This window comes from Mobula hypostoma, chromosome 24, assembly GCF_963921235.1.
Source record: "Mobula hypostoma chromosome 24, sMobHyp1.1, whole genome shotgun sequence".
Lineage (NCBI taxonomy): Eukaryota > Metazoa > Chordata > Chondrichthyes > Myliobatiformes > Myliobatidae > Mobula > Mobula hypostoma.
The window spans coordinates 40,468,463-40,540,551 of NC_086120.1; the positions used below are offsets into that span (position 1 = coordinate 40,468,463).

Below are 72,089 nucleotides of genomic sequence, written 5' to 3' on the forward strand. Positions count from 1 at the left end.
CAATAGACACCATGGAAGCCCAGCAAATGGCACGGCGTTTTGAGAGTTCAGTGTTCCATCCAGACCTCATCCATAAGGAGTCTGTACATCCACCCTGTGGAATGCATGGGTTTTCTCTGGGTTCTCCGGTCTCCTCCCACTCCAAACACATGCCAGTTAGTTAGTTAATGGGTCATTGAACATTGTCCCATGATTAGGTTTGGGTTAAATCCGGCGATTGCTGGGTGTCGTGGCCTGAAGGGCCAGAAGGGTTGATTCCATGATACACATCTCTAACTAAAAAATAATACGCCTTTGGCCCAAAGGAAATCAAGAGTTAAAGGAAATGGATTAGAAAGTACAAAAGATGGGGATCAGTCATCATCTTATTGAATGGCAGAGCAGGTGCAAGGTGTGTTTGACCTATTCTGCTCCCAATGTTTTCTTATAATTCCATATTCTGTACATATTAAGACAGTGTCACAAATTCTGAACATAATAAGACTCTGTTCCATATTCTGGACATCATAAGTCGGTATTCTATATTCCAAACATAATAAGACAGTATTCTATATTTGGACCATAATAAGACTCTAATCCATATTCTGAACATAATAAGACTCGGTTCCATATTCTGAACATAATAAGACTGTATTCCATATTCTGAAAATAATAAGACAGTATTCCATATTCTGACCATATTGAAATTTGATTCCATGTTCTGATGACAATAAGACAGTACAGTATTCCGTATTCTGAGCATAATAAGACTGTATTCCAATGTGGCTGCAAACATGCTGCTTTTCTGTACCTTATATCAAACCAACAGAGTCATTGAAGTGCTGGGATTGTATTTGCCCCTTTTGCGTCAGAAATAGAAATGTTTCAGGTTTTCCAAATGAGTTATTTAGATACATAGCATGGAACTGGTCATGCTGACCAAAGCTGCACCATCCAGCAACCAACCTATTATCCTAATCGCAGTTTATACAATGACTAATTATCCTACCAACTCTTACGTCTTTGGACGATGGGAGGAAACCAGAGCACCTGGAGAAAACCCATGCGGTTATGGGGAGAATGTATAAGCTCCTCACAGACAGCGGTGGATTTGAACTCCAAACTCCAGAAAGCCCAAGCTGTAATAGCATCGCACTAACCATTACGCTACCACGGCAATCCAATGGATCTACTTGTATGGGGCTTACAATGTTCGAAATAAGGATTGTAGCTTTACATCTTTTTATTTGGTGAGACAAAGAAACAAAAGCAAGGGTTAGTGATGTGCGGTTGCTTGACCATATAGATTCTCACAAGTACATTTTGTTCAGATGAATGATTTTCTACCTGGAGCATATCTCTATCTCTTTTTTTCCCACAGATGTTGTCTAATCTGGCGAGTGTTTTCAACATTTCCCGTTTAGATTTCCGGCATCCTTAGGCTTTTGATTTTCATAAAGTAACCTTTGTTTCAAACTGTTTTATCCCTCTCAGCATTATGATGAAGTGTGAAGAGACTGGCAAATGAAAAACTGCATTCCTGGTGGCATGGACTGGATGCGATTGTAGTCTCAACTTTTAATGAGACTATCATTCCTAGGTACATATTGCAGAAGAATTCATCTCCTTACCATCTGTTGACTTTAATCAGAACATGGAGAATGATGCTTAAGTATTTGAAAATCTACTTACGTTGTTACACTTAATTTTTTGTTGTTTTGTCTTTTTCACACTTTTTTTCAAGTTCCAGTCTTCACTTTGATGGTTCATCTTGTACGCATAAACCTCCAATTCGATTGGCCAATAGTACTTACAGTGCTTTCCCTCAGTATCATATTGGAATTGTCACTACGTTTGGATATGGCCCAAGTGCGGAGCGAGAGACACTGAAGCAGGTCGATAGATCACAGACTTTAATGCGAACAGAGTTAGAGGGAAAAGAAAACAATAAATGCTCGGCCAAACAGGATCATTAACTAAATCTCTCAAATGGAAAACGAAGCCAACACCGTGGCTGAAAGGAATAACTAAATATAAAATGAATACCGCTAGTCTTCAGAGTCAGTTGACTCAACAGTCCAATTTCTCAGGCAAGGAGACAGTGAAACGTTGCTGTGCTTTGCTCAAGTCTCTACAAGCACTATGATGAAAAAAATGGTGTTAAATACCATCACAATGAAATAATAATTAACTGATACTTACATATTCATGAGCGCAGTTGTTGTATCTGCTGTGCTGCCGAATCCGTGACAGAAATGGATTATTGCACTATCAGGAAAGATAGAGTGAGTCGCCCTGTCTATGGTTTGGAAAGTTAAGTGAAACAAACTCAGTTCTTCAAGAACTTGAGTGGTCAGATGCAAGGGGTAATGTTCACCATCCTCACGGTATCAAGAACCACTTGTCACAATCTCCTAATCAAGGGTTAGGGGACTCAGAACTGAATGGAGAAGAATCAGGTTTATTACAACTGACATATGTTGTTTTGTGGCAGCACTTCAGTGCAAGACATAAAATAACTATAAATTACAATAAGGGGATATAATAAATAAACAAGGAGTGCAAAAGAGAACAAAATTGTGAAGTTGTGTTCATGGGTACGAACAATTAGAAATTTGATGGCAGAGGGGTGGAAATCGTTCCTAATACGTTGAATATGCATCATCATGCTCCTGTGCCTCCTTCTTGATAGTAGTAATGAGAAGACAACATGTCCTGGGTCATAAGGGTCCTTCTTGATGGGTGCCACCTTTTTGAAGCATCATCTTTGGAAGATGTCTTCGATGATGATGGAGATGAAGAAATATCTTCACTTCAAGGTAAAGAATCTTTGGGAATCTCCATCTAAAATGGATATTTTAAAGACATAAGTCCATAGAATTTTAATAAGAGAATAAAGAGATGAGGGCCATAATGAAGGAAAGTGCCAGTGAGGTTAAAGATGCCCCACTTTCTTATTGAATGATGGGTCAGACAGGAGGGGCTGAATGGCCTTTACTTGCCTCTGCTTTTTACCTTTTAATGTTCTCCTGATTGAACTGAGTGCCACAAACACACCGGCTCTAAACAATAGTTGTGGCCTTGCACCTTATTTGTTGACCCTCACTGCACTTACTCTGAAATACTATATTCTCCATTTTGTGTTCTTTTTGCTACATCAGTGTAATTATGTGAGGCATTATTTGTCTGGACGGCCTGCAGAAGTTTCAAAGCATCAATGTTTCAAAGTATATTTATTATCAAAGAATGTATAAATTATACAACCTTGAGATTTGCTTGGTTATGGGCAGCCACAAACCAAGAAACCTGAAAGAACCTAATTAGAAAAAAAAGACCAATTCCTGATGCGCAGAGAAAGGGCGAAAAAAACACAAATCATGCAAACAATAGAAGCCAGCAACAACATCCTGAACCAGAAAGGAGTCCTTAGATCCGAAACCCAGAACAGTCCAGGGTAGGCCAAAACCTCGGTATCAGTTCATCATATTAGGGGGTACAGAGCACAGCAGCTGGGGCAGTCTTCATAGCCTCAGGGCCATGGAGAGAGGAGTGAAAATCTCAGCAGAGCAAGCAAAATTGACTCTTGCCTCCAATCCCAACACCTTGTCTTTCCAGTCTATCACGGCCGTGACTTAAATTGTTCAGCGGCATATCATACCTCACAGTGGTACCCAGGTACTGCTGCAGCAAAAGACTCTGGGCTTTGAGCATGCCACCCAGCAACTCGCTGCAGGCACAAATTTCGCCGCCCAGCCTGAAGCCACTCTTGATTTCTCCTAACCGGCTCGGCACTCAAAGCAATCCAACCTCGCTTCCGGGCCAATTGTATTAGATTAGATTAGATTAGTTTAAATTATGAGGACACGCAGTCCTTTTTTATTGTCATTTAGTAATGCATGCATTAAGAAATGATACAATGTTCCTCCAGTGTGATATCACAGAAACACAAGACAGACCAAGACTGAAAAACTGACAAAAACCACATAATTATAACATATAGTTACAACAGTGCAAGCAATACTGTAATTTGATAGAAGAACAGACCATGGGCACGGTAAAAAAAGTCTCAAAGTCTCTCGAAAGTCCCAACATCTCACGCAGACGGTGGAAGGAAGAAAATTCTCCCTGCCATGAGCTTCCAGCGTCGCAAACTTGGCGATGCAGCACCCTGGAAGCACCCGACCACAGCCGACTCCTAGTCTGTCTGAAAACTTCGAACCTCCAATCAGCTCTCCGACACCGAGCACCATCTCTGCCGAGCGCTTTGCCCCCAGCCCCGGCCGCCAGCAACAGGCAAAGCCGAGGATTTGGGGCCTTCCCCTCCGGAGATTCTCGATCGCACTGTAGCAGCGGCAGCGAACCGGGCATTTCAGAAGTTTCTCCAGATGATCCTCTGTGCTTCTCACGCCCATCTCCATCAAATCAGGATTGTGCACGGCCCCTATGAGGAACAAGACTCCCCTCTCTCGACTTCTCCTCTCCAAATGGCTCACTCCATCTGCGTCGGTTCTGCAACGTACCAACATGGTTCATCCCTTAAATTTATTTCAGAAATTAGTTATTAGCAAATTATTAGTAAAAGCAAAATTTTTTGCCATCTCATCTACTAGTGAGCTGTCACACTCTTTTGGTAGTGCCATCTTAAAAAACAACAGCCTTTCATTGTATCTCGGTACATGTGATAATTAATCGCTTACAACCAATGCCAATTCCATCCAATTCCAAAGTGCGAAGATTTGTGCCAAAACACAAGTTTACATGTAAGGTACAAAGTGAGTTTAAGGTAGTAATAGATTAGTAAATTATCATCTTCATCATTTTGTGTCATGTCATATGACATGGGCGATCATGTCATATAACCATGAATGTAATTGACAAATTTTTCTACAGAGGTGGTTTGCCATTGCCTTCTTCTGGGCAGTGTCTTTGCAAGATGGGTGATCCCAGCCATTATCAACACTCTTCAGGGATTGTCTGCCTGGCGTCAGTGGTCGCATACGACCATCCACCACCTGCTCCCATGGCTTCCCGGGACCCTGATCGGGAGGCTAAGCAGGTGCTACATCTTGCCCAAAGGTGACCTGCAGGCCAGCGGAGGGAAGGAGCACCATACACCTCCTTTGGTAGAGACATATCTCCACCTATTTATTTTACTTCAAATAGATTAAAATAAATAGATGAAAAGATGCATCTTTGTCATTATTGGAAGGATGAGAGGATGCAGAGAAGATTAACGGGATGCTGCTTGAACTACAGGGCATGTTTTATGAAGAAAAGTACTGTGAGATAGGGCCTTTTCCTTTGGAGCAAAGGAGGATGAGTGGTGACTTGATAAGAAGTGTACAAGATGATGAGAGGCATAGAGTAGACAGCCAGAGACTTTTCTCCCCAGGGCGGAAATGGCTACAACAAAGGGGAATAATTGTCAGGTGAATGGAGGAGATTATAAGAGGGCTGTCAGAGGTAGTTATTTTTCACAGAGAGCAGTGAGTCTGTGACATGCCCCGTCAGAGGTCGTGGTGGAGGCAGGTACATTAGGGGCACTTGAGAAACTCTTAGATAGGCTCATGGATGATAAATAATGAAGGGTTATGCAGGGGAGAAGGGTTAGATTGATAGAAAAATGGAGGGTTGCATAAGAGGGAAGGGTTAGATTGATCTTAGAGTAGGTTAAAAGGTTGGCACAATACCATGGGCTGAAGGCATTGAATACCTCTGGATAAACATTGGCTTCATTACATATCTTTGCCCTGTACTGCTGCTCCAAAACCCATAAGTTTCACGTCACAAAAATCAATGATAATATACGTGATTCTCATTCTGACTCCACATCTTTAATTCCTCTTGTTTTACCTCAATATACTTTGTAATGATTTCATCTGTATAAACAGTATGCAAGACAGGCTCTTCACTCTATCTTGGTACATGTGACAAGAATAACCCAATTCCAATACTGATATCTCCCCTTTCCTTATTCCTCCAGTCTCCCTGTCATGGTGAGTGCTGGCAATGACTCAACCCAGGTGCAGAGGAATGGCAGACTCCCATGTAGAGACCGAAACAAGAGGTTATACATGGGTATTCCAACAGAGCATCGGATGCATAATTGAGTGACACCACGAGACAAAGCATTCTCCATAAGAGGACCCCACCAACGGTGCTAAATGAGCATCCGCTTTAACTAATCATAGAACGCGGAAAACCCATGCCAGTCGCAATTAACTGGACAAGATTAAACAGAAAGCACAAGGGTTTAATGACTCTAGTTAAGACAGCAATTAGTAAATACAGTTGCTCGATAAACCTAGAAGCTCTATATGCTACAGCAAGACACAAAGGCCTGCAAGGCTTATGGCACTCCCTTTTCTCATCCTACCTATGTTTTCTCTACCTGCCTCCCCCATCACTATTACTTAATTAGAAAGTAGTTTTATATTTGCTTTCTAACTTTCGAAAGACAGGAGTGCATGAGTTCAAAATGGGGAATTAATTTGCTCTCTGCATCCTCCTCTACAAAACTCGCCTGTCCTCTTATCCTCCTTCATCTGAAAACTTTATCATCCAGTCTCCCCTTGAGCAGTGTAATTAGAATTTGGCCTGCAGTCTTTTAAAATTTATTCATGAACATGCTAATCTCCCTTTCCCATTGTAAACTCATAATCCCACATTAATAATGTAAATTCCCAATGTAAACGTCCGTGATGTAATTACATCTTCCCTCCAGTGGAGATGCTGCGTTCAAGGTTCAAAGTTCAAAGTAAATTTACTATTGAAGTGTTTATACTGTATGTCACCATATATTACTCTGAGATTCATTTTCTTGTGGTCATCTTCAATAAATCTATAGAATAATAACCATAAGATGAAGCAGATGTGTTCCACAAACTGCCAAAGCAAGAAGTCAAAGGTCTCCACCAGTTGGTCTTTAGTACTTGACCAGGTAACTCATCTGGGCTGAATGCTTTTCGTGAGCTCACCCTCCTGAAGAGAGTGAAATCACAGGATCTTTGCGGAATGTGTGAGTTTGTGATGGCTCCTCCATGTTTTGACAGTCAAAGCGAGCATTCACAGTAGAGATGCGATAGAATCAATGAAACACGCACGCGCACGCGCGCGCACACACACACACACACACACACACACACACACACACACACACACACACAAAGACTGACAAACAAAGGAACATTTCTACTCCATTGGGAGAAAGCTGTGCCAGGATACGTACCAATTTCCTTTAATAATGGCATAATAATCATGGAAAAACAATAATGACAGAAATATGATTTTGAAACAAAAGCTGATGTGCATCTTTTAGTTGCTTAAATGAAAAGTACTGGTAGAAATGAAGCAGCCTCTTTATTCGACAAAACAAGATACAGCTGGCATCATATGGAGATGCTTTTGGTAGAAAAGTTCTGCTGGGCCCAGCCTGACACAACATTTTATTTGCTAAAGATCAAAGTCAAATTCAAACAAATCCATATTTACAATGCTTCCTTTGAACTACACTCCCCTTTCACACCCATACTACAGGCACCCAAATGCACACAAATAACAAATTTAAATCAGCATTGTCTACCCACTGTTCAGAGTTGCATTTTAGATTTAATCTCCAATGCATATGCAGATCTGAAAGTAGCTTGCTGAAGTCAATAATCACTTTATGTCCTAACTCCAAAAATCCCCTAATACATCTGCATATCTGTCTCCAATTATTCCTCACTACCAACACCTCACTAGTGAATTACAATAGGATTTGGCCCCTGCCACACCCAGTACTGCAACTGTATTACCATATGAAGCATAGGTCTTGAATCTGGTACCAGTTGTTTCCTTTACAGGATCTATTGACTTGATGCTGGAAGCTTACAGTCATCTGCCAATCTATATTTATTTCCACCAAATGCAATTAACTTCAGCTTTATTTCAATAGCATAATAAACAACACATTCTTCATTCCATTGAAGACTACTACTGTCATAATAAGACAACGTGTAATAGAGTTTCCATGAGTTTGCACTCTGCACCTGGATCTTTTTGCTTATTCCCAAAGGGAAAATCCTGCATCTTCGTCATCAGAGTGACCCTGGGCCATGCGACAGGAGATCTGCAAGGACTGACAACAAGAAGAATAAAGTATTGGTATTGGTTATGTTCTGGTAAAATCCGATTTTCAGCCATAAGTAACGAATGGCTTAACCATAACATATTTGGTATGCAAATCATGTCCTTAATTAGTTTCCAGTTTTCTGACATCAAACAAATTAACTTTGTCAGATGTATTTTGAAACATGCTGTGTCAATGACCAACACAGTCCAAGATGTGCTGGGCATTCCCGCAAGTGTTGCCATGCTTCCAGCACCAACATAGCAAGCCCACAATTTACAAATCCTAACACGCATGTCTTTGCAATGTGGGAGGAAAATGGAGCACATGGAGGAATTTCACACGTCAAGGGGAGAACGTGCAAACTCCTTACAGGCAGTGGCAGGAATTGAACACCAATCTTACAGCAGACACTATAAAACGATACGCTAATCGTGCCTTTCTCCCCCACCCCTCCTTATTCAATATCATTCCTTTTAGGGGAACAGCAAGCCGAGTTCATGTAGTTTGTAAAATCCACACTGAGATAAACAGTCTCCAATATTGCAAGGGAATCCCATTCCATTAGATACTGATGTGTAGTTCCATGCCTTGCATTATTCTCATGTGTCTAAATAATTTATTAACCATCTATATTCTTCGTTTAATTTAATTAATTCTCCCAAGGTGCTTCCCAAACAATAATGGTCATAAAATAAAGTCAAATTCTTTGCTCTTTTTTCAGGGACAGGATAAGTTGTCTTCAAACTTCAGAACAGCAGATATCTTCTGAATGTTTTTTTTGGGGGGGGGAAGAGGTGTCTGAAAAAGTTACAAAGGAAAAAATGATTCCTGATGAAAGGTTTTGGCCTGAAACATTATTCCCCTTTGTAGATACCACCTGACTTATTGAGTCCCTCCAGTATTTTGTGTGTGTTGAAGAACATTGAAGGACCAGAAGACTTGGGGACAGGTTCAAGCCATTCGGCCCATCGAGTCTGCTCCACCATTCAATCATGGCTGATTTATTATCCCTCTCAACCCCATTCTCCTGATTCCTCTCTGTGACCTTTGACACTGTTATAATCAAGAACCTATTAACCTCTACCTTAAATATACCCAATGACTTGACTTCCACAGCCGTCTGTGGCAGTGAATTCCACAGATTCACCACCCTCTGGCTAAAACCATTCCTCCTCCCACTTCTTTTTTTATTTTTCCCTTCAGAGTTTTGCAAATACCATACAGTGGCTTAAAAATTCTCCTGTGAAGTACAACATTTTTTTCTTTTGCTCTACAGGTGGATTTTATCTAAAATCTGATTACAATATTCAATGTCATCTTTCTGATGTCTCTTACTCAAGCATAAAAGTTGGTCACACTTGGTAAGGATGGCAGATTACTTTCTCTGAAGGTCAGAAGTAAACTAGATGGGTTTTTTTTATAACAGTGCAGCAGTTTTACAAATCAGCATCACTGATGGTAGCTTTTAAATTCCAGATTTGTTTAATTACACCCATTTAAATTCCCCAGCTGCTTCAAACAAACCAGAAACAGACAGTTTAGCCTCCCAGGTCCACACTGCACACCAAGCCACCATTTAGAATGATCCTACAAGAATCCCATTTTATTTTCCTACATTTCCATAACAGCCCCCAGACTCGAGCACTCTCCTACACAGCAGCGGCAATTTACAGTGGCCTATTAACTTCGCAGCCCACACACCTTTGGGATGTAGGAGGAAGCCGCAGTAACTGCGGAGGAATTCACATGATCACACGGAGAATATACAAGTGCTACACAGACAGGACCTGGGACACTGGGACACTGGAGCTGTGAGGCAGCCACACTACTGGCTGCACCACAAAGCCGGGATTCACACTCCCGTCCAGACCAACGGATTCAGTTACTGTGCAAGGTATTCACTCCGTAACTGAATCACAGCACGATTTACCGCTGTAATATTTCTTGCTTGTTATTTTTGGTCATGTCCAATCAGATTAAAACAAAATCATCATTATCTTATCAGTGGTGTGTATTTACATAATATGTCAAACATTTTCTACTATTATACAGTACGGTGCAAGAGTCCTCAGCACATATACAGCTAGGGTGCCTAAGACTTTTGCACAGTACTGTATTCATCAGTATAGAGTGAAGAGCAAGTTTATTAACCTGGCAGGAGCAGAGGACGTTGGCAATGGTGAGGCTGGACCGCCGATAAATGGGAGTGGTACAGGTGGCAGAGAAGGAGTGCCAGGGGCGGTGATGGCGTGGGTGCAGATGCACCCAGTCCTGAGACGCCAGGCAAGGTAATTTATTTCAAACAGTTAGTTTATTGATCATTACGGAATGTTTCTCTGGTACTTTTTTTCTCCCTCCCCTCTCCCTTTCCTTTTCCCAACTTTGATTCCCCTCTCCCTGTCCCCTTCCTACTCCCAGTCCACAATAGAGACCCATATCAGAATCAGGTTTATCATCACTCACATATGTCAGGAAATGTGTTTTTTGTTGCTCCAGCAGTAGAGTGCAATACGTAAGATTACGACGGAATTGTGCAAAAGTCTTGGGCGTCCTAGCTATATATATATATATATATATATGTGTGTGTGTGTATGTGTCTAAGACTTTTGCACTGTACTGTATTTTACTGACGGCATTGTAAACAAAAGGTCCAAAACATCGTTGAGGATCCCTACCACCCATTCCACAATCTCTTTGACCCACTACCCTCAGGAAGGAGGTTCAGAAGCATCAGGACTGCCAGATCAGGTAATAGCTTCTTCTCTCGGGCTCTGTGACTAATGAATACCCTGCCACCACTGAGGTGATGTCACTAGGACAGCGAGTTGGTTACTGGCCACCACCGAGGTCACGTCACTAGGACAGCGAGCTGGTTACTGTTTATCTGTATTGTTTAATGTTTACTGCTTTCCCGTGCGCTGCACACTACATGCACTTTATAATTACATCTTGTTAACTATTTGTGGTAATATTTTATTTTATGTACTGTGTGTGTTATGTTTTGTGGGTGTACCATGTTCCAGAGAATGTTGTTGTGTTTGGAATATATATATATGTATGTTAAAATGAAAATAAATTTGTAACTTTAACTTATTATACTGAACATATAGATTAAAAGTATGTATACTTCACTTGTCCTCATGAAGAGTCTTGGCCCAAAACATTGACTCTTTATTCCTTTCCATAGATACTGCCTGGCACGTTGAGTTTCTCCAACATTTTGCATCAGTCACTCTATAAACTATGTATACAGTATACATATATACAGTACTATGTAAAATTCTCAGGTACATATACCTAGGGTGCCTAAGACTTTTGCACTGTTCTATACCAATTTTATGTATTGCACTGTGTTGCTACTACAAAAAAAACATTTCATGATATATATGAGTGATGGCAAACCTGATTCTGATGTGAGTCTCTATTGTGGACTGAGAGTGGGAAGGGGGCAGGGAGAGGGGGATCATGGTGGGGGAAAGCGAAAGGAAGAGGGGAGGGAGCAGGAAGCACCAGAGAGACATTCTGTAATGAACAATAAACCAATTGTTTGGAATCAAATGACCTTCCCTGGTGTCTCAGGGCTGGGTGTGTCTGCACCTGTGCCTCCCCCCTCCCCTGGCACTCCTTCTCTGCCACCTCTCCCACATCCCTCCCACGGCGCTCCACCCTCACCATCCCCAACATCCTTTGCTCCCACCAGATTAAAAAGTGGCTGTCTGCTCCACATTGGCAAATACAGAACTAAAACTTTTGCACAGTATTGTACAATACTGAACATAAAGTGTCAAAGGTTATGAAGAGAAGGCAGGAGAATGGGGTTGAGTGGGATTACTACCTCAGCCATGATTGAATGACAGAGGAATCTCAAATGGCCTAATTCTGCCCCCATGACTTTTGAAGTTATCGGGTAGTTTTTTATCAGTGGCGAATCACTTTCAGCTACTCATTTGGGTGCCACGGTGGCATAGTGGTTAGCAGGACACTATGACAGCTCAGGGCGTCGGAGCTCGGTTCTGATGCTGTCAATAAAGAGTTTGTATGTCCTTCCTGTGAGTGTGTGGTTCTCCTCTGGGTGCTCCTTCCACATTTCAAAGACTTACAGTACCAGTTAGTAGTCACTGTAACTTGTCCTGTGATTAGGCTAATGTTAAGTAGGTTGGTCACTAGGTGATACAGCTCGTTGGCCCAGAAGGGCCTGTTTCATGCTGTATCTCTTAATAAGTAAATAAATTCTATCAAACTGTATCCATGAAAAATTTGAACCTTGGTCGTAATCAGATAAACAATCAGACTCTTCCTATTCCTGTTTATTCACGTTGCTTACATTTCAATTAGAAACACAGGAGACTTTGCAGATGCTTGAAATTCAGGGCACAGACACAAAAAGATGGGGGAACTCAGCAGGTCAGGGAGCAGCTATGAACAGTCGATGTTTCAGGCCTAGACTCTTCACCAGGACTGGAAATGAAGGGGGAAGAAGCCAGAATGAGACGGTGAGGGGACAGGAAGGAGCTCAAGCGAGAAGGTGATAGGTAAAGCCAGGTGGTGGGGGGGGGGGTGGGTTGTTGAGTTGAGAAACTGGGAGGCGATCGGTGGAAGTTTAACAAGATGGCTGCAGAGAAAAGTTCTTCGAAAATACATGCGGCTGTGGTAGTGAGTCTGGGTGAGCACAGAGAAGAGTCAGAGAGCGACAGAGTTACATTTTAATAAAAGTTTTGAACCTTATCTTCAGTTTTGCACCCTGCTCCCTCACCTCGCAAGTAGTTTGACAGCACTGGAGGACTTCTGCAGACAACTCAACTCTCTATTTAAAACAAATACAGCATTTGCAATAGTAACTGACATCCGAATCAGAATCAGGTTTGTTATTACCGTCTTACTCGATGTGAAATTTCTTGTTTTGTGCCAGCAGTACATTCCAAAGGTATAAAAATTATTATAAATTACAAAGGAAATAAATAATGAAAAGACGGGTAAAAAAAACATAATTTTATTCTGTAAGGTACTACAGAATATCAGCAATTACATGATGTTTCAGACTCATTTTTACGAGTTACTATAAAATCCGTTATAAAAGTTCACCTTCAGAAGGGAGTGCAACTTATGTTAGAATTTCTAAGCCTTAACTCAAAACGTTGATTCTCCATGTCTGGAGTGGCTGGTGTCTTTGGTTATGTTGGCTGCTTTACCAAGGCAGTGAGAAGTGTAGGCAGAGACCATGGAGGGGAGGCTGGTTTCTCGTGATGTGTCAACAACACTTTTATAATTGATAATATCTGTCTACTTGGAAGTCAAGAAACAGAAGTTCTCTTCACTTGATTTGGGGTAGAAGTGCCTCAGGTCCCACACCACACTCAACCATCAACCACACTTAACCTTCACTCACCTCAATACTGAACTGATTCCACAACCTATGTACTCACTTTTAAGGACTTTACAACTCATGTTCTCAATATATATTATTTATTTATGTGTTTTCATATTTGTTGTCTTTTGCACATTGGTTGTCCATTTTTGTATGCAGTTTTTCATTCATTCTATTCTGTTTCTTCGTTTTTACTGCAAATGCCTGTAAGAAAATGAATCTCTAGGTAATATATTACTTACGCTGCTGGCATTTGGGGCAGCAATGCCCCAATGAACATTCTGAATGTTCATACCATGGCACACAGAGGTAGAAGGATTCTTCCTTGTCTCTGTAACATTTTGTTTCGACCAGTCTGGGTTGTTAGCCCTGAGCTGAACCTCCAAACCTTGTGGACCGATGGACCACTTTTTGACTGACCTCTACCCTTTGGCCGGTTTGGCATGGGGGGTTACCCAGCACAAGGTCCTGACTTGCAGCCAACATACAGTAGCTCTCCAGGTCTTTGAGGCACGCAGGCCTCCAAACCCTACAACAAAGTTGTGATCCTCTTGGAGCGACATTTATGCCCTTCGGAAATAAATTTACTTTGAACCTTGAACTTTGATATGTTTTATGAAAGTTCAACTTTGGTAATTTTTCTTTTCCTGCTTGTAGTTGTCTCAAATGCTGCCTGCCTCATTGTGTTCTTCCAGCACTTTATTTCTCACTGTTATAAAAGGGCTTTAAAAAATTAGGCATGGTATATGATAACTGTATTTCCATTAAAGCTAAAAAAGTAACTACAGATGCTAGAAATAGGATATAGAAACAGGTAATACTGGAAGCACTCAACTGATCAGACAACATCTGTGGAAAATGTTTCAGCATTAATGTCTCAGGTCAGGAATCCTCTGTAATATGACCCTATGACTTTCACACATGTTGCCTGTACTGCTGAGTGCTTCCAAACTGGTCTGTTTTTATTTCTGCATTTTAATGTTTAGTTATATTTTACTAAGCTTTACTGGAAAATGTGAAGTCCTAAACTTATTAATGGATGAAAAATAAGTTTCAAAGGTTCATTTGCTTTTCTTTTGCATTATTGACTTAAAGCCCACATGTAAAGAACTGAATTATTTCAAATGCAGAAAATAGTTCCCTAAAATTCTATTTTCCCAAATCAACAGCCATTTATAAATCCAATCTCACATATGATGATCAGCAGTTTTGTTTCATTTTAGTTAGTAGCTGGTTTATTATCACATGTGTCAAAGTACAGTGAAATACTCTGTTGTACATGACATCCATACAGACCATTTCACTTCATTCGTACATTGAGATAGCACAAGGGAAGAGCGATAATAGAATGCAGAAAAAGTTACAGTGGAAGACAGTGCTAATGTTGCAGATGCAGCTACAAAAAAAAGGCACGACAGAGGCTATTTGGAGTTTGAGGAGATGTGATATGATATGATATGAGATGAGATGGCAACAGAGACACTCGCAAATTTCTACAGATGCATTCTAACTGATTGCATCACCTTCTGGTATGGAGGCTACTGCACAGGATCAAATTAAGCTGCAGAGATCCGTAAGCTTAGTCAGTTCCATCATGGGCACTAGCCACCGTAGCATCCAAGACACCTTCAAGGATCGATGCCTTAAAAAGGCGGCATCCACAGTTCTTGTCCCCACCACCTAGGGCATGCCCCCTTCTCTTTGCTACCATCAGGAAGGAGGTACCAGAGCATAAAAGCACACACTCAGTGTTTCAGGAACAGCTTCTTCCCCTCTGCTATTGGATTTCTGAATGGACATTGAACCCATGCACACTACCTCACTACTTTGTTATTTTTATTTTTGCACTAATTTAACTAAATATATATACTTACTGTAAATCGTGTTTTTCCTATTATTACGTATTACATTCTACTGCTGCCGCAAAGACAACAAATTTTACAATATATGCCAGTGATATTAAACCTGATTCTGATTCTGAACCGCAGTGCAGGCAGACAATAAGTTGTTAGACCACAATGAGATAGAAAGTGAGATCAAGAGTCCGTTTCATTATACAAGAGCTACATCGTGACACATGCATTTGAGCTTCCTGACCCTGACTGCCTCATATTCACCAAGGATGTGTCTCTATACACCTCCATCCTCATCAAGAAGGCCTTAAAGCTCTCTGCTGCTTTCTCAACAGACGACCTAACCAGTTCCCCTCCATTACCACCCTCCTCTGTCTGGCAGAACTGTCTTCACCCTCAATAATTTCTCCTTCATCTCCTCCCACTTACTTGAGAGAGTATAGAGAAGATTTACTAGAATGTTACCTGGGTTTCATCTCCTAAGTTATAGAGAAAGGTTGAACAAGTTGGGTCTTTATTCTTTGGAGCGTAGGAGGTTGAGGGAGGACTTGATAGAGGTATTGAAAATTATGAGGGGATAGATAGAGTTGACGTGGATAGGCTTTTTCTATTGAGAGTGGGGGAGATTCAAACAAGAGGACATGAGTTGAGAGTTAAAGGGCTAAAGTTTAGGGGTAACATGAGGGGGGACTTCTTTACTCAGAGAGTGGTAGCTGTGTGGAACGAGCTTCCAGCAGAAGTGGTTGAGGCAGGTTCGATGTTGTCATTTAAAGTTAAATTGGACAGCTATATGGACAGGAAAGGAATGGAGAGTTGTGGGCTGAGTGCAAGTTGGTGGGACTAGGTGAGAGTAAGAGTTCGGCACGGACTAGAAGGGCCGAGATGGCCTGTTGCCGTGCTGTAATTGTTATATGGTTTTATGGTTAAGAGGACCATGCAAGAGTTTTATAACAGGAGAACAAAAGCTGAACCTGAGCCTGGTGCTATGTGCATTTAAGTTTCTGTATCTTCTGCCTGATGGCAGGGGACAGAACAGAGAATGTCAGGGGTGAGAGGGTTTTTTGGTTATGTTGGCTGCCTTTCAGAAGAAATGAGTAGTGTGTTACATCAACAACTCTTTTATATCTGGTCATTTCTGTCTGTTCGGAATATGAATGTCAAGAAACAAAAGTTCTCTTCTTCTGATTTGGGCTACTAGTGTTGTTCAGCAGAATTGAAATGTTTTATGAAAATTCAACTTTAGTGATTTTTTTCTTTCACTGGTTTTATTTGTCTCATTGGCCAGAACTCTCATCTTCTGGACGGAAAATTTCAAGTTTACACCCATTGCCAGAACTCTGACCGCAGGAGATTGTTTTTTTTTAAACTCGGAGTTTAAGAAATCATCTGTGAAGCATATGCGCGGGACTCCCGCAAGTGGAAGGCTTGAAGGATAAATATGGGGCAATACGGTAGCGTAGTAGTTAGCACAACACTTTATAGTACCAGCAACCCAGGTTCATTTCCTGCTGCTGTCAGTAAGGAGTCTGTACATTCTCCCCGTGACTGCTTTGGTTTCCTCCGGGTGCTCTGGTTTCCTCCAACAGTCCAAAGGCGTACTGGTTGGTAGATTAATTGGTCATTATAAACTGTCCCATGGTTAGGCTCGGGTTAAATCAGGTATTGCTGGGCAGTGTGGCTTGAAGTGCCAGAAGGGTCTATTCTGCGCTGCGACTCAACAAACAAATAAACAGCTAGATAGATAGATAGATAGAAAGATAGGTAGATGGATAGACAGATAGATAGATAGATGGCTAGTTAGATAAACAGATAAATAAATAAATCACTCATCATCTCAATATCAACAGGTTACTGGTGTCAGCAATCTGCCTCTACTCAGTTTAAAGCCTGTGGTCTGACCAGTTTTTTGACTGTCTGTTCAAGCCCATTTTTATTGGTCTGGATGGTAGACTCTGGGTGGTGGTGAGCATGTGTCAATGCGAGACAGTTCTGCTCCTCCTGGCTCCATGAGGAAGTCTCTTTAAATATCACTGTATGTTCTGCTGGAAAAAAAGTCATGGGTTGGGTGGATGCATGGCTAGAGTTTCCGTATTACTTTCAACTGTGGGAATAGGTCAACAAATGGAATTTTTGAAATTCATTTCAATGGTAAAGTTAGCTACCACATCCTAGGAAAAGATCTGCTAAATGCCAAGGTTCTAAGAATATATCAGGGACAGAACTTCTTGCTGCTGAACTGTCACCACTGTACATCAAATGTTAGATATATTCCACTGTTCAAGTACCCAACCACCTCCTGAAATGTTTTGATGTAAAAGACTTCCGTGGCAATGTCCAATGAATTTGGTTTTCTACACATCCAGGAAAACGTCCCCTCACAACATAAACAATTCCGAAAGACAAAAATGTCTTGTTGTCATGTGCTTTCTGGGATCTTGCTGTGTTTGTTTCAAGTGTTGCTAGGTATTAAAAACTTTTCAGGACATCCTGAGGGCATAATAAAAAGTTAGCCTTACCTTAAACTCCTGGCAAACTCCCCATTTGTTATCCTTAATGGACTAGAAAATCAACTGCATCTGAAGATCTGCTGCACAGATTCTCTCCTGTATCACTTCCCAATCACCTTAAATCCCTTTCTGATCTCCAGTGACCCTCGTTCCTCAATGCAACCTTTTCTGAAGCATTTTATTGAATTTTATCCTTAAAGTCGATTTGTGGGGCTCAGCTGTTTGTCATGAACATGTCACCAAACAGCTGCGGATACAATATACTGATGAAAAGTGACAGGGCAGACTCTGGGAGATTCTTTCATCTCCCCAGAAAATCTACAGTTGGACGTATAGTTTTAGGCATGATATGGTAGCATAGTAGTTACTGTAACACTATTTCAGCGCCAGCGAAGCAGCTTCAATCCCTCCGCTGTCTATAAGGTGTTTCTACGTTCTCTCCGTGACCGTGTAGGTTTCCACCGGCTGTTCCGATTTCCTCCCACATTTCAAAGGCATATAGATTAGCTGGTTAATTGGTCACATGGGTATAATTGGGCAGCACAGGTTCGTTGGGCTTGTTGTATTTCTGAATAAAAAATTATATGCAGTCGGTCATTTAGAAGTGAGATGAAAAAGCACTTTGGTGGAAGGTTAAACAACAGGAAATCTGCAGATGCTGGAAATTCAAGCAACACACATCAAAGTTGCTGGTGAACGCAGCAGGCCAGGCAGCATCTCTAGGAAGAGGTACAGTCGATGTTTCAGGCCGAGACCTGAAACGTCGACTGTACCTCTTCCTAGAGATGCTGCCTGGCCTGCTGCATTCACCAGCAACTTTGATGTGTGTTGCCTGGTGGAAGGTTGCAGATTTTTCACCTCAGAAGGCTCCAAACGCTGAAACTAATAAACTTTTGGAACCTATGATTGGGAGAAAAGGCAGGTTATAGAAGGTAGAGCAAACTAAGAGGCTGTGGAGATCCAACCCGCTTAACCACTCATTTTATGACAACTGTTTCATCCCAGGAAGCTCCTATTGAACCTTGTCTTCACTCTCTCCTATGTAAGCGTATCCTTCCTTCAAAATTCTCCACAGTTCTCCAGATACGGTCTCATAACTGTTCTTTAAAGGTGCATCAAGCCTCTACTTTCAGCCTCAATGCCCCATTAATTTTTCTTGCTACGTGTCGTAACTGCACACCATTTTTTTGTGTGTGTTACATGCACTAAACTCATAGATCCCTTTGTACCAAGAGACACAGTGGCGTCAGATTCACTATTGATGAAACACTTGCTGTAAAGCTGTCAAGAAAGAAAGACAGGTTTTCATTCACAGCGCACGTTGCTCCAAAAGCCTCTGAATGCACTTTGTGTGCAGCAAATAACCCCGATATACAATGACTGCTGTCATACAGGCAGACAAGACATTTGGATAGAAATGACTAACTTGTACTATGTACATTCATAGTGTTGCTTGCCCACATTTTCTCAATTGTTGGGTGGACTGAATATGCATGTGGTAATACTTAACCTGTTGCAAATATTATTTTAACCAACAGATGACCAAAGACTCCGGTCCTGTGCAAAACTCCATAATGTTTACCTTTGTAACCCAAGGCCATTGGTGAAGCTTAAGCAACATTGCTTTAAGCATACCCTGTTTTGAAATTTGACCTCCATGTGTCTCAGATTGCATAATATTTTCCCCCTGAGTGATTTTTATTTTACTAGCATTGTAAAGAACTTCAGAGTTTCTTTTTTACATTTTGCAAGTGGGTGATGCAAAAAAAAGAAATTTCCATTTATATAGTGTTTTTATGACCTCAATGTCCTTTACACTCATCAAAGTAACTTTTACAGAGAGGTTGTGGTCATAAACAATGAAATGCAGTATAATAGAACAACAAAGGAAACATTAACTCTGTACAGATTCTTTCATAGGGCAATCCAGGAGGACGCAGCTAATCAGTGCACACAAACAGCAAGGTGATGATAATAAATCGATTTGGGTATTTTTTCATTGTGGTTCATTGACTAAAGGGAAGGACACCTTGCTCCTCAATGGAAAAGCACCAGGAGATCCTTCACAAACACCAGGAGGGCACACACACATCAAAAAGATGAAATTCTCTAACGAAGTGCCAGTCTAGACTCAGTGTTACTATCTCAGAATCACGATCAGAATCAGGTTTACTAACACTTTCATGTCATGAAATTTACCCTTTTGCAATACATAAAAAAATTCTGTAAGTTACAATGAGGAATAGTTAAAATTAGATCAATAAATAATGCACAAAGATGGGTAGACAGTAGCTTTTGATGGTCTATAGATTATGGTCTCGGGGGGCTTGCTATTGCTTGGTGGATGTTGGGGGATGATGCTTTTTACTGGTGCAACTGAGGGGAAGGGGAGGGGGTGAAGGTTGATGCTTTGCAGTTGCCTGTGCATGGGAGGGTGGAGGGGAATCTGGGGTTCTGATGTTTTTCTGTCATTCATTCTTTGTGCTTTTTTTTCCTCTCTGTTTCGTGGATGTCTGCAAAGAGTAAGAATTTCAGGTTGTATACTGTATGCATTCTTTGACATTAAATTGAACCACTGGACCATTGGAACAGTGAGGTAGTGTTTGTGGGATCATGGACCTTTCAGAAACCTGATGGTGGGAGAGAGTGAAAACACAAGGTGCTGGAGGATCTCAGCAGGTCAGGTAACATCTATGGAGAGCAACAAACAGTAGATCCTTCATCAAGACTGGAAAGGAAGGGGGAAGAAGTAAGAATAAGAAGGTGGAGGGGAAGGAAGGAGTACAAGCTGGCAGGTGATAGGAGAAGCCAGGTGAGGGGGAAGGTACGTGGGTGTGGGAAGGGAATGAAGTGAGAAGCTGGACGGCTCCACCCCATGAAGAGCTGAGTGTGTGCCTTCAGGCTCTGCATATTCTCCCTAATGGTGGTAATGAGAAGATGGTGAGGACCCTTCATGATGGATGCCACCTTCTTGAGGTATTGCCTTTTGAAGATGTCCCAGATGATGGGGGGCGGGGGCTTGTGCTTTAGTGGAGCGGGCTGAACCTGGAACTCTCTGGAGCTTTCTTCGATCTGGTCCATTGGATTCTCCATAGCCGGCTGTGGAGCAACCAGTAAGTTGCGACAATGACCTGTCTCAACAGCAAACCATGCAATAGCTGTTACAGAATTTGCATCATTGCAGCACTTCCCATGATCTTGCAATGTCCTAACATGCTTCTCATCCAGTAATGTATCATTTCAACTGTAGTCGCGGAGTACGTCAGCACTGGGAGAGATCGAGTTTCTTATACATTACACTGACAAATAAGGCTGGACCATCAGTAACATGTGCAAATAATTCCTCCTCTTGTAGCAGATAGCTGGTTAGTTTATTTTTTTATATAGAGATGGAGAATGGTAGCAGGACATCCCGCTCAACGAACCTGTGCCCCCCCTATTACACTCATGTGACCAATGAACCTACTAACCCATACGTCTTCAGAATGGGGAAGGAAACCAATGCAATAGTAATAGTTCTCTGTCTGCTCAAGTAAACCTTATCTGACCAATTCATTAACACACAAAAATGTTCGAGCTGCTCCACAGGAGAATTATCAGACAGTTTTAGATGTCTGTTTCTGTGCTGTAGTGCTCCATGGCACTATTCCAGGTGGAAGCCAATGGCATTAAGCAGAATTATAATTCGGTATGGACTAGATGGGCCAAAGAGCATGTTACTGTGCTGTGGTGCTCTGTGGTGCTAATGAGCCACAAAAAGGGAAAACAAGGCAGATGATCAAAGGACATCAAAGTTGCTGGTGAATGCAGCAGGCCAGGCCACATCTCTAGGAAGAGGTACAGTTGACATTTCAGGCCGAGACCGGGAACGTCGACTGTACCTCTTCCTAGAGATGCTGCCTGGCCTGCTGCGTTCACCAGCAACTTTGATGTGTGTTGCTTGAATTTCCAGCATCTGCAGAATTCCTTGCGTTTGAGATGATCAAAGGAGATGGCTTAAAGAAGGAAAGAGGGGTGATTACATAGAAACATAGAAATCCACAGCACATTACAGGCCCTACAGCCCACAATGTTGTGTCAGCCATGTAACCTACTCTAGAAACTGCCTAGAATTTCCCTACCACATAGCCCTCTATTTTTCTAAGCTCCATGTACCTATCTAAATGTCTTTTAAAAGACCCTATTGTATCCATTTCTACCACCTTCGCTAGCAGTGCATTCCACACACCCACCACTCTCTGTGTGAAAAACCCACCCCTGACATCCCCCCTTGTACCTACTTCCAAGCACCTTAAAACAATCCCCCCTTGTGTTAACCACTTCAGCCCTGGGAAAAAGCCTCTTATTATCCACATGATCAATGACTCTCATCATCTTATACAGTACTATCAGGTCACTTGCATCCCCCATCGCTCCAAGGAGAAAAGGCCAAGTTCACTCAACTTATTCTCATAAGTCATGCTCTCCAATCCAGGCAACATCCTTGTAAATCTCCTCTGCACTCTGTCTATAGGTTAGAGAGAAAAGAATTCTAGGAGTAAGGACCTGGCTGCTGAAGGAATGGTCAACGATGCTGAATTTTTGCAACAGGACAAGAGGTCGGATTGAGGGAAGTGCACATATCTTGGAGGATGATGGAGATGTGGACTGGGAGTGTTACCAAAGTGGGAGGATTTGAAAACAAGGATAATAATTTAAAAATCAAAGCATTTCTCAACATGGAATCAATGCAAACCAGCAAGCTCTATCTCCCTAAAATTTAGACCATCATAAAACCATAGAACTAGGTCATTTGGTGCATTAAGTTCTCACACATGTTCCTCTTAAATATTTCATCTTTCACCCTTAATCATGACCTCTAGTTCCAGTCTCACCCAGGCTCAGTGAAAGAAGCCTACTTACATTTATCCTATTCCTACTCCTCCTCGTTTTTATTTTATTTATTGAGATGCAGTGCAGTATATTCCTTTCCAGCCCTTCAAGCCATGTCATCCAGCAAACCCCAGTTTAACCCTAGCCTAATCAGAGTACGATTTAGAATCACCAATTAACTTATTAGTCCGCCTCTGGACTGTGGGAGGAGACCAGAGCACCCAGAAAAGACTCTCACATTCCATGAGGAGGACGTACAGACTCCTTACAGGTGATGTTGTAATTGAACTCCAAATTCTGATGCCCCAAGTTGTAACAGTGTTGCACTAACCGCTACGCTACCGTGGCACAACTTTGTATACTCTGTTAAATCTCCCCTCACTTTCCTACGCTGAAGGGAGTAAACTCCTAACCTTTTCAACCTTGCCACTTAACTCAGGTCCTCTAGTTCTGGCAACATCCTTTTAAATTTTCCCTGCACTCTTTCAATCTTATTGATATACAAATACAGAGGCCCACAGAGGAGGAGGAGGAGAAGATGGCAGCGCGATGCAGCGCGCGCAGCCTCTCCGGCTATTGATATCGTATTTGTAAGTAGGATGCCGTGCACAATCCTGATTTGATGGAGACAGACGTGAGAAACAGGGAGGAACATCAGGAGAAACTTCTGAAATGCCCGCTTCGCTGCCACTGCTACTGTGCGATTGAGAATCTCCGGAGGGGAAGGCCCCAAATCCTCGGCTTTGCCTGTTGCTTGGCGGCCAGGGATGGGGTCAAAGCGCTTGGCAGAGATGGTGCTCGGTGCTCGGTGCTCGGTGTCAGAGGGCTGGTTAGAGGCTCGAAGTTTTCGGACGGACTGAGAGTCGGACTGTGGTCGGATGCTTCCAGAATGCTGCATCGGCAAGTTTGCGGCGCTGGAAGCTCATGGCAGGGAGAGTTTTCTTCCTTCTACCATCTGCGTGAGATGTTGGGACTTTCGAGAGACTTTGAGACTTTTTTTTTACCGTGCCCATGGTCTGTTCTTCATCAAATTACGATATTGTTTGCACCGTTGTAACTATGAGTTATAATTATGTGGTTTTTGTCAGTTTTTCAGTCTTGGTCTGTCTTGTGTTTCTGTGATATCACACTGGAGGAACATTGTATCATTTCCTAATGCATGCATTACTAAATGACAATAAAAGAGGACTGTGTGTCCTCATAATCTAATAATCTAATAATAATACTTGTAAATTATTGATAAGTACTTGAAGCTTCTTTTTATTTCATCAAATTTAAACTATTTCATCCAACAATCAAAGTTCAAAATGTAAAAGTTCAAAGTAAACTTTATTATCAGAGTGCATATATGTCACTACATACAATTCTGAGATTCATTTTCCTTCAGGTGTAATCAGCAAATCTATAGAATAGCAGCTAGAACAGGATCAATGAAAGATCAACCAGAGTGCAGAAGACAACAAACTGTGCAAATGCAAAAATAAATAATAGCAATAAATAATGAGAACATGAAATAAAAAGATAAGAAGTCCTTAAAGTGAGATCATTGGTTGTGGGAATATCTCAATGGATGGGCAAGTGAGTTTCGTTATCCCCTTTTGTCCAGGGGCCTGATGCTTGAGGGGTAGTAACTGTTCTTGAACCTGGTGGTGTGAGTCCTGAGGCTCCTAGACCTTCTACTGGATGGCAGCAGTGAGAAAAGAGCATGACCTGGGTGGTGGGATCTCTGAAGATGGATACTGTTTTCCTATGGCAGCACTTCATGTAGATACGCTCAATGGTAGGGAGGGCCTTACCCATGATGCACTCGGCCAATCCACTACCTTTTGCAGGATTTTCTGTTCAAAGGCATTGATGTTTCCCAACCAGGCCATGATACAGCCAGTCAGTTCACTCTCCACAACGCAACTATAGAAGTTTTCACTGAGTTGCTTGATCTTCAAGACAGAGCAGGAAATAATCAGTGTGGAGTGTAGATTTATCATAAGTCAGTACTATAGAATTTGCTACAGCTGTATCTCGCACTGAAACAACTTAATGGCGTGAATTTCAATGGAACCAAATGTCTGAGGTGAAGTAGAAAGTGGAGCCACTGTGATACTGCAGATTCATCAGAACCAGCCGAACATCACTCTCTCTTCAAGTGCTACACTCTTGTGTGGGTGTTATGCGAAATATTCAAAGATCTAGAAGGTTGGCAAGATGAACAGTAAAAGATTTAAAAGTTTTGAAGAAACACTTTCTGACTTTCATCTAGAACTCTACTACCAGAAAAACTAAAAGTTAATGTTAACACAAGAGAGTCTGCAGAGGAACCCACACAGTTAACGGTACAATGTCATTGATCTCCAAGGTTGCCGTATATATCGACAGATTGTGCAAGTTTCCAGTTCACGGTGGAACTGCTAGATTATGAATGACTGGACAGGAGAGAAGCAGGAAGCTCAGGGAAGGAAGGTCATGGGCTTCGGGTCACCATGATTCCCACCATCCTTCCCAAAGTCGTCACACCTGGCGTCAGACTTGCAGAAGGAAAGCTAAAATAAAACTGTCTCTGGAGAGGACAGAAAGAATAGAACAAAGAAAAATAATGTGCATAATAAGTAGCAAGCCTTTTAATCTTCTGAATTTACTTCATATAGAACTTCAATGTACAGGCCATCCCTCGGGAATAAACAGGTTCCATTTTCATAGATGTCCCCATTGATTTATAGATTTTGTTCATGAACTGGAGAATACACAAAAAAATCAATGAATATGGGAATCACACCTCCACAGAAATGTAAGGAATGACATTGAAACACATAAGACTGATAAGAAAGAATAATTACTAAAAGTAGAGAGTGAAGGAGAGCAAATTAGTTCTGTTGGCTGTAGGAACAAACATATGACTTTTGAACAGGATAAAGTTAAGAGAGCTTATTCATGTGGACAGGTTCCTGTAGTTGGGCATTCAATAAACACAAGAAATCCTGCAGATGCGCTGGAAATCCAGAGCAACACACAGAAAATGCCAGAGGACCTCAGCAGGTCAGGCTGCATCTACAGAAGTTAATAAACAGTCAATGTTTCAAGCTGAGACCCTTCTTCAGGACGAGAAAGAAGGGGGAAGAAGCCAGAATAAGAAGATGGGGGGAGGGGAAGGAGTACAAACTAGAAGGTGATAGGTGACGTTGGTGGGTGGGGGACAGAGGATGAAGTAAGAAGCTGGGAGGTAATGGGTGGAAAAGAAAGGGGTGGGGAAGAAGGATTCTGATAGGAGGGGAGAGTGAACCATGAGAGAAAGGGAAGGAGGGTGTGGCACCAGGGAGAGTGACGGTAGGTGAGGAGAGGAGGAAGAGGTAAGAGGGAGGTAGAGTAGGAAATTGAAGAGGGCGAATTGAAGAGGAAATTGGAGGATTTCTCTAACATTACCAGAGGTTAGAGAAATCAATGTTCGTGTCATCAGGTTGGAGGCTGCCCAGATGGAATATGAGGCGTTGCTCCTCCAAACTGAGAGAGGCCTTGTTGCAACATTAGAGGAGGCCATGCACCAATATTTCAGAATGGAAATGGGGATTGGAATTTAAACAATTAGCCACAGGGAAATCCTGTTTTTTGCAGTCCCCCAATCTACGTCGGGTCTCACCAATGTAGAGGAGGTTGCATTGGGAGCACCGGAGAGAGCTGACAACCCCGAAAGATTCACAGGTGAGGTGTAGCCTCAGCTATAGTGACTGCTTAGGGCCCGGAATGGAGGTGAGGCATGAGGTGGATGGGCAGGTGTACCACTTTGGCCACTTGCAGGGATAAGTGCCAGGAGGGAGATTTGTGGGGAGGGACAAATGGATAAGGGAATCCACGGAGCGAGCAGTCTCCGCGGAAAAGCAGAGATTTGGGGATAGGCAAGGACATGTTTAGTGGTGGGCTACCATTGAAGATGTAGGAAATTGTGGAGAATGACATGTTGAACGCGGAATCTGATGGGTGGTAGGAGAGGACAAAAGGAACTTTATCACTGTTAAGGTGGCGGGTAGATTGAGTGAGCACAGATGTCCAGGAAATAGAGGGGATGTGGTCAACGGCAGCATCAGTGTGAAGGAATGGAAACCCTGTTCTTTGAAGAAGTGAGGACAGACTGATGTTCTGGAAAGGAAAGTCTCCTCCTTGGAATGGGTGCAGCGGAGCTGAAGAAACTGAGAAAAGGGAGCAGGATTTTTACAGGAGGCAGCATGGGAAGAGGTATAGTCAACATAGCAGTGAGAATCGATAGGTTTATAAAAGATATCGGTAGACAGCTTGTCTCCAGAGATGTCAAGAAGGGGGAGAAGGGGTCAGAAATGGACCAAGTGAATTTAAGGGCAGGAAATTGTAGAGAAAGTTAACAAGCTCAGCATGGGTACATGTAGCAGAACCAATACAGTTGTCAATGTAGAGCAGAAAGAGTTGGGGAACAATACCAGGGAAGGCCTGGAATGTAGCTAAAGAAAAGGCAGGCATATTTGGCGCCCCTGTGGGTGCTCATGACTACCCCTTGGGCATGAATACCCTGAGACAGCCCGAAAATGAAGTACCTCTGAACTTAGCCATGGTTTTATATATCCACAGCAATTTAATTTCCATACAGAAATCTCACATGGTAAAGCATTGTTGAACATGTTGGCCCGAGATACTGGGAGAGAATTTTTGGTCTTCTTTATACCACAGAATTTTTTTTACATTTTTCTGAAAGGAAAGTGACATCTCTGTTTAAACTTCCTTCAGAAAGAGATCATTCCATTCTAACACATTCCCGCAGTACTGGACTGAAGAGCCAGACAGAACTGTATGTTCAACACCGTTCTGTCCTGACCTGAATAGATACTCTTCCGAGAAAGTGTCTGTTGAAGCTGATGCCTCATTTGATGAGGTTGACTCATTGAGCTGACAAGCTGAAGGGAGCATTGTATTTCAATGCCGAATGAAGAAAATAGCCCAATTATTGGTCACTAGGCCGGGATACTGGCGCCAAATTGGCTGTACAGCTGTTAAAACTGTTAACTTGGCAAGCAAGTTAGAAACCAAGTGAAGGCTTTTAGTACTTATTTTTAAGGTAGAAGAACAACTAGAAGAAACATAACAGCAGACAAAATAAATGGTCAACAAAAGAATATCTTTTTATAGATTAACACTTCCTAAGACTCCTCACATCTGAGAACATAAGAAAGAGGGGCAGGAGTAGACCACACGTTCCCTCTATCATTGAACATGATCCTGGCTGATCCGATGTTGGCCTCAGCTCCCTGCTGAGTTCCTGCTCTCTGCCTCTCCCCCCCACCCCATCCACCCCCACCAATAAGCTAAAAATCTGTTGAGCTCAGCCTTGAACATAGTCAGAGCAGTTTTCTTGCCAAATTGTTCATGGGTGCCCCCTAAAGGATTGGCAGGCAAGTGCACTGTATTTGAGGTACCAGCTTTGGAGACTAGGAAGGTGGTTGGTTAGACTGGCCTTGTGAGACCAGCAATTCAAACATCAGCATGATTTTTGTTCATTGTACAGGAAAACCAAATCCATCACTGTAGAAATAAAAGAGACTGCAGATGCTGGAAATCTAGAGCAACACACAAAAAGTTGAAGGAATTTAACAGGTCAGGCAACGCCTATGGAGGGAAATGAACTATTGATGTTTCAGGCTGAGATCTTTAATCAAGATTGGAAAGGAAGTGAATAGGTGAGGGTGAATACTGGCTATCTCCACTCTTTCATTCTGGTCTTCATGAAGTTCTCAACCCAAAACATGGACTCTCCATTTCCCTCCACAGATGCTAACTGACTTGTTGTGCAAATCCTGCCTTTTATGCAGGTGTTTATATTGATTCACTGCTAAAAGTGCCCATGGTGCCTGTTTCTGATTATCATCTGATAAACTCTTTGGTCAGTATGCCCTCTTGCTGTGATATATTGCTCAAATAGTTGAATCTGGACAACTCCTTAGCAAAGGGGGATTTAGGAGAGAACTGCATGGAAAGAACAGCTATTGATTGCAATTTGATTGCTCCCATATGGACATGTGGCATGGCCATTGCAACAGCATAATGATATTTTGGCAATAATGAACTTTATGAACATTGGGTGTACCCAAGAACTTTCATTGACAGAACATGTCATTAGAGACTGAGGGGACTTAAGGTGTGGGTGCAGGGTAATGGTAGAGTATTAACTTGGATGTTGGGTTGACCAAAATTTATAATCAGATCTGGACTTGTGGACAGATAGTTGATCAGAGTATATGCAATTAGAGATCAGAAGTGGTGGAGATTGTATTCTTAGCATTGGCCAGAAAGAACTAGAGTCAACAAATCAGAGAATTAAAATATATCAAGGACAGTGGAAGTAGACAGACCAATTGTCCTTGCTTTGCCATGAGATCGCAGGAATGGAGGCTGCCATTTTGTGAAGCTGCTCTGTATTCTTGATTTTGTGAACTGGTTTTGCTCAGCTGAAATAGTATTTTAAAGTCAATGATGCTCCAGGTAATATACAGGATGAGAGCTCATTTCCAAATAAGAAGTATTTGTGAAGTGTTATTTAGTATGATACGGCATGCAGTTTTGTGAAAGGTGGGGTCTGTGTCTGCCCTGAGTGATTCGAGCTGGTCACTGGTTTGGTCACTGATTTAGAACAAAGAGCCATAAATTACCAGTTGTCACTTGGAAGAGGACAATAAGTGGATGCTGGCTTGGACCAGAGCCAATAAGAAGCTGACATTGGTCAGTCAGGTGACATCGAGTCAATGAGATTGAAATTGTAAGAACTGGTAAGAAATGTTTTTAAAAAGGTGCTTCAAAGGCAAAGCACCAACAACTCTCTGGAGACCAACCATCGTGATGTGGAGGACCTCCACGTCGGACACATGGAGATTAGATGAAGACCACAAAGAACACCTCTCCAGTGTAGAATCCTTTCCCAGTTATTACCTTTTCTACTCTTTGACTGTACAGGGAGGGTCAGGGACACTTAGTAGGTGTGCGGACAGGTATCATGTTGTATAAATTCATGTGCCTTTCAGTTGAGACTATAAAGGTATTTGTCAGTAAATACAGATTCTCTCTGTGCCTAACTGATCATTATTACTAAGGAGTAATCCTTATAACACTAGCAAAGCCCTTGGAGATTCGTTGAACTGTTGCTCTTAGTGGATTATTGACATTTGGGATAACAGGGTAAGGAACACTGAGGAATCATGAAGGGTTGAGGGAGACAATGGAATCAAGTGACTTGAAAAATAAATGCTAAATTACTTATCTTTGTGGTATCTAAATCTGGTCCTACTAATGTGGCAGTTAGTGCAATGTCATCACAGTGCGAGCCACCCAGGTTCAATTCCTGCCACTGACTGTAAAAAATTTGAATGTTCTCCTCACAACTGCATACGTCTCCTCTGGGTCCTCCAGCTTCCCCCCACATTCCAAAGACATAATTGTCAGTAGTTTCATTGGTCACATAGGTGTAACTGGGAGGGATAGGCTCGCTAGGCCTGTTACTATGCTGTATCTCTACAGTAAATAAATAAATATAATGGTCCCAGCACTAATCAATGGTCCTGGTCTAATATCTAGTTTTTCCTGCATGCGAGTTACATGGAGATCAATATAACTTGATGCACATCTAGCATAGAACCATAGAACCATAGAAATTACAGCACAGAAACAGGCCTTTTGGGCCTTCTTGGCTGTGCCGAACCATTTTCTGCCTAGTCCCACTGACCTGCACACGGACCATATCCCTCCATACACCTCCCATCCATGTATCTGTCCAATTTATTCTTAAATGTTAAAAAAGAACCCGCATTTACCACCTCGTCTGGCAGCTCATTCCATACTCCCACCACTCTCCGTGTGAAGAAGCCCCCCCTAATGTTCCCTTTAAACTTTTCCCCCCTCACCCTTAACCCATGTCCTCTGGTTTTTTTCTCCCCTTGCCTCAGTGGAAAAAGCCTGCTTGCATTCACTCTATCTGTACCCATCATAATTTTATATACCTCTATCAAATCTCCCCTCATTCTTCTATGCTCCAGGGAATAAAGTCCTAACCTATTCAATAAAACCATGCCTCATGTCAGAATGTCGTGGCTTAAATTCCAGAGCATACAAAGTGTGTGAAAAAGATCATCAAATTTCACCTCACATTAGACGCATACAATATGCAATTACACAGCACTGTAATAAACAATGACTCATGTTCTGATTTCCTAGATTTTCTTGCTCTCTTATGCATCTTCTCCTGTACTGATATTATAGCTGTGAGATTTCAGTATGGTGTTCAAAATTAAGGATGTGCCCTAATCACAGTATCAATAGATCTGAATGGGATTCAGAACACTGATACAAAACAGATTTGCTTTTGAAGCCTCATGTAATGAATTCACAGCAGCCTTTCAATGTAGTTTTTGGCAGCGATATATGGGGTTAAATTTAAGAGCTGAGAACAAACATTGTGCAGTAGTTAATGGCTGATGGATCTCGCCGTGCTTGTTGTCTGTCTGGAACTGTCGATATCTGCTGGAAGTTACAGAATTGCAAGAAGTTACTGAGGCTCTTGAGATTTGAAAATGATCTGCATATCAATAAGGAAATAAAGCTCAAGAAAGATGAGGTATGCAGGCAGTAACCAAATGGCTGGGTGCAAGTGACTTGTCCAGAAGCTGTGCTTCCACTTTCAACCGGGGACATACAAGGAATTCACCCGCAGACTTGAGGAGGATGGAAACACGTGCGTGGTTGAAACAGAAACCAGCCTCTCCTCCTTGCGCTCTGTCTATATGTTCCTCTGCCTCAGGAAAGCAGCTAATGGGAAAGATTTCTTCCACCCCAATCATTCTCTCTTCTACCCACTTCCACTGGGCAGAAGACACAAAAGCTTAAGGCCATGTACTTCAGTGCTCAAAGACAGCTTCCATCCCGCTTTTATAAGACTCTTGATTGGAATTTGTTTACAGTGAAGATAAACATTTGATCTCCCTGTTTACCTTCCAATGGCCTTTGCACCTTATTTGTCTACCTACACTGCACTCTTTCTGCAGCTATAACATTACATTCTATGTCCTGCGACTTTTTCCATTTGTACAATGGGTGGCGCGATACCATAGCAGCACCAATCACCGATCTGGGTTCAATTTCTGCCGTGGTTTGTAAGGAGCTTGTACATTCTCTCTGTAACCTCACAGGTACTCATGTTTCTTACCAAAGTACAAAGCTCAAAGTTCAAAGTAAATCATTATCAAGGTACATATACGTTAGGATATGCAACCCTGAGATTCAATTTTCTGTGGGCATACTCAGCAACCTTGGTCCCTAAGGTTGTCATAGCCAGGGGAGAGGTAGTGGGGATAAACTCCCACTACCTATAACGTGCTCCAAATGGCATGTAACTCTAACAGCCTCTGACAACCAAGTCCGACTCTTGGCCTTTACATGTGGCTTAGCTACTAGGCCCAGCGGAAGTGTTTTTACTGACAAGAGAAATCTCAAAAGCAGTTGCTTTGGGTAGGTGAGGCTCATCAGCCTTGGACGGCAGCTCAACCAGGAGAAGGAGAACTCTGATCTTAAACCTCCGCTGCCTTGTGGCCATACCCACCCATGGAAAAGGCTTCAGGAGTAAACCCCAAGGAAGAAATCCGGAGCCGGGGACCCTAAGGCAGTTTGATGTTGTTTACAACTTCACTCTGGCAGCCTCTGCGACGACACTGGTGCCAAGCTGTGTCGGCGCTTGCCCTTCCCTTGGACCACATCAGTGACGTGGAGAGGGGGAGCCCACTGCATGGGCAACAGCCGGTTCTTCACCAGAGGCACAGTCCACCAAAGGCGCAAACCCATGATCCCCTGGGATCGATGGCTGTCTCCTACTATTGCCTACCACTCAGCAAAACTATAGAATAGTAATTAAAATAGCAAAGGTAGTCGCAAAAGGCAGGTGAGTGGCTATGGGATTGTTTTGACTCAGTGGACTGGGCCGTGTTCAAGAACTCATCTGGGTATCTGAATGAACCCCCAGTGGGCGGTTGTCAAACACTTTATAAAACAGTGACAAAGAAGTGTGTGCCACCAAAATCATTCAGAATCTTCCCCAAACCGAAGCTCTGGATGAACCATGAGATCAGCAATCTGCTGAGCAGCAGATCAGAATAAGTAAAATTGAGTGACCAAGAAAGTTACAAGAAGTCCATGTACGATCTCCAGAAAGCCATCTCACAGATGATGTGTCAGTTCCGGATTAAACTTGAATTAATGAAGTAGGTGGCTCCATGGCTGTAGCAGGGCTTGATTGCTATCAGCTTTTACCAAGTGAAATCAAGTGACGTAGGTGACAACAGGATTTCCCTTCCAGATGAGATCAATTCCTTCTATACTCACTTTAACCATCAAAACACAGAGGAACCATCACAAACTCCCACAACCTCTAATGACTTTGAGATTTCAGCCTCTGAGGCCAACATGACAGCAGCATCCTTCAGGAGGGTGAACCCACCAAAAGTTCCCAGCTCAGATGGGGTACCTGACCGAATACTAAAGATCTCTGCTGATCAACTGACTGAAGTGTTCACTGAGATGTTTAACCTCTTGCGTCAGCAGTATGAGGTATCCACCTACTTCAAGCAGGCTTCAATTCCACCAGTGCCCAAGAAGAATGTGGTAACCTGCCTCAAAGATCATCATCCAGTAGCACTTACACCCACAGTGATGAAGTGTTTAAGAGGTTGATGATGAAACATATCAACTCCTGCCTGATACGCAAATTGGATCTGCTCTAGTTTGCCTACCAGCCCAACAGGTCCACAGCAGATGCCATTTCGTCTGCTCTTCATTCAACCCTGGAATATCTGGACAGCAAAGATGTATATGTCAGGATATTCTTTATCGATTTCAGCTCAGCATTCAATACAACTCTCCCCTCAGAATTAATCAATAGGCCCGAAGACCTGGGCCTAAGTAGCTCCTTGAGCAATTGAATCCTCAATTTCCACATTTGCAGACATCAGTCAGTTCATATTGGCACCAACATCTCCTCCACAATCTCTATCAGCACAGGTGCACCACAAGGCTGTGTGCTCGGCCCACTGCTCTACTTGCTTTGCACTTATGACTGTGTGGCTAAGCACAGCTCCAATGCCATATTCAAGTTTGCTGATGATACCACTTGAGGGCATCCTCAATAAATCCAACAACCATAATAGAATCGATGAAAGATTTCATGCAAAGCCCATTACCTTCTGCCACTGAAGGCTTAGAACTCCATTGTGTGAAGTGAGTATCAGCCAAGGTGTCACTACTTGGCCATGAATGCATTCAGCATTATTACCATAACACAGGCGTAAAACAAGCACGCAGCTTCTCTTAACTCACTCAAAGTCGGTCAATTCAAAACCAAAACAAGATGCTGTTGAAAGGAGGCGTACCCTGGCTGAGGAATTTTTCAGGTAGGTTCATTTCTGGGAACTGCAACCTCTGAAAACTCTGTTCAATAACTGCCATTGTAGACTGCTGGGTGGAAATTCTTGATGTCACACGTGACCTGCCTACTGCCTTGTGAACTTTGGCATTGTGGTTTTAGACTATGCGTGCTTTGACTTACACTTTACATGTACTAGACTAGAAAGGAACATCTGTTACATTCATTAAAAAGTCCTTTTCATTGCCCATATAATTGTTGGGTGTAAATTTTGACAATAAATACAAAAGGCATCAGAATATGTTACACGGACCAAAACATCAACTGATTATTCCCATCCATGGATGCTGCCAGACCTGCTGAGCTCCTCCAGCATACTAAGTGTATTGCTCTAGATTTCCTGCATCTGCAGTACCTCTTGTGACTAGGAATGAATTAACTAATTAAGATCTTTAAGATAAATTAATACTTTTTGGCCACATGCAGGTTGGAGGAGCAACACCTAATATTCCATCTGGGTAGCCTCCAGTCTGATGGCACAAACATCAATTTCTCGAACTTCTGGTAACTGCCCCCTCCCCTTCTCAATTCCCCATTCCCTCTCTCACCTTATCTCCTCACCTGCCCATCACCTTCCCTTCTCTTTTTTCCATTGCGTTCCGTCCTTTCCTATCAGTTTCCCCCTTCTCCAGCCCTTTATCTCTTCCACCAATCGACTACCCAGCTCTTTACTTCACCCCTCCCCCTGTCCCGGTTTCACCAATCACCTACTATCTTGTACTTCTAGCTCTCCCTCCTCCACCTTCTTACTTTGACCTCATCTCTCTTTCCAGTCCTGATGAAGGGTCTTGGCCTGACACGCCAACTGTTTACTCTTTTCCATTGATGCTGCCTGACCTGCTGAGTTCCTCCAGCATTTTGTGTGCATTGCTAAGATCTTTCCTATTCCCTGGACTTCACAGTCAGTGTCTCTAATAACCTTGAGGCCCTGTACTCACCCATTGTAACACTTTGCCACATACCTCTCTAGATTGGTGAATTTGGTTTTCACCATGAATTGCACTTTCCTGGTCTGTGTAATTCAGGGGCACATGAATCTTACCTCTCCCTCTTCTGAAAGTGCTTCTCATACTGAACTATGTATTGCCCAGTGGTGTTCAAAATGACTCATAGAACATTTATGATCAAAGTATGTATACAGAATACAACTCTGAAATTTGTTGTCAGCAGTCAACCATTTCCCACGTTGAGCCAAGACAGTGAAGCTTGGCAGGGAACTCTGTTGGGAGGATGGTGCAGTGCCAGCCTGCACAGTTTTCTATCACATCTCCCTTCACTCAACACTCCCCCATGAAGGAAAAAAGAGGAAATCATTAGGCTTATAAATCCTAATGATTGCCTCTCATAGTAGGTCCCTCTAATAGTAGGGATACATTTGTACATCCCTTCCACAAATCCCAGAGTGTACTTGATGGCTTGATCTTTGACGTAGCTCTTCCATCAGGAAGATAATCAGCCAATACATGGTGACCACACCTGTCGTAGTTTTGGACCTGCCCCTTTTTTCATTTTCTGGGATGCATGTTTACTTCAGTTGGGAACACACACTAGACCACTGTTGCATAAGATGAATGACTATCGTTCCATGCCCAGACTGCAATTCGGGATATCTCATCACTTGACTGTTCCTCTCCTACCAGGCTAAAAAGCCAGGCTCCTGACCTAAGGACAACAAAGAGATGTTTGTGGGAAGCAGAAGAGGGGCTACGGGATTGCTTTGACTTGGTGGACTGGATCGTGTTCAAGGATTCATCAGTGGACCTGAATGAATGCACCATGGTTGTCATGGACTTTATAAAAACAGTTATAGACAAGTGTGTCCCCATAAGATCATTGAGATTAGACCATAAAACCATAAGATACAGGAGCAGAAGTGGGCCATTCAGCCTATCGAGTCTGCTCCGCCATTCAATCATGGGCTGATCCAATTCTTTCAGTTATCCCCTCTCCCCTGCCTTCTCCCCATACCCCTTGATGCCCTGGCTAATCAAAGTCAACGTTGGCCAGTCCCCCTCTTATGCCACTGTAGTTTCCTTTCTTCCACTGAAATACCGACAAATTGGATTTTAGTTTCTCCTTCTGAAGTTTCAAAGTGAACTCGATCATATTATGATCTCTGTTCTAAGGGTTCCTTAACCTTAAGCTCTCTCATCACCTCTGGATCATTGCACAACACCCATCCAGCACAACCAATCCCCTAGTGGGCTCAACAACAAGCTATTCTAAAAAGCCACTCCTTAGACATTCTACATATTCTCTCTCTTGAAGTCCAGTACTGACCTGGTTTCCCAATCCAGAAGCTTCAGATGAACCACGAGATGGGGTATCAATTTTGGCCCAGGACAGAGGACTCTGGTAAGCTGCTATCAGCTGCCTATGCTGCAGTAGGAGTGATGGGCTTAACTAATTTCTTTTCCTCATCCATGATATCCCTCTTCTTCACTCTCCAATTTTCACTCCATGTTCAGGAGCAGAAGAGGGGCTCCTGAGATGAGAAGAGGAGATGAATTATACAGCTCTCATTACATGCACGTGCAGTTCAACTCTTTAACTCATCTCCTTCTACCTTAGGCCATGAACTTATCAATCACCCCTGCTGTGGACCACTTTCTGGAGGTCCAAGACGCCAACTTCTACAAAGAAGGGATCCGTATGCTCCATGACCACTGGACTAAATGTGTAAATGTAGGAGAGGACTATGTTGAAAAATAAATGTGCTAGGTTTTCTAAAATTGACTCCTTCTACCTTAGGCCACGAACTTATCAATCGCCTGTTGTATTTTGCCTACCCAGGTTCAATCTGTTCTGATGAGGAAAAGGAAATATTGTGGTTTAATTTAATGCCAATGGTGCTTGCTGACTAGATCTACAATTAATATATAGCCAGCTATGTGAGATGCAGGTGGGTCGTGGGTGACTAAAAGGACTTTTTCATGCGTGTAACAGGCCTTTAACGTGGGCAATCATGTTCCTTTCTATATTGCTACATGTAAAGTTGAAATAAAGCATGCACATCATAGTCTGAAACCACAATGCCAACTTTCACAAAGCAGTGTGCAGGTCACATGCGACATTAACAATTTCCACCCAGCCAGACAGAATGGAAGTTATTGAACAGAGCTCTCAGTGCTTGCAGTTCGCAGGAGTTAACCTTTATCCAAACTCCTCAGTCATTCATCGCCAACAAAAATCTTTTCAAAATGTTAGTTTTATTAATCCTGTTTGATTGTGCAAATCGTGTAACGTCTGATTCTGTAGTACAAAGAGCTTCTGCAGATTTCCGCTGGAAATCCAGAGTAACACACACACACACACACACACACACACACACACACACACAATGCTGGAGGAACTCAGCAGGTCAGGCAGCCTCTACGGAGAGGAATAAAGAGTTCACATTTTGGGCCAGAAAGGAATGGGGAAGAAGCCAGAATGAGAAGGTGGGGTGGGGGGACAGGTGGGAAGGGAAGGAATACAAGCTAGAAAGTGATAAATGAAACCAGGTGAGGAGGAAGGTACAGTATTGTGCAAAAGTCTTAGGCATCCTAGCTCTATATCTACGTGTTGGCGCGTGGCCAAGTGGTTAAGGCGTCGGTCTAGTGATCTGAATGTCGTGAGTTCGAGCCTCAGCTGAGGCAGCGTGTTGTGTCCTTGAGCAAGGCACTTAATCACACATTGCTCTGCGACGACACTGGTGCCAAGCTGTATGGTTCCCAATGCCCTTCCCTTGGACAACGTTGGTGGCATGGAGAGGGGAGGCTTGCAGCATGGGCAACTGCCGGTCTTCCATACAACCTTGCCCAGGCCTGTGTCCTGGAAACCTTCCAAGGCGCAAATGCATGGTCTCACGAGACTAACGGATGCCTATATAATTATATATATATGTTGTACTGTACTACTGGCATAAATAAAAACAGATGTTATGATATATGTGAGGGGAAATAATAAACCGGACTCTGATGTGGGTCTCTGTTGTGGACTGAGAGCGGGAAGGGGGCAGGGAGAGGGGAATCGTGGTTGAGAAAAGGGGAAGGAAGAGTTGAGGGAGCAGGAAGCATCAGACAGACATTTTGTTATGGTCAATGAATGAACGGTTTGAAATTAAATAACTTTGCCCAGTGTCTCAGGGCTGGGCTGGGTGTTTTTAGAGATACAGAACAACACAGCAACAGATCCTTGTAGCCCAACGTGCCCAATCACACCCATGTGACCAATTAGCTTATAAGCTATAGGAGCAGAAGTAGGCCATTTGGCCCATTCAATCATGGGCTGATCTAATTCTTCTAGTCACCCCCACTCCCCTGCCTTCACCCTATACCCTTTGATGCCCTGGCTAATCAAGAACCTATCTATCTCTGCCTTAAATACACTCAATGACTTGGCCTCCACAGCTGCTCGTGGCAATAAATTCTGTAGATTTACCACCCTCTGACTAAAGTAATTTCTCCACATCTGGGTAGGCAATTAACCTAATGACCCATACATGTTTGGAATATGGGAGGAAACCGTGAGTACGCATGGTCACGGGGAGAATGTGCAAGATCCTTTCAGTCAGCAGTGGAAATTGAACCCGAGTGACTTGTGCTGTACTAGTATTACACTAATCGCTACTACACTGTGATGCTCATTTAGCAGCGATTTTGCATATTCCATAAACAGCCTGAGCACTTTGATCGTTTTAGACAAGTTTTCAACATATTGAAACAGTGCTACTATTGAGAGATTCAGATAGGTATGTAATACCTGGGCCTTTTTAGTTGATGTTTTGTGAGGAGATTGCCAAGCTTCTACCTTGTACCTCATCTGACATTATTAGATGCATCATCAACCGTTGATTAAATCTTGAGCCCAAAGCATTGAATTCTATTTTTCAACTCCCAGCTGCCATATAATTCTTGGTCATTAGTTCTCCTCAGGCATTCAGATTCCCGCAGATGAATTGGTATTTTCAAGATTCATGATTCAAGATTGTTCAATGTCATTTCCAGGACACAAGTGTAAAGGAGAACAAAATGATTGCTACTCTGGATCCAATACAGCACAAAAAACATGAAAAGTTAAATAACACAATAATAAAAAAGTACAATAAATAAGAATACATTTCTTCTTCTTAAGCCCATTATGCCTTCTGGGGCATAGGCTGCTGACAGCAGCTTACCAGAGTTCTACACTGGACTAGACCTTCAGTCGTTCAAGGTGTTGTCCATCAAAGATTCTTCCTCTCCCAAGGATGAGGTCTTTGGAGCTTAGATTGGCCTTTCAAAATTTTTCAAAACTCTTTAGATTCCGGACTAGTTCCTGAGGATTGGAGGGTGGCTAATGTAATCCCACTTTTTAAAAAAGGAGGGAGAGAGAAACCGGGGAATTATAGACCGGTTAGCCTAACGTCGGTGGTGGGGAAACTGCTAGAGTCAGTTATCAAAGATGTGATAACAGCACATTTGGAAAGCGGTAAAATCATCGGACAAAGTCAGCATGGATATGTGAAAGGAAAATCATGTCTGACGAATCTCATAGAATTTTTTGAGGATGTAGCTAGTAGAGTGGATAGGGGAGAACCAGTGGATGTGGTATATTTGGATTTTCAAAAGGCTTTTGACAAGGTCCCACACAGGAGATTAGTGTGTAAACTTAAAGCACACGGTATTGGGGGTAAGGTATTGATGTGGATAGAGAATTGGTTGGCAGACAGGAAGCAAAGAGTGGGAATAAACGGGGCGTTTTCAGAATGGCAGGCAGTGACTTGTGGGGTACCGCAAGGCTCAGTGCTGGGACCCCAGTTGTTTACAATATATATTGATGACTTAGATGAGGGAATTAAATGCAGCATCTCCAAGTTTGTGGGTGACACGAAGCTGGGTGGCAGTGTTAGCTGTGAGGAGGATGCTAAGAGGATGCAGGGTGACTTGGATAGGTTAGGTGAGTGGGCAAATTCATGGCAGATGCAATTTAATGTGGATAAATGTGAGGTTATCCACTTTGGTGGCAAAAACAGGAAAACAGATTATTATCTGAATGGTGGCCGATTAGGAAAAGGGGAGGTGCAACGAGACCTGGGTGGCATTATACACCAGTCATTGAAAGTGGGCATGCAGGTACAGCAAGCGGTGAAAAAGGCGAATGGTATGTTGGCATTTATAGCAAGAGGATTCGAGTACAGGAGCAGGGAGATACTACTGCAGTTGTACAAGGCCTTGGTGAGACCACACCTGGAGAATTATGTGCAGTTTTGGTCCCCTAATCTGAGGAAAGACATCCTTGCCATAGAGGGAGTACAAAGAAGGTTCACCAGATTGATTCCTGGGATGGCAGGACTTTCATATGATGGAAGACTGGATGAACTAGGCTTATACTTGTTGGAATTTAGAAGATTGAGGGGGGATCTTATTGAAACGTATAAAATCCTAAAGGGATTGGACAGGCTAGATGCAGGAAGATTGTTCCCGATGTTGGGGAAGTCCAGAACGAAGGGTCACAGTTTGAGGATAAAGGGGAAGCCTTTTAGGACCGAGATTAGGAAAAACTTCTTCACACAGAGAGTGGTGAATCTATGGAATTCTCTGCCACAGGAAACAGTTGAGGCCAGTTCATCGGCTATATTTAAGAGGGAGTTAGATATGGCCCTTATGGCTAAGGGGATCAGGGGGTATGGAGTGAAGGCTGGTACAGGGTTCTGAGTTGGATGATCAGCCATGATCATACTGAATGGTGGTGCAGGCTCGAAGGGCCGAATGGCCTACTCCTGCACCTATTTTCTATGTTTCCATAGCTCTGAATTTGTATGGGAAGGGGTTGCTAGCCCCATATCCAAAAATATAAATACATAAGATAGTTTATATATATATATATGTAGATTAATTGTACTCTATGCCTATAAAGTGATGCTAGGCACAGTGGTGTCTGTACATAAGGTGACTTCGGCAAGAAATGATAAAGTAGTGGTGGTGGATGGTGTGGTGGGGTGAGTTAGTGTTGATCAGTCTTACTGCTTGGGGAAAGTAACTGTTTTCAAGTCTGGTGGTCCAGGTGTGGATGCTACATAGCCTCCTCCCGGATGGGAGTCGGACAGGCAGTCCCTGAGCAGGGTGGGTGGGCCTCATGATGGAGCCGGCCTTTTTCCAGCTCCTTTCTGTACATAAGTCCTTCACAGTGACTAGGCTGGTGATAGAGATGCATTGGGCAGTTTTGACGATCTGTATTAGAGCTTCTTTTCGCAGCATTGCAGTTTCCGTTCAGTGGAGAGTAGACGTCCTGGCTACTTCACAGCCTGGTATGGAAACACCAATGCCCTGAACTGAAAAATCTATGAAGGTACTGGATGCACCCAAGCCCATCACAGGTAAAGCATTCCCCTGTCGTGAAATGTGTTACATTGTAATACATATAATAAAAATGTGAATTACAGTAAGAAGTACATATATTTAAGAGTTAAATTAAATGAATAGTGCAAAAAAGTAGTGAGGTAGTATTCATGGGTTCAATGTCCTTTCCAAAATCGATGGCAGAGGGGAAGAAACTGTCCCTGAATCATTGAGTGTGTGCCCCCAGGCTCCTGTACCTCCTACCTGATAATAGCAACGAGAAGAGAGCATATCCTAGGTGATGGGGATGCTTAATAATGAATGCCACCTTTTGGAGGCACTGTTCCTTGAAGATGTCCTGGATGCTAGTGTCCATGATGGAGCTGACTGAGTTCACAACTTTCTGCAGCTAATTTTGATCCTGTGCAGGCGCCATTCCCACCCCAGCCCGGCCATTCCAGTCAGCGATGCGGCCAGTTAGAGCACTCTCCACGGTACATCTGTAGAAAATTGTGATATACTCCTGAGCAATGCACATACTGAGAAGTTTTTGTACAATTTTACTTTTACTTAGTTGTTATAGGGAAGCTTTGAAATGGCTGAACAGCTATTTGTAAGATATTTAAACTTGTAAGGAGGCTATGCACATAGGGATGCAATATTGAAAGCAGACAGTTTGAATTCAATTTCTAAGTTTTCTCAATATTTCAGACTTAATGTCCTAAAATTTGAACACTTGGGATCTATTTCATACTCACGATGGAATGCTCTATGGAATGGAAGACCCCAACCATCCTGGCCGTGCCTTCTTCTTCCTACTACCATAAAATGAGAGGTACCAGACCCTTAGGTTCAGGAACAGTTTTTACCTTAAAGTCATCAGGCTCCTGAAGGAGCATGAATAACTTCAAGCGTCAGTACTCTGAACTGATTCTACAATCTACAGACTCGCTTTCAAGACACTTTACAACTCATGTCCTCAGAATTATTTTGCTGTTTGCAAAGTTTGTCTTTTGCACACTGGTTGCTTGTTAGCCTTTTTATCTTTTATAGTTTTTTGTAAATTCTACTTCCAATAGTTTAGTACTCTGTCAGTACAGCCCTGCTATTCATTTGGTGCTTAAGTTCTTTATCTATTCATATATGATTTTTCATAAAATTATATTTTTTTGTGTAAACGTCTGAAAAAAATGAATCTCAAGGTAGTATATGGTAACATATCTGTATTTTAATAATAAATTTTCTTTGAACTTTGAGTGATAAGGAGAGCACAAACACTCCTGAACAGATATGTCCCATTTACCACATTGATATAATCACAAAGTGTCCAGTTTTCTAGCCTGAAGCTAGCTTTAGGCTCTTTGTATAAGTTCATAAGGCTCTTCACCCCTGCTTAAGGACCTCACAGTGAGACTGGTTTGACTAGAGACAACCTGTGCTAGCTGCTCTTGTAGAAGCCAACACAGCAACAGCAGCCTGTGCTCCTAAATCTAGGCCACTGATACGGTCTCAATGCCAGTACAAGCATGCTTTCTATTATGGCTGTGCTGAGTGAGGTAAGCCGCAAATCATCAAAATGACCTTAAGTTGGGGGAGCATAGATCAATCTGATAATAACTACCCCTTCTGTGCATGTTGGACATGAGAAGATTTGACTTGGCTAGAATGCTATCCTCAAATGAATAGCTTACTCGGATGCAGCGTCAAAAACCACACATGAATAATGATGACCTGGTTCCCGCAGTCCATGTGTGGAACCAAATAACACAGGAAGGTTCGGCAACTTTGAGAAAGGAGGAAGGTAAAGAAACAAGCTGCTAACATTAATCCCATCATTTATTAACATGACTATATATAAATACACAGTGCTGCTTTTCCCCTTTGTATAACAACTTTTCACATTTATACATATTCATTACCAATTCAATCTATTTAAGACTTTTTAAATCAGTGTAACCTCCTTAATAGTGTCCATGTAAATGTTGCTTTTGTGTCTGGAACCTCTTGCCTTGGCCCACAGCTTTTCTGTGACTCCTGAGCTGTGGTTGGCATCAGACATTGATTTGTCATCGTACATCGGCATCCTCAATTGTGTCTCTTCCTGTGATCATGTGATCTACATGGCCCTTTCCAAAATGATTTCCCATGGAAAAATAAGTCCAGATTTAAGCTGCTTCGCTGAGTTGAAATTGCTGAGATTTTTAGCTGATTCAATCATTAAATGTCCTTTATTTTTTCTCAAAATATCACTTTTTGCTTCAATAGCTTCCTCTCTATCCCTTCAAGTTCAACACAATAGTGCCAGAGTCCAGTGTTGCATATAGCAGAGGGGATGATTTTTACCCAGACATCTTCTTAAACGTCCCTAATGGACTTGCCTCTACCTTGAACCCTGGAAGCATGTTCCACACACCTACCACTGTTTGTATCCGAAAAAAACTAACTCTGACATCCCCCACTATACTTTCCTCCAATCACCTTAAGGTAATGACCATTGTTTTAAGCATTTCTGAGCTGGGGTAAAAAAATCTTGGGTTATCCACTCTATCTACCATAACATGCTGGAGGAACCCAACAGGTCAGGGAGCATCTATGCAAAGCAATAAACAATTAACGTTTCAGGCCAAGATCTTTCATCATTATTGTTTATTCCTCTGTATAGATGCTGCCTGACCTGCTGAGTAGCCCCAGCAGTTTGTGTGTGTTGCTCTGGATATCCAGTACCTTGAGATTCTCTTGTGCTTATGATTTGCCTATTTATCTCGGCCTATTATCATTTTACACACCTTCATCATGTTACCTCTCATGCTCCTTCTCTCTTCAAACAGGAAATCCAACCTATCATCATGAGACATGATCTCTAGTTCAGAGAGCATCTTGGTAAATCTCCTTTGCATCTTCTCTAAAACTTCCATGTCCTTCCTGTAATGAGGTGACCAGAAATGAGCTTCATGCTCCAGGAACACTTGGAATAACTAATCAAGTTAAACATTGCAAATATCTTTGATCAGTTGATAAGGCACAATCATGACAATGCAATGAGTTCAACATGTGAGCAGTTCTCCAAGTTATCCCATTTGTTTCAGATTGTGTTTGTAACCCAATTTAGTAGACAAAGTTAAGAAGATATACTGGTTTGCAGGTTAATTGGTCAGTGTAAATTGTCCCGTGATTAGGCTAAGGTCACTGGGCTGTGCAGCTCGAAGGGCCTATTCCATGCTGTATCTCAATAAACAAGTAAAAGTTATGATGCCACAGTAACGTAGCGGTTACAGCGATGATATTACAGCTCAGTACATCAAAGTTTGGAGTTCATTTCTGGCACCCCCTGTAAGAAAGCTTCTATGTTCTTTCCGTGTGCATGCAGGTGCTCCAGTTCCCTCCTACAGTTCAAAGACGTACCGGTCGGTGGGTTAATTGGTCATTGTAAGTTGTCCTGTGACTAGGTTCGGGGTTAAATTGGTGGGTTGCTGAGCAGTGCAGCTTGGTGAGCCAAAGGGGCCTGTTCCATGCTGCAACACACAGCTCGAACCACATCATCAAGTTCACCGATGACACGACCATGGTGGGTCTCATCAGCAAGAACGACGAGTCAGAATACAGAGAGGAGGTGCAGCGGCTAACGGATTGGTGCAGAGCCAACAACCTGTCTCTGAATGTAAACAAAACAAAAGAGATGGTTGTTGACTTCAGGAGGACACAGAGCGACCACTCTCCACTGAACATCAACGACTCCTCTGTAGAGATCGTTAAGAGCGCCAAATTTCTTGGTGCTCACCCGGCGGAGAATCTTACCTGGTCCCCCAAAACCAGCTTCATAGCAAAGAAGGCCCAGCAGCGTCTCTACTTTCTGCGAAATCTGAGGAAAGTCCATCTCCCACACCCCATCCTCACCACATTCTACAGAGGTTGTATCAAGAGCATCCTGAGCAGCTGCATCACTACCTGGTTCAGAAATTGCACCATCTCGGATCGCAAGACGCTGCAGCGGATAGTGAGGTCAGCTGAGAAGATCATCGGGGTCTCTCTTCCCGCTATTAGAGACATTTACACCACACTTTGCATCCGTAAAGCAAACAGCATTATGAAGCACCCCTCATACAAACTCTTCTCCCTCCTGCCAGCTGGTAAAAGGCACCGAAGTATTTGGGCTCTCACGACCAGACTATGTAACAGTTTCTTCCCCCAGGCCATCAGACTCCTCAATACCCAGAGCCTGGACTGACACCAACCTACTGCCCTCTACTGTGCCTATTATCTTGTTTATTATTTATTGTAATGCCTGCACTGTTTTGTGCACTTTATGCAGTCCTGGGTAGATCTGTACTCTAGTGTAGTTTTGTGTTGTTTTACGTAGTTCAGTGTAGTTTTTGTATTGTTCATGTAGCACCATGGTCCTGAAAAACATTGTCTTGTTTTTATTGTGTACTGTACCAGTAATTATGGTCGAAATGTCAATAAAAAGTAACTTGACTTGGTCGCTAAATAGATAAATAAATAATTCACCCAGAAGGTACAAGTCTTTGACTTTTACACTCAGGGTGATTGTGGGAGTTTAGTCACTGACTATATGCTATGCAGAGGTCAATTAATGGTTGGCTAATAAGGGATAAGGAGAATATGGATTTGGTGCAGTAAAGTGTTGTCTGACTTGCAGCATCTTGTGTTTGAATTTCAAACAACTTATCCAACTGTGAACTTATAGATTTGCTTGTACCAAAGCTAATTACTAGCATTACTTTCTGAATCTGTGTGTATTTCTGTCATGTTAAGTTAAGAATACTGTAAATGCAGTTTTAACCTTCTTTAGTCGCGGGGGGGTGGGGGGGTTGAGATCAAGAGCTATAAAACTTGGCTGAAAATATCAACTCTTTATTCATTTCCGTAGATGATGCCTGGTCTGCTGAGTTCCTCCAGCATTTTGTGTGCGTTTCTGTAAAACCCTGGTTAGACCACACTTGGAATATTGCATTCAGTTCAGGTCGCCTCATTATAGGAAGGATGTGGAAGATTGAGAGAGGGTGCAGAGAAGGTATATCAGGATGCTGCCTGGATTGGAGAGCATGCCCAATGAAAGAAGGCTGAGTGAGCTAGGGGCTTTTCTCTTTGGAGCAAAGGAGGATGAGAGGTGTACAGGATGATCAGAGGCATAGATCGAGCGGACAGCCAGAGACTTTTTCTCAGGGCAGAAATGGCTAACACCAGGCGGTATAATTTTAAGGCAATTGGAGGAGAGTATAAGGAGCGATGTCAAGTGTAAGTTTTTCATACAGAGAGTGGTGAGTGCATGAAATACCCTGCCAGGGGTGGTAGTAGAGGCAGGTGTATTAGAGGCAATTAAGAAACTCTTAGATTGGCACAAGAATGATAGAAAAATAGAGGAGGGAAGGATTGGATTAATCTGAACTGACTGGGGTCTACAAGAGAGAAAATGAAGGATTTCACAATTGCACAGGCAGATATTGAGGCCAAGGGCTTGGAGCTTATTGATTAGTTTTGAGGGAATTCTGATATTGAATTCTGCGCTGTAGTCAATAAAGAGCATCCTGATCTTTACAACGAACAATTAACCTACCAACCGGGATGCCTTTGGACTGTGGGAGGAAATTGGAGCACCTAGAGGAAAGCCACACACACGCGGGAAGAACGTACAGACTTTCTTACAGGTGACTAAAAACCTGCATTGATCAACTGGCTGAAGGGTTCACTGAGATCTTTAACCTCTCGCTTTGGCAGTCTGAGGTACCTACCCGCTTCTTCAGAAGGTCGGGACAACATCGTGGGCCAAAGGACCCGTACTTCGCTGTAGTGCTCTACGTTCTGTGTTCAAATGTTATAGGTTGTTCTTTCTCAACATCGACAATGTGTTTGACGAGGATGCTGATGGTTGCAGGCTCTGCATTGCATCACAGCAAACCAGAAGTGATTCACTGCTGAAACTACTTGTGCGTTGATCAAACGCCTTCTACAAGTTCACAGATGACAAACAATGCTGGAACAGAGTACAGGAAGAAGACAGAGACCCTAGAGACACGGCGTAGAGATGACAACATTTCCCTCAGTGTCAGCTGAACAAACATGCTGGCCATTGATTCCGGGAAGCAAGACAGAGTACTGTCACTGTTTCGATAATGCTGGCATGGAGATGATTGAGAGTTTCAGGTTCCTAAGGTTTGTTCTGGTCCAGCCATGGAGATGCAATGGCCAAGATAGCACACCAGCACCTCTAATTCCTCAGAAGAGCTAGGAAATTCAGCATATACCCATTAATCTTCACCTTTTTCTGGTATGTTTTTCATAGAAAATATCCAGTCTGGATGTATCACAGCTTGATATGGTAACTACCCAAAACCACATCAAATTGAAGAGTCTTAGGATAGAGGGAAAGGCAACAACCAAATGTGGAAAATATTGCTACAATTGCAACAGTGAAAATGCAGTACAGATAGGCAAGGTTCATGGGCCACAACTAGGTAGATTGAGAGTTGAAAAGTTCATCTTTATCGTACAAGAGATCCATTCAAGGGTCTTATAAGAGCTGTATAGAAACAGCCTGGTGATGTGTGTCTTCAAACTTTTGTGTTTTCTGCCCAATAAGAGGAGGAGAAGAGAGAATAGCCAGCGTAAGAGGAGTCTTTGATTATGTTGGCTGTTTTCCCAAGGCAGAGGGGAAGTGTGGTCAAGCCAATGGAGAGAATGCTGGTTTTTGTGATGGACTGGGCTGTGTCAAGTTGACCATCACCAACTTTTTATAGAGCATTTTTTTTCCATCTGTCTCACGACTCAAAACTTGTTTTGAGCAGGACCTCAGAGCGACTTTGTTCTTTCCTAAGCATCGATGACTGGGCTGTTTGACAGATGTATCCTTTCCCTTAATAAACTATTGTGACGCTCCACTGCATTTCAGTTGGCTTTCCGTCCATTGGGACTGCAACCTCAAAATGCTGTGGTTTCACACTACAGTTGCCTGGAGCACAGATGGTAAACAAAGTAACTTCTGCCCCATCTACAACCAGTATGACAGAATATGTAAAACCCATTCCTCCTTTGCTGAACGTGTAGAATCATAAAGCCGTAGAAAAGTACAGCACAGAAACAGGCCCTTCAGCCCATCTAGTCCATTCTGAAACATTTAAGCTGCCTACTCCTATCTACCTGCACAGGGACCATACCCCTACCATCCATGTACCTATCCAAACTTCTCTGAAATGTTGAAATCGAGCTCGCATGCACCACTTGCACTGGCAACTCATTTCACACTCCCACGTCCCTCTGAATGAAGAAGTTTCCCCTCATGTTCCCCTTAAACTTTCACCCTTAACCCATGACTTCTGGTTGTAGTCCCACCCAAATCTCAGAGGTAAAAGCCTGCTTGCATTTACCCTATCTATACCCCTTATAATTTCGTATACTTCTATCAATCTTCTACGTTCCAAGGAATAAAATCTTAACTTATTCAATCTTCCCTTTTAACTCAGGTCCTCCAGACCAGCAACATCCTTGCAAATTTACTCTGTACTCTTTCAACCTTATTTACATCTTTCCTGTAGGTAGGTGACCAAAGCTGCACTCAATACAAATTAGGCCTCAGCAATGTCTTACACAACTTCAACATAACATCCCAACTCCTGTACGTGAGGCTATACTACTCTTCCTTGAGCAACGCGCACAAAATGCTGGTGGAACTCAGCGGGTCAGGCAGCATCTATGAAGGGGAATAAATAGTCCCGATGAAGGATCTTGGCCCGTAACATCAACCGTTTATTCCTCTCCATAGATGCTGCCTGACTTGCTGAGTTCCTCCAGCATTTCATGTAGGTTGCTCAGAATTTCCAGCATCTTCAAAATCTCTTGTGTTTTGTGCTTTTATTCCTCATCCTTCGTTACTATCACTTTTGCATTTGTTTTTGCACTCCCTCTGTCTGCATCACCGGTTGTTGCATGATTCCAATGTTTTTGCACTTATCACAGTGTTTATTTTTGTATTTGTATTACTGTGTATACTGTTCACATTGTGAGCTTCGCCTGAACAAAGAATTTCTTTGCACACTGGTGTATATCAAGGATGAACTCTATTCACCATATACTGTGCATTTACATGTATTAGGAATTTGCTGTGGTGTATTGGTCAGGGAGTAACATGTAACATAAACAACATTCAATAATTATAAAGAATAACATTCAAACTTCGAAGTTTGAAATACGGATATGGAATAAAATCTGCATAATTCCATAAATGCCAGCATGTATCTACAATGTAAACAATATTAGACTATAAGACCATAAGACAAAGGAGCAGAAGTTGGCCATTCGGCCCATCGAGTCTGCTCCGCCATTTTATCATGAGCTGATCCATTCTCCCATTTGGTCCCACTCCCCCGCCTTCTCACCATAACCTTTGATGCCCTGGTTACTCAGATACCTATCAATCTCTGCCTTAAGTACACCCCATGACCTGACTTCCACTGCTGCCCGTGGCAACAAATTCCATGGATTCACCACCCTCTGGCTAAAAAAATTTCTTCGCATTTCTGTTCTGAATGGGCGCTCTTCAATCCTTAAGTCATGCCCTTTCGTACTAGACTCCCCCATCATGGGAAACAACTTTGCCATATCCACTCTGTCCATGCCTTTCAACATTCGAAATGTTTCTATGAGGTCTCCCCTCATTCTTCTAAACTCCAAGGAATGCAGTCCAAGAACGGACAAACGTTCCTCATATGTTAGCCCTCTCATTCCTGGAATCATTCTAGTGAATCTTCTCCGTACCCTCTCCAACGTCAGCACATCCTTTCTTAAATAAGGAGACCAAAACTGCCCACTATACTCCAAGTGAGGTCTCACCAGCGCCTTATAGAGTCTCAACATCACATCCCTGCTCCTATACTCTATTCCTCTAGAAATGAAAGTCAACATTGCATTCGCCTTCTTCACCACCGACTCAACCTGGAGGTCAACCTTAAGGGTATCCTGTACGATGACTTCCAAGTCCCGTTGCATCTCAGAACTTTGAATTCCTTCCCCATTTAAATAATAATCAGCCCATTTATTTCTTCTGCCAAAGTGCATAACCATACACTTTCCAACATTGTATTTCATATTATTCAAGAATAAACCCAAGAGATTCTGCAGATGCTGGAAATCCAGAGCAACCCACATGAAGTGCTGGAGGAACTCGGCCGGTCAGGCAGCATATATGGAAAAGAGTAAACAGTCGACGTTTTGGGCCAAGACTCTTCTTCAGGTTTGGAAAAGAAGGGGAAAGACTCCAGAATAAAAAAAGTGGGTGGGGGAGGAAGGGGAAGGAGGCTCACTAGAAAGCGATAGGTGAAGCCAGGTGGGTGGGAAAGGTAAAGGGCTGGTGAAGGAGGAATCTGATAGGAGATGAGAGTGGAGAAAGGGAAGGAGGAGGGGAGCCAGGGGGAGCGTGATAGGCAGGTGAGAAGAGGTACGAGGCCAGAATGGGAAGTAGAAGAAGAGGGGAGGGGGAAAGGGAAAAATTATTGTTATGGGAAATTTATTTTTTATTCCTCAGCTCAAGCTGGTAAAGCTTGAGACAGGCATAGAGAAGCACATTCATTTCTCAATTGCTAGAAACTTCTGAACTATTCTAGAGTGTTTAGTATTGTGGCTTTCTGAAGATTTACATAAATATTGTTGTTAGGGCCTGAATGTTTAATGCTACCGTGTAGTGCCTTTGGATTGATACCAGTTGTAGATATTGGTATTGGGACAAAGCATACACTGTTCGTGTTTCATTAAATGTATTATTAAAAGTAGATTAAAGTGTTTACAGTGCAGTGCAGTGAGGGAGTTAATAGATAGAGGGAGTGGTGGGGTGCTAACTAGAGTGGTTAATCAAATTAACTGCCTTGGGGAAGAAACTGTTAAAAGTGGTGTGAAGTTTTAGTCAATAAACTAATAAGCCAATCTGTATCTGATGGCAAGGTCAGCAAGCCAGGATGTCTGGGGGACCCAGGTTTGTGGCAGAGGCAGAGGATGGGAGGGGTTGTTGAATGGAATAATCAGTTGATGGTGATATCATTAGCGTGGAGATATGAGGTGGTGAGTGATAGTCAGCACACTGTGAAGGTGGAGTCTGAAGTGTAGAAGGTAAGTGCATAGTTACCTGACGTGACCTTCCTGAAGTATAGTACTGTGCAAAGCCTTAAGCACAGACATACAGATATATATACGCAGGAGGGTTGTGGGACAGGTGGTAGAAAAGTGCCGGGGCGGGGTGTGGCATGGATGCAGACACACCCAGTCCTGAGACACCAGGGCAGGTCATTTATTTCCAAACTATTGGTTTATTGATCATTACAGAATGTCTCTCTGGTTCTTCCCGCTCCCCCCCCCGCTCCCTTCCCCTTTTCCCAACCATGATCCCCCTCTCCCTGCTCCCTGCCCCCTTCCCACTCTCACTCCACGATAGAGACTCATATCAGAATCAGGTTTATCATCACTCACATATGTCATGAAATTTGTTTTATTTAGTGCAGCAGTACAGTGAAATACATGAAATTACGACAGTATGGTGCAAAGGTCTTGGGCACCTTAACTACATATATATATGTGCCTAAGACTTCTGCACAGTACTGTACTTATGAAAGACTTGTCAGAAACAGGTCTCCACATGCCCAGAAAGTGTGTTGAAACCAAGGAATGATATCTCCTGCTGAATAGGTGACATTAGGGTGGCATATCATAGGCCTTCCATTGGTTTCAAAGGTACATTAAATGTCAGAGGAATGTATACAATATACATCCTGAAATGCTTTTTCTTCGCAACCATCCACGAAAACAGAGGAGTGCCCCCAAAGAACGAATGACAATTAAATGTTAGAACCCCAAAGATCCCCCCCAACCCCCCGGCTCCCCTCCATCCCATGCGTAAGTGGCAGCGAGCAACGATTCCTCCCCTCCCCCCACCAACAAAAAAAAGCCTTAGCACCCACCACCGAGCACACAAGCATGCAGCAAAGCAACAGCGAAGACACAGACTTGCAGTACTCCAGAGACTACTCGTTGACCTGGTATTCGACATACCACAGGCTCTCTCTGTGGAAAGAGCTAGTTGACTCAAGAGGGACTGATGATGGTTGCTACCAAGATGGAGGTGTATAAGATGGAAACAGGCATAGACAGGACGGATAGCCAGCACTTTTTTTTTCCCCAAGGTGGCAACGGCTAGTACAAGAGGACATATTTGAAAGGTGATTGGAGGAAAGTATAGGGCCGATGTCAGAGGTAGCTTTCTTCCACAGAATGGAACACAACACGCTGCCAGGAGTGATGGTAGTTCATTCATTGTGACATGGGTGAGCATGGTCTTTTCATGATCATGATTGTTCTTGGCAAATTTTTCTAAGTGGTTTGCCATTACAAGATGGGTGACCCCAGCCATTATCAAGACTCTTCAGAGGTTGTCTACCTGGTGTTATTGGTCGCATAACCTGGACTTATGATCTGCACCAGCTGCTCATACGACCATCTACCACCTCCTCCCATGGCTTCACGTTATCTTGATGGGGGTGGTGGGGGGTGTTAAGTAGGTGTTACACCTTACCCAAGCGTAACCTGCAGTCTAGCAGAGGGAAGGAGCGCCTTACACCTTCTCTGGTAGAGACATATCTCCATCCCGCCGTCCAAGTGACGGTAGTGGCAGATAGATTAGGGCATTTAAAAGACTCTTAGGTAAGCACACAAATGAAATAAAAATGGATGGCTTTGTGGGAGGGAAGAGTTAAAAGAATAACATCATGGGCCAATGTGCCTTTAATGTGGTCTATGTTCTATAAGCAACATAGCCTAAATTCCTCAGTTGCTCATTGGACAGTGAGGTGTAACATCATTTTACAGGTTAACTTATGCCCAGAAGTGCCCAATCAAATTACTGGGATTGCATGAAGCAATCAGGTAAAGGTCCTTATCAGGATTTGCTCCTGAAAAATAAATCAATTTAATTTTCCAATTGAATTTTTATTCCATTTTCTTTTCTCTCAGTTTCCTCTTTCATCCCGACTTTGCTGAAAGCAGCAACATGCACAGTTCCCCTGGAGTCAGAAGCTCTTAGTTACCGTTCACGTCCAGCAATCCTTCACCAAGTGCTGACAGGCTGTTTAACCACGAGGGCCATCACAACTAAGATTGATGCCGTCTTTACCTGGCATCCACGCTCTCCCAACTGGAGTCAACGAGCAGCAGGAATGCTGACGGATGTTCTTCTGCAGATGTCACCCTCCCCACACACGGCCGCTACCCCCATCCTTCCTGCTGCTCCTTGACTTTGCCTGAGATCAACAAATCTGGAGCAGGTTTTAAAGCCAACTTCAGCCAACAATTTTGACATGCATGCACATTATGGTGCTCTAGTGTAAAAAGGTTACGCCTCTCAGCTAAAATACAGCACGTTAAGATCTCTTCTGATAATACTGTGACCTGTAACTTTTTGGGTCTTGCCTGAAACGTCAATAGTTTATTTCACTTATTTTATTGTACTGAGATACTGCGCAGAATAGGCCCTTCCAACCTTTCAAGCTATGACAGCCAGCAACCCTCCGATGTAATCCTAGCCTAATCACCGAATAATTTTTACAATGACCAATTAATCTTCCAGCTAGTATGTCTTTGGACTGTACAAGGAAATCCACACTTACATGGGAGAACAGGCAGTGGCGGGAATTGAACCTGAGTTGTCTGTAGTGCTGACTACTACGCTACCATGCCGCATTATTTTATTCCTCTCCTTAGATGCTGCCTGACCTGCTGAGTTCCCCCAGCATTCTCCACTTTTTGCCCTTGCTTGCTTTCTTTCGCAATATACTCTGGAGAGACCTTCCATTTAGAGAAGTGCAGCGAAGAAGATTAAGAGATTAGTAATCATTATTCGGAGAGCTACAGTTCTTTCCTGTCCTGACAATAGGGGAAGGAAAACAAGCTGTATTAAACTGGCAAGTGCTGGAAACATTCCTGCCCCACCTGTGAAAGACATGTCAGTGTCAGGCCTCTGCAGGTCTGTGACTTGTGCAGGGACTGAGAAATTCTTTCAGAGTTCCTGATGAGTGGGGTAGTGGAAGATTGATGCAGGGTGAGACAGCATCCAGCACTTAATAGCAAGAAGCCCGTCCTTGTAACAGCTGCTAAGCAAGCCTCGAATCGCAAGTCTAGCACAGGGAAATTAGTGGGTCCCTTACCAGCCTACCTCGGGGTCAGGAGTGAGATCATTTATAAGCTCACAAGAAATACAAGTTTATTCTTCTTTGTTTTATTTCAGGAGCCTTCAAATTTAAGGAATGTATGAATATTAGAATCAGAATCACATTTATTATCACTGACATATGTCATGAAGTTTGCAGTTTTGTGTCAGCAGTACGCTGCAAATTACAATAAGTATACTGTGTATACTATATATATATACACAGTACTGTGCAAATGTCTTTAGCACATATAAATAGCTATGGTGCCCAAGACTTTTGCACAGTACTGTAGTAATTTTATGTATTGCACTGTACTAATGCCACAAAAAAAAACTCATTTCATGATGTATGTGACTGATGATAACCCTGATTCTGATATGGGTCTCTATTGTAGACTGAGAGTGGGAAGAGGGCAGGGAGAGGGGAATCATTGTTGGAAAAAGGGGAAGGGAGAGGGGAGGGAGTGGAAAACACCAGAGAGACATTCTGTAATGATCAATAAACCAATTGTTTGGAATCAAATGACCTTGCTTGCTATCTGCACCCACGCCACCCCTCGCCCCTGACATTCTTTCCCACACCCCTCCAGCGGCTCTCCACCCTTGCCACTCTCAAAATCCTTTGCTCCTGCCAGGTTTGCAAATTAGCTCTCCACTCCACATTGACAGATACAGTACTGTGCAAAGGTCTTAAGAACCCTAGCTGCATATATGTGCTTAAGAATTTTGAACAGTATTTATATATATATATATCTCCTATTGTTATACATAAAATAAGACCATAAGCATAGGAGAAAAATTAGGCCATTCAGCCCATCAAGCCTGCTCCACCATTCCATCATGGCTAATTTATTATCCCTCTCAACCCCATTCTGCTGCCTTCTCCACATGATAAGTAGTACCAAAAGAAAGCAAAAATTGTGAGGTACTCTTCATGGGTTCATTCTCCATTTAGAAATCAGATGGTGGAGGAGAAGAAGTTGTTCCTGAAATGTTGAGTGTCTTCAGCCTCCTGTACTTCCCCTCTAATGGTAGTAATGAGAAGAGGGCATGCCCTGGTTGATGGCTGTCAATGTTGAATGCCATCTTTTTGAGGCATTGCCTTTTGAAAATTAATTTTTCTGTAAAGCGTTTTAGTTTTGTGATAGGAAAAGCAAACTGCCATAGATACTCAGCAGATCAGGCAGCAGCTGTGGAGAAAAAGCGGAGTCCATTTTTCAGGTCAATGGTAGTTCATCAGAACTGAGAGATGTTAGACTCTGAAGAAGGAGACAAGGAAAAACATTGCCTTTCTCTGCAAACTTGTATTATCTCTTACTTTCCCCATGAAGAATCATCAGTCTTAAAATGTTAACATGTTTCACTGTCTACAGATGCTGGATGACCTGTTGAGTATTTCCAGCAATTTCTGTTTTTATTTCAGGTTTTCTCCATCTGCTCTGCTTTATCTTTGAAGAAAAATGTGCTCAGGTTCATCCCTTGCATGACATAACGTGTATTGATGTGACATCACATTTGAATTTTTGCCCAATTCAAAATGCTTACTGTGAGGAGTTTGACACACCACATTAAGCAAGACTGTGTGATTTGTCTCCATGCTTTTAGCTCTTAAAGCAGTGCTGTCTGAATGCATTCAATAAACACAAGAGACTCTGTAGATGCAGGAAATCCAGAACAACACCAAAATGCTGGAGGATCTCAGTGTTAGTCAATATTTCGGGCTTAGACATTAGAAAAATTAGAAAGTTTTTGACAAGATCAGGCTATTTGGCCCAATGAAGCTTGCCAACTTCCTGTTCACATGGTATGTTGAAACAACTATTGCGTTTAGATTTGTAAGTCTCTAAGGTATTACTCCCAACTACACAACTAGGTAGTTTGTTCCATGCATCCACAACTCGCTGTGTGAAGAAATACTTCCTGATGTTAGTCTGAAATCTCCCCTTAACCAGTCTCCATCAATGATCCCGTATCCTTGTTGATGGACTAACTTTGTAGCAGCTGGCATCTATCATACTTATGCTCTTAATGATTTTGAACACTTCTATGTTTCCTCTCATTTGACATCTTCTTAGGCTAAAAAGAGTTAGTTATTTCAATCCTTCTTCATAGCTCATACCCTGCAGATTTGGAATGAGTCTCAAGCCCTTCTCCAAACTCTCTCCAGTGCCTTCACTTCCCTCAGACAATATGGAGACCAAAATTAACGTTTCATCAGAACCGGAAAGGAAGAGGGAAGAAGCCACAATACGAATGTGGGGGAGGGGAAGGAGTACAAGCTGTCAGGTGACGTATGAAACCAGGTGAGGGGCAATTGTAGTAAGTGGGTTGGGGGGAAGGGAATGAAGAAATAAGCCAGGAAGTGATAGGTGGAAAAGATAAAGGGCTGAAGAAAAGATCTGATAGGAGAAGAGAGTGGACCATGGTTGAAAGGGAAGGAAGAGGGACACCACAGGGACGTGACGGGAAGTTGAATAGAGGTACGAGGGGAGCCAGAATGGAGAATTGAATAAAGAGAGAAGGAGGAGAGGGGAGAGATTACCAGAAGTTAGAGAAATCAATGTTCATGCCATAAATCAAAGGTTTATCACACTGAACTCAGATTAACAAAAGCACTGGCTAATATTTCCCTTACTTTGTCCCAGGGGAAGTGAAGTCAGTAATCACACCTGCCACAAGCCCACCTGATAACCAACATCTCCAGATCTAGTTTCACAGCCACAGAAGCACACGAGTCAATAAGGCCAGTAAACGGTATCTGAAATTTAACAGCACAATGTTACTTCTTGTTTGCTTCAAAGGGCTGGATTTACATGGTGGAATTAGTCTGAAGTTCTTCTCTCCCCAGTGCTAATACTCAGTGATTAATCCTCACGTTACTGATTTCAGTGGGAAACATAATTTCAGATTAGTTTATAAAATATAAGTCCTCGTATTATAATCCCTTTGGAGTAGGATTCCTAATCTTTTGTCTGACCTAATTTCTCATGACATGATGGCCAACATTCCATCCTACTCTGAAAGAATGATCGTAATTTGCCAAGCACACCCAACCCTAGTGCTGATCAATAGAGATTGGAGGGAAAGATTACGGCCGTTATTAACACTTGCAATGGTCGCAAGAGGTGTCCGTCTGGTTAAATTGGATAAAGATAACAATAAAGACAAAACAGCCCATGTTGATCAATATCAACATTAAGACTGGTTGCATGGTTAAAAAAGGGAGCAGGTGATGGATGGTCGTATGAGCAACTGGTGCATATCACAAGTCCTGGTTATGAGACCACTGACATCAGGCAGACAATCTCAGAAGAGTATTGATAATGGCTGGGGTCACCCATCTTGTTAGGACACTGCCCGAAGACAGCAATGGCAAACCACTTCTGTAGAAAATGACCATGATCGCCCACATCAAATGACATGGCACATAATGAACGAATGAGAACATAAAAGCAAGGATGTAATGCTGAGGCTTTAAAAAGCATTTAGTAGATCAAACTTTAAGTATTGTGAGCAGTTTTGGCCTCACACTGGATGTGCTGCATTGGAGAAGGTCCAGGGGAGGTTTATGAGAATGATCCTGGGAATAAAAGAATTAACTTATGAGGAGAGTTGATGCCTTGGGGCCTTACTTGCTGGAATTTAGAAGAATGAGTGGGCATCTCATTGAAACCTATCGAATATTGAAAGACCTAAATAGAATGGATGTGGTGAGGATGTTTCCTATAGTGGCAGAATCTAGGATCAGAGGGCACAGCCTTAGAATGCAAGTATGTCTCTTTAGAACAGAGATGAGGAGGAATTTTTTCAGCTGGAGAGTAGTGAACCTGTGGAATTTATTGCCACAGACGGCTGTGGAGGCCAAGTCATTTGGTACATTTAAAGTGGAGGTTAATAGGTTCTTAATCAGTAAAGGCATCAAAGTTTATGGGGAAAAGGCAGGAGAATGGGGTTGAGAGAGAAAATAAATCAGCCATAATTGAATGGCAGTGCAGACTCAATGGGCCAAATGGCCTAATTCTGCCCTTGTGGACTTACTGCTTCTGTAGGTCAAAGGCGAATACCACAGCAGCACTTTCAGTTCAATGTATCTGAGCTTAAATCTGTAGTAGGTGAGAGTACAGTGTGGACCTTGTGATCTGGTTACACTCTGCATAGTGCCCTACCTCGAGGTATTAGCCTGCCTGCAAAGTTCTTAATATGGCAGGCAGGAAACCCACGGCCACTTGGAGCTGGCAGTCATCGCCCACTGCTTGGATCAAGTAACACACTGGCAACAGAAAAGCAACTTAGCTCAAGATTTCGCATTGAATTCCTTGTGCTTCTGTTAAACATAAGAGATTTGGCAGATGCTGGAAATCCAGAGTTACACACGCAAAAATGATGGAGGAAGTCAGCAGGCCAGGCAGCATCTATGGAAAGGCTGAGACCCTTTATCAGGATCTGCTGAGTTCCTCCAGCATGTTATGTGTGTTACTTGTGTGTCTGTTGCCCTCTAATTAGCAATGAAGGCCGCTTCATCATGCTAAAGCTAGTGTGAGTAAATCTGGTCAGGAATCTATGCAGCATTGCAAACTAGGTTGCTGTGAGGACCAAACTTCCACAGACAAAGTCATGAAGGAGAGAGGTAGAGTGACCAACAAGAGCCTGTTCCAGAGGAGCTTTGTAATCCCACCTATCATTTATCACTGTCTTCTGCATCCTGCCCACAGCAAGTACCCCTTAATGACCTCTTGGCCAGCAACAAGGAACAAGAAGAAGCGAAGAAGCACGGAAGCAGGACCAGGAAGAAGAAATAAGACCATTAGTCCATAAGACAGAGGATCAGAATTAGGCAGTTCAGGACATTGAATCTGCTCTGCCATTCAATCATGGCTGATTTATTTCCCTTCACATCCCTACTCACCTGCCCTCTCCCCGTAATTCTTGATGCCCTGACTAATCAAGAACATATCAACCTCCACTTTAAATATACCCAATGACTCGGCCTCCACGGCCGTCTGTGGCAATGAATTCCACAGATTCACCACCCTCTGTCTAAAGAAATTCCTCCTCATCTCTGTTTGTGGTTGAGATTAAGGAAGAAGTGAGGAGAAGGAACGAGGAGTAGAGGGATCAGAAGACATTGTATCAACCAATCTCACACCAGGCAAAGTTCTTAAGATACATTAAATCATCCCTTCAAACCCCAATACTTGAATCCATTTTGTTGTCCTTTCTTTCAAAGCCTGATTAATATAATTTCAGTTCAAAGCTACTGGCCTTATTCTCACCCACTCCTCTCAACATCTCCTCCCTTAACTTTCCACCATTTTCGCCTGGCTCTCTGTGAAACGCCCTAACATTGTGTTGCTGCTTCTCAATAGGAAGTTCTTTGGTCTGATACATAAAAAAGGCAGATAAAAGGTAAACAAAATGCAAAACACAAAATTCAGCTCGCAGTGCAGCTTTGCAGAAAGCCTACGTGTTATCAGAACTTTTTTTACAGGAACCAAACAATTTCATTCTGACTTTGATCCCAACATTGTCTTGTTGACTAATACTGAGACAGATAGGATCAGTGCATAAACACTGACCAATAAACACATCCGGGCACCCTATTGAAAATTTATATTTACCTCTAAATGAGCTTAATGGCGCATGCAGAAAAGCCACATTAATCACACGATATCTTCAGCCCAGCATTAAGAAATCGAAACATAAAAGAAACTTTTCAGATAAGCGTCCAATTGACGTCAAACACTGAGACCAGAATGTGTGCTTCCCTTCTCGAATATGAAGAAAAGCTGATTTCAGAATAAGCTTCTCGGTTGGCAGAATAACCACATGCATGTCTTGAAATATTTAGTTCATGAGGAAGTTTGAGGTGGTTTTTCAAAGTGTTTAGAGTCAATGAAACATTTTATACCTGACAGGAAAATGCAGCAAGAACTCATTTAAGCTGATTTGACTGGAAACCATAGTTCTGCCTGAAAAACGTAACTCAAGTGCTGGTGAATTTCAGAATGGTCTGGGCAAAAGTTAGGTGCAGCATAACATCTAGATTTCTTCAGCATGCAAAGATTAAAAGTTCCCTTTTCTTAAAATATATGTCACTTATCTAGCCACAGTAAATTCTCCGGCGTCTCCAACAATGACAGGAGAACTGTGTCGGGAAGTTTTTAAAGTGGGAAAGGTATTGTACTGGGACAGTTCCACTCCCTTGACCTTGGAAGTCCAGGTCCAGTGGTACAAGTAATGACCACAATTGAGGTCTTCCTTGATTGCAGTGGATGACCATGACTTCTTCTGCTGCTTGTCGTGCCCTTCGCTCTCCTCAGACAGTTGCAGAACCACCTTCCTGGCTGTTGGACCTCACTGTTGATCTCATCAGCCCTGACCGCTGGAACTGACTTCACATGCGAGGACAGCCAGGTCCCTACGTCACCGGGGTATGACACCCACCAGCTACCCTCACCTGGACTAGCCCACCTGGTGAAATGGTGTACCAGAGTGTGGCGGCTGTCGTGCACAGACGGCTACTTGGAGATACAGGTGAGAGCTGTGTGTCCTGTGGGGACCAAAGGTGAGTGAGCTGCCCCCGATAGGACATGACAAGCCCCTTCACCAGAGGTGCTACACCTCCTGGACACCCCATGGTATACACTGGACTTTAGAAGGATGAGAGCGGATCTGATTGAAACATACAAGATTATTAAGGGATTGGACATGCTAGAGGCAGGAAACATGTTCCCGATGTTGGGGGAGTCTAGAACCAGAGGCCACAGTTTAAGAATAAGGGGTAGACCATTTAGAACAGAGTTGAGGAAAAACTTTTTCACACAGAGGGTTGTGGTTCTGTGGAATGCTCTGCCTCAGAAGGCTGTGGAGGCCAATTCTCTGGATTCTTTCAAGAAAGAGTTAGACAGAGCTCTTAAAGATAGCGGAGTCAAGGGATATGGGGACAAGGCAGGAAAAGGGTTACTGATTGTGGATGATCAGCCATGATCACAGTGAATGGCAGTGCTGGCTCGAAGGGCTGAATGGCCTACTCCTGCACCTATTGTCTATTGTTTATTGAGTCTGTATTGCCATTCTATTATACTCGATTTATTATCTCTCTCAACTCCGTTCGCCTGCCTTTTCCTTGTAATCTTTGTGGCACCCTTACTAACCAAGCCTCTGCTTCAAATACACCAATGAATTGGCCTCTATATCCTACCTCATTTTACAGTGAAAGAAATCATTATGCAGAATAAAATCTTCATGGGATGTTAATTGAGAACATTCAGCCCATTGTCACTGTTCTGATCCTTTGAAAAGCCTTTCCAATTGATCCCATATTCCCAACCAAATATTTACCTCATTCCCTTGTCACATATATAATTAAATCTACTTCTGCCAGCCACCCTTCAGACAATCTCAAATGTAAGTCATTGCACAGTGAAATTTCCCCTTATCTCTACTTCAGTTTCAAGCCAGTTACAGTAAACAAAAGATAATTAGTGAGCAAAGTACCTATTTTACTCTCTACTAATTAAATTTTATCTGGATTTTCTCTATTCATCCTTTCTCATCAGAACAATTTCTACCTCAAGGACGACATACATAGTAGCATGGTGGTTAGTACACTCATGTTTTACAGTTAAATCATGAGACACGGGAGCAGAGTTAGGCCATTTGGTTAGGGTTGGTGAGTTATAGGCATGCTACGTTCAGTGGGCGAGTTCAGGACCAGAGGGCACAGCCTCAGAACTGAGGGACATCCATTTAGATCAGAGATGAGGAAAAATTTCTTTAGCCAGAGGTTGGTGAAGCTGTGGAATTCATTGCCACAGACGCTGTGCAGGCCAAGTCACTGGGTATACTTAAGGCAGAGGTTGACAGGTTCTTGATTAATCAGGGCATCAAAGGTTACAGGGAGAAGGCAGGAGAAAGGGGTTGAGAGGGATAATGATTCAGCCATGATGGAGTGGCAGAGCAGACTTGGTGGTCCGAACAGCCTGATTCTGCTCCTGTGTTCTATGGTCTCAGCTTCAGAGCACTTGAACACACTTCCAGAAGAGGGCACAGAACTGTGAAACCTAACTGATTGGCTCCCACTAAATGAATGTGATGGCAACCAATTTTTTTCACCAAAATAAACTTTATTGGAAGGAGACGAGGAGGGGAACCAATGGGAAAAACATATAAGTGAAGGAAAGATGGGCAGGGTGGGAGAGAGGAAAGCAATAGAGTGATAGAGACCAGTGGGATCAGGGAGATATAGAGGGAAGGAATAGAGGGAGTGGTTACTGAATGTTAGGCTGGATACTACCAAGTGGAAATTTTAAGTGCTGTGTGGCTAAGTACAGCTCGAACACCACATTCAAGTTTGCTGATGACACCGCTGTTGTGGGACGTATCAAAGATGGTGATGAATCAGCATACAGGAGGGAGATTGAAAATGTGGCTGAGTGGTGTCATAATGATAACCTCACATTTAATGTCAGCAGGACCAAGGAACTGATTGTAGACTTCAGGAGAGGGAAACCAGAGGTCCATGAGCCAGTAATCATTCAAAGATCAGAGGTGGAGAGGGTCAGTAGTTTTAAATTCCTGGATGTCACTATCTCGGAGGCCCTGTCCTGGACCCATCATATAAATATAATTGCAAAGAAAGCACAATAGCACCCCTCCTTTCTTAGGAGACTGCTGAGATTCAGCATGTCATTAAAAACTTCTATTGATGTGTAGTGGAAGGTGTATTGACTGGCTGCATCACACCCTGCTACGGAAACACCAAAGCCTTAGAGTGGAAAGTCCTACAAGAGGTAGTAGATCACGGGCAAAGCCCTCCCAACCATTGACCACATCTACATGAAATGCTGTCGTAGAAAAGTACATCCATCACCAATGATCCTTACCACCCAGGCCATGCTCTTTCCTCACTGCTGCAATCAAGTAAAAGTTACAGGGTGCCTCAGGACTCACACCACCATGTTCAAGAACAGTTACTACAACTCAACCATCAGGCTGTTGAACAAAAGAAGATAACCACACTCATCTACTGACATGTTCCTACAACCAATTATCTTACATTAAGGACTCTATCTTATTATTTCATGCTCTTATTATTTACTGCTATTTATTTATGTTTATATTTGTACAGTTTGATGTCTTCCATGCTCTTGCTTTTGCATTTACAGTTGCTGTCCTGTAGACTTGCTGATTATTCCTGCAGGAAAAATAATCTCAGGGTTGTATGTGGTGACATGTATGTACTCTGAAAATAAATTTTACTTTGAACTTATTCCTCATTCAGCCCTAACTCAGCTGTGGACAGCTGTGCCTGCTTGGGAACAGGAAGTGGAATTAAAATGGTTGTTCAACATGATTTTGTGCCTGCTTGGGAACAGGAAGTGGAATTAAAATGGTTGTTCAACATGATTTTTATTGGAGTCAAGTTATCTATAAAATCAAATACAGCTTGCATCTAGCATTAACTCAGCTGTGGATTGGCATGTCAGTGTGGGACCGGGGAAGAGGAATTAAAGTGGCTGTCCAGTGTGATTGTTATTGGGTTCAAGTTATCTATAAAACAAAATATAGTTTGCAAAGTTAACACATCTTTGGGAAGTAAAGCAACAGCTCTCTTTATCAAAAGCCAAAAATAAAGAAGAGTTTCCCCACATCAGTGTCCTATTCAAATGCCCCACTTCCCCTGCTTTCTCACCCACCCTTAACACACCCAATCCTGTATCCTGGTGAGAACATGAAAAACCACACTTCACAATTTCAATGTAAACAACAGCTACACAGCAGAACAAACTTTATGCAGCCTCAACAAAAACTTCCATTTATACAGGCAAGAAAGGCACTGTGCTTCACTTGAATGCTCTCAAACACAATATTATACCGCAGAACAAATTGCAGAGGAACTGAGAATCAGAACTAACATTGATATATGTTATGAAGTTCAATGTGTTGCAGCAGCAGAACAATGCAATATATTAAGAAAAATACTGTAAGTTACAATAAGGACTATGTTAAAAATTAAGTAGGGCACCACAGTCACGTAGCAGTTAGTGTGACACTATTACAGCCCGGGCGCTGGAGTATGGAGTTCAGTTCTGGCGTCCAGTGTATGAATGGATGGCAGTGTGGAGATACGTCTCCACCAAAGGAGCTGTAAGGCGCTCCTTCCCTCCACTAGCCTGCAGGTCACCCTTGAACAAGATGTAGAATCTGCTTAGCCCTCCACCCCACCAATCAGGGTCACGTGAAGCCCTGGGAGCAGGTGGTGGATGGTCGTGTGAGCAGCCGGTGCACATCACAAGTCCTGGTTATGCGACCACTGACGCCAGACGACCTCTGAAGAGCATCGATAATGGCTGGGGTCACCCGTCTTGTAAAGACGCTGCCCAGAAGGTGGCAATGGAAAACCACCTCTGTAGAAAAACTTCCTAAGAGCAATCACAGCCAAAGACCATGATCACCCACGCCATGTGACATGCCACATAACGAACGATTGTAAGGAAGTTTGTATGTCCTTCCTGTATGCGCATAGGTTTCCTCCGGATGCTCTGGTTTCCTCCTGCAGTCCAAAGGTGTATCGGTTAGTTGGTTAATTGGTCATTGTAAATTGTCTTGGGATTAGCCTAGGGTCATATAGGTGGGTTGCTGGGTAGAGCAGTTCGTTGGGCTGGAAGGCCTGCATCTCTGACTAAGTAGTGCATAAAGAGAACCAAAAAAAAGGTAGTGTTCACTGTCCATTCTGAAATCTGATGGCACCAGAGGTTAAATAGCAGTTATGGAGTCAAAGGGAGCGTCAGCATTTCTGGTCACTTGAGTCTCCAAATCCAACAAGGATATGGAATGAATTGAATGAAAAGCACACCTCATTTAACCTTCAGAACAGAATTTGCTTATCATCTGATTAATTTACCCTGATAGCAATCACTTCACACCTACCAACAGCCCCCTTGAACTGGAAAATCTGTATCTTGGATAGGATTCAAAATGGGGATGATTTACTGTGAATGCATCGAACTCTAAAAATACTCCTGTTGTTAGGTACATTTAGACGGTTGCACCTTTCGATATATTGTTTCAGTATTACAAACGTATTTATGCAGCAAGTTATGTTTGATTTGTCGGGAAGCCTCATTGGGATTCAATGTGCTAAACAATTGTTTTGTTCCACAGAAGTAACTTCCTTTTTAAAAAAATCAGTGCTAGACAAAAATGAAATTATTTATTTGTTTGACATTGTTTTTCCTCCATTCATTGATGAGAGATGATGAACTCCTGCTGAGATTCAGTTCCACGGGGTGAGAGTTCAAATTGTTTTCCAAGCATAACAATGCCTTAACGACAGAGGGAGGGATAAAGAAGTGTTGGAGAGAAGGAAATAAACTAACAGGGCAGCAGAAAAGGAAAGAAGATCATCTATAAGACTGTTCCAGTATCACCATATTTAGCTGTTTTCACACTGCATGAGAAGAGACTGGTCATTTCCCAAACCAGAAGCCACACAAGATCTTGTACATCAGTCACCGAAAGCAAGCATGCAAGTACAGCAGGCAGTGAAGAAAGCTAATGGCATGCTGACCTTCATATCAAGGGGAATTGAGTACAAGAGCAAAGAGGTCCTTCTGCAGCTGTACAGGGCCCTGGTGAGACCACACCTGGAGTACTGTGTGCAGTTTTGGTCTCCAAATTTGAGGAAGGACATTCTTGCTATCGAGGGAGTGCAGCGTAGGTTCACAAGGTTAATTCCCGGGATGGCGGGACTGTCATATGTCGAAAGGTTGGAGCGACTGGGCTTGTATACTCTGGAATTTAGAAGGCTGAGAGGGGATCTTATTGAAACATATAAGATTATTAAGGGATTGGACACGCTGGAGGCAGGAAGCATGTTCCCGCTGATGGGTGAGTCCAGAACCAAAGGCCACAGTTTAAGAATAAGGAGTAGGCCATTTAGAATGGAGTTGAGGAAAAACTTTTTCACCCAGAGAGTGGTGGATGTATGGAATGCTCTGCCCCAGAAGGCTGTGGAGGCCAAGTCTCTGGATGCTTTCAAGAAAGAGATGGATAGAGCTCTTAAAGATAGCGGAATCAAAGGTTATGGGGATAAGGCAGGAACTGGTTACTGATTGTGGATGATCAGCCATGATCACAGTGAATGGCGGTGCTGGCTTGAAGGGCCGAATGGCCTACTCCTGCACCTATTGTCTATCGTCTATTGTCTATAAGATGAAGGTTAAATCTCCAGAATTTTACCACTAGGTAAAGCACAGCCACTAACATGTTTGATGGAAACAGATCTTTTGCCAGAGGGAGAATGAAGTGTGAAGCTTGCAGGTGATTGGTAAAGGGCTGAAGAAGAGGGAATGGACCTGGGAGAGGGGGTACCAAAGGGAGGTGAAAATTAGATGAGCAGAAGATCACCTATCACCTTGGCAATGAGAAAGTGTGGGCTCGTGAGCATCAGGATTTGATGAGTGAATGGACATGATGTGAGTTAGGATGTGGGCACCAGGCATTTGGATGACCTTGGTGATGCAGAAATTAGATGAAGGAGGTCAGTTCAGCGACTGCTGAAGTAGACAAGTCTGCAGATAACAAAGGCAGAGATAAGGATTTCAGGAGATAAGCGGTATATTTGAGGAACGTAATGAAATGCGATCCAAAACTCTTTTAAAAGTCTGATATGATGCCATGACAACAGCCTCAGTCTCAGAAGGTCACTAAGGAGAGAGATGGAATTTATGGGGTAATGAATAACTATTGCTCACATTTTGAGACAAGTGCAATGCATCCATGAAATTCCAAAGCTAAATGAAGGATAAAGTCTCAGAGAATGCAGAGTTATTGTGGAGATCTGGAATGAAGTTCAGGACAAGAATGGAAACAATTGGATTTATGGTGGTTTGATATGGCAGTGGGTATGACGGAACCCACATTTGTTATGCAAATACATTGCAAGCATTTCTTGATTATGGAACATACAACATAGAACAATACAGCACAGTACTGTACAGACCTTTTGGCTCACAATGTTGTGCCAACTTCTTAACCTACTCCAAGATCAATCTTATGCTTTCCTCCCACATAACCCTCCATTTCTTCTATCATCCATCGGCCTATCTAAGAGTCTATTAATTCTCCCTAATATATCTGTGTTCCAAGCACTTACACTCTGTGTCAAAAAAATACTACCTCTAACATCCTCCCTTTATACTTTCCTCCAATTTATTTAAAAGTATACCCTCTCATTTAAGTATAGTCACCCCAGGAAAAAGACACGGGCTCTTACTTCTATCAAATGCCCTTTATCATCTTATACACATCTATCAAGTCTCCTCACATCTTCCTTTGCACAATAGAGAAAAGCTCTAGCTCCCTTAACCTGTTCTCATAAGGCACGTTCTGTAATCCGGATAACGTCCTGGTAAATCTCCTCAGCGCTGTCTCTAGAGCAGCGGTTCCCAATGTGGGCTCCATGGACGCCTTGCTGAATGATATTGGTCCATGTCATAAAAAAGGTTGGGAACCCCTGCTTTAGAGAGAATGCAGAGTGGATTTACCAGGATGTTATCTGGATTACAGATAACAAGGTTGAGTGAGCTAGAGCTTCTTTCTGTAGAGTAAGGTAGATGTAGTCTAAAGCTCCCACATCCCTCCTGTAATAAGCAACAAGACATTTATAGAGTTGCAACAGTATCTCGTGGCTTTTGAATTCAATCCTGTGACTAATGAAGGCTGACACACAATATGCCTCTTAAACACCCTATCAACTTGTACCTGATCTTATTTTATATCTATTTAACAAGGAAATATTGGAACTTTGAGTTTAATCATTATGCTAATTTATAATTACTTTGATCTTTATTCATGGCTTGTCAATGCCAATAGCAAGTGCTGCATTTATCGCTCACTTCCCTATAGCCTTTGGTTAAGTTGATGGAATGCTGCCTTTTTTTTTTGCACTATTTATTTATTTATTTTATTATAGGGGAGTGTGGGGTGTCCTGGAGGTGGGGGTGAAGGGGCTTGTCATGTCTATTCCAGGGCTGCTCACTCACCTTTGGTCACTCACCTGTGGCTCCAAGTTGCGACTTCCAAGTGACAATGACCACATCCCAGTGCCCCGCTTCGACACAAGGGCTAAACCTGGTGAGGGTGGCCGGCAGCCTCGTGCCCCCCGCAGTGAGATGGGGACACGCCTGCCCTCGCAAGCGAAGTCAGCTCAAGCGAAGCAAGTGGACTGGGCGGATGTGATCTGCAGTAAGATCCGACGGCCGGGTAGGCAGTACTGCAGAGCTCCGTGGAGAGCGAAGGGCATGACAGGACACAGAAGACCTCATGGTCGTCCACTGCAGCCAAGGAAGACCCCAGTTTGTGATGCTTGTTCGTACCAGTGGACTCAGATATGTGAGGTCGAGAGAATGGAATCCAGTGCAATGGCTTTTCCACTTTAAAAATTCTCCCGCACAGGTTTCCTGTCCTCGTTGGACACGATGGACAACCACCATTTACTATTATAACTTGTGGTATGTTTTATGTATTGCAATGTACTGCTGCCACAAATCGACATATTTCGTGCCATATTCCAGTGATAATGAACGTATGTCATGAAATGGGTTGATCTGAATCTATTGCCTTGAACCAAAGCAGTCCTTAAGGTGAAAGACAGATTTTGATCTGATTCATATCAAACCTACTTGACTGGGTTAAGTGTCCATTCCTTCTCTCAGGAACTTATGAGGGTTGGATGTGCTGTGGTGGCAGGTTCCGGGCAAGATTATATTTTATTTTCAGATTTGAATCAGGAATGATCTATATTGTTGTTCATTCACTGGATGTGGGTTTCATGATTAGGATGTGGGTACCACACACAAATTGCAAGAGGAACTCAGCATGTCAGGCAGTATCTTTGGGGAGGAACAAACAATTCTCCCTTCCTTCTCAGTCCTGAAGAAGCGTCTCAGCCCGAAACGTCTACTGTTTACTCTTTTCCAAAGAAGCTGCCTGACCTGCTGAGTTCTTCCAGCATTTTGTGTGCATTGCTTTGGATTTCCAGCTCTGCAGATTTTCTCATGTTTGTGACAAACAGTTGATGTTTTGGGCTGAGACCCTTCGTCAGTCCTGAGTCCTGGAACATCGACTGTTTACTCCTTTCCATAGATGCTGCCTGACCTACTGCGTCCCTCCAGCATTTTGTGTGAGTGTGTGTGAGTGTGCATGTGTGTGTGTGTGCGTGTGTGTGTGTGTGTGTGCGTGTGTGTGTGTGTGTGTGCGTGTGCGTGTGTGTGTGCATGTGTGTGTGTGCGTGTGTGTGTGTGCATGTGCGTGCATGTCTGTGTGCGCGTGTGTAAGTGTGCGTGAGTGTGCGTGTTTGTGTGTGTGTGTGTGTGCATGTGTGTGTGTGTGTGTGTGCGTGTGTGTGTGTGTGTGTGTGTGCGTGTGCGTGTGTGTGTGCATGTCTGTGTGCGCGTGTGTAAGTGTGCGTGAGTGTGCGTGTGTGTGTGTGTGTGTGTGTGTGTGTGTGTGTGTGTGTGTGTGATTTTTCTGGATTTCCAGCATCTGCAGAATCTCTTGTGTTTAGGACGAGGGTACATTGTGTTTGAATTTAGTGACTTTCCAAGCTGTTTTAGCGAGGCATGAAGATCCAACTATGTTTTTTTTTGCATGGAGTCACATATGAGGACAGCTGATATTCTCTGAAGTGCTCTTACAGCACAACCACCATCCTGTTTAAGTTTGATTCAAGTTCCTGCTTTACCCAGCTAGCTGAACATATTTTCAAGTTTTTGAAAGGTCAAATTTCATTTCCCTTACCGTTATATTTATTTATTTATTGAGGTACAGCACGGAACAGGCTGTGCCGCGCCACCAGTAACTCACCAATTTAACTCCAAGCTAATCACGAAACAACTTACAATGGCCAGTTAACCAACCAGCATGTCTTTGCACTGTGAGAGGGAAAAGGAGTACCCAGAGGAAACCCACACAGTGTAAACTCCTTACAGGCAGTGGCAGGATTTGAACTCCTGTCGCCTGTACTGTAAAGAGCTGTGCCAACCGCTGCACTACTATGCTGCCCATATTTTCTTAAACATATTGCATTTTTATCATTTACAAATGAATCATATTATCACACATCTCATTGTCTTCAATGTTCACCTTCAATCTTGTTCAGATTGTAGAAAACATACAAGGACACCCATTATTTTTGTACTTCTACAATTCTGTCAGAGTTCAGTTTTATGTTTTTCAGCTGACCTTAAGTGCCTCAGTTATTGATGGGGAATTTAACTCCACATCTCTAAATCATTTTTGGGTTCTTACTCGAGTCAGATAAACACTATGTAACTGTACCCTATCGTTAAGAATGAAAACAATCAGAATGACATACCGGTATAGATATTCAGGACTTGGGGCAATGGCACATTATTGAGACAGCATTGAAGAAACTTGGCTGTAAATTGCTCCCGGACCTAAGGCAATATCTGATTTAAGACTATTTACTAATAGCTCTGGTTCACTGCTCCAAACAGGAATTGCAGCTTTGAGGTTTATTACCTTAAACACATCTTTAACTGTGATGACTCAAAGAGTTTATTTCCAGAATATCCTAGACATTGAAATTATAACACCCCAAGGGTCACTCTGGACTCCAGCAGACAAGTTGGCCTTATCTGAGTCCGGTTTCTCTTTATACTGAGGTCCGAGGCAGGCAAAATATGGTCAGCCTTCTCACACAATTATTAACCCCCAATCCTTTTTGGAAAGACGTTTGTGTAGATATCAGGTGAGCTCTTAGTTTTGACGTCCCTATGAGTAAATTAGCTCTTGCTGACATGGCCAGAATTAGCCGCTTTAAATTTTTTTTGGGTGGGGGGGGGTAAAATACATGGAGCTAAGGGTGTGAACAGCAGTCCAGAGCTCATTCTTGTCAGGTCAGTCCACATGAGCCCTGAGGTCAAATCCACAGCTGGCACTCACAGTGAAGGGATCACACAACTGCAGGGCTTTGAAGGGCGTGGTGAGCCTGTTCAACTGTACCCTTTTCCTAGATGCTGCCTGGCCTGCTGAGTTCCTCCAGGCATTTTGAGTCTGCTGCTCGGATTTCCAGCATCTGCAGATTTTCTCTTGTTTGCAACTGAGTACACAAGCTGGGATGTTATGTTACAGTCGTATAATATGTTGTTAAGGCTTAATTTGGAGTGTTGTGTGCAGTTCTGGCCACCTATGTACAGGAAAGATATCATTAAGATTTAAAGACTGCGGAGAAAATTTGCGAGATGTTGACTGGATTTAAAACCTGAATTATAAGGAAAGGTTGAGTAGATTAGGACATTATTCCCTGGAGTTTAGGAGAATGAGAGGAAATTTGACAGAGGTATACAAAATTAAGACAGATATAGACAGGGTAAATGCAAGCAGGCTTTTTCCACTGAGGTTGGGT

General features: G+C 42.8%; 1 long non-coding RNA gene across 1 annotated transcript; it reads right to left on the reverse strand.

The window, feature by feature from the left end:
- Positions 1–4,190: 4,190 nt before the first annotated feature.
- Positions 4,191–60,348, reverse strand: LOC134337297 (uncharacterized). The gene is made up of 3 exons (XR_010015961.1): positions 60,274–60,348; positions 8,010–8,098; positions 4,191–4,488 (listed from the first exon to the last, which is right to left on the reverse strand). It is a non-coding gene; the product is annotated as an uncharacterized LOC134337297 (long non-coding RNA).
- Positions 60,349–72,089: the final 11,741 nt, after the last annotated feature.